Source organism: Mustela lutreola, chromosome 1 (genome assembly GCF_030435805.1).
Source record: "Mustela lutreola isolate mMusLut2 chromosome 1, mMusLut2.pri, whole genome shotgun sequence".
In the NCBI taxonomy this organism is placed as follows: domain Eukaryota; kingdom Metazoa; phylum Chordata; class Mammalia; order Carnivora; family Mustelidae; genus Mustela; species Mustela lutreola.
Window position 1 is genome coordinate 126,437,517 of NC_081290.1, and position 60,936 is coordinate 126,498,452.

General features: G+C 37.3%; 1 protein-coding gene across 1 annotated transcript; it reads right to left on the reverse strand.

Moving 5' to 3' along the window:
• Nucleotides 1-13,449: 13,449 nt before the first annotated feature.
• Nucleotides 13,450-39,995, reverse strand: ASIC5 (acid sensing ion channel subunit family member 5). Its single transcript, XM_059155146.1, has 9 exons — nt 39,694-39,995; nt 30,329-30,566; nt 29,285-29,410; nt 26,701-26,850; nt 25,394-25,541; nt 23,380-23,436; nt 20,947-21,115; nt 15,259-15,350; nt 13,450-13,685 (listed from the first exon to the last, which is right to left on the reverse strand). The coding sequence occupies exons 1-9, from the start codon at nt 39,993-39,995 to the stop codon at nt 13,495-13,497; spliced, it is 1,473 nt and encodes a 490-aa protein (XP_059011129.1). The 3' UTR covers nt 13,450-13,494.
• Between the last annotated feature and the right edge of the window lie 20,941 nt (nt 39,996-60,936).

Below are 60,936 nucleotides of genomic sequence, written 5' to 3' on the forward strand. Positions count from 1 at the left end.
ATAGTATTCCATTGTGTATATATACCCCATCTTCTTTATCCATTCATATGTTGATGGACATCTAGGATTTATCCATAGTTTGGCTATTGTAGACATTGCTGCTATAAACATTCAGGTGCACGTGCCCCTTCGGATCACTACGTTGGTATCTTTAGGGTAAATACTCAGTAGTGCGATTGCTAGGTTATAGGGTAGTTCTATTTTCAACTTTTTGAGGAACCTCCATGCTGTTTTCCAGAGTGGTTGCACCAGCTTGCATTCCCACCAACAGTGTAGGAGGGTTCCCCTTTCTCTGTATCCTCACCAGCATCTGTCATTTCCTGACTTGTTAATTTTAGCCATTCTGACTGGTGTGAGGTTGTATCTCATTGCGGTTTGGATTCGTATTTCCCTGATGCCAAGTGATGTGGAGCACTTTTTCATGTGTCTGTTGGCCATCTGGATGTCTTCTTTGCAGAAATGTCTGTTCATGTCTTCTGCCCATTTCTTGATTGGATTATTTGTTCTTTTGGTGTTGAGTTTGGTAAGCTCTTTATAGATTTTTGATACTAACCATTTATCTGATATGTCATTGGTAAATATCTTCTTTCAGTTGTCTTTTGGTTTTGTTGAATGTTTCCCTTGCTGTGAAAAAGCTTTTGATCTTGATGAAGTCCCAATAGTTCATTTTTGCCCTTGCTTCCCTTGCCTTTGGTGATGATCCTAGGAAGAAGTTGCTGCGGCTGAGGTCGAAGACGTTGCTGCCTGTGTTCTCCTCAAAGATTTTGATGGAGTCCTGTCTCACATTGAGGCCCTTCATCCATTTTGAGTCTATTTTTGTGTGTGGTAGAAGGAAATGATCCAGTTTCATTTTTATACATGTGGCTGTCCAATTTTCCCAACACCATTTGTTGAAGAAGTTGTCTTTTTTCCATTGGACATTCTTTCCTGCTTCGTCGAAGATTAGTTGACCATAGAGTTGAGGATCTATTTCTGGGCTCTCTATTCTGTTCCACTGATCTATGTGTCTGTTTTTGTGCCAGTACCATACTGTCTTGATGATGACAGCTTTGTAATAGAGCTTGAAGTCTGGAATTGTGATGCCACCAACTTTGGCTTTCTTTTTCAATATTTCTCTGGCTATTCGAGGTCTTTTCTTGTTTCATACAAATTTTAGGATTATTTGTTCCATTTCTTTGGGGTTTGGAAAAAACTGGATGGGATTTTGATAAGGATTGCATTAAATTTGTAGATTGCTTTAGGTAGTATAGACATTTACACAATATTTGTCCTTCCAATCCATGAGCATGAAACATTTTTCCATTTCTTTCTGTCTTCTTCAATTTCTTTCATGAGTACTTTATAGTTTTCTGAGTAGATTATTTGCTTCTTCGGTTAGGTTTATTCCTGGGTACCTTATGGTTTTGGGTGCAATTGTAAATGGGATTGACCCTTTAATTTCTCTTTCTTCTGTCTTGTTGGTGGTGTAAAGAAATGCAGCTTATTTCTGTGCATTGATTTTATATCTTGACATTTTACTGAATTTCTGTATAAGTTCTAGCAGATTTGGAGTGAAGTCCTTTGGGTTTTCCACATATAGTATCATATCATCTTCAAAGAGTGATAGTTTGACTTCTTCTTTGCCAATTTGGATGCCTTTAATTTCTTGCTGTTGTCTGATTGCTGAAGCTAGGACTTCTAGTACTATGCTGAATAGCAGTGGTGATAATGGACATCCCTGCTGTGTTCCTAATATTAGCGGAAAAGTTTTTCTCCATTGAGAATGATATTTGCAGTGGGTTTTTCATAGATGGCTTTGATAATATTGAGGTATGTGCCCTCTATCCCTACACTTTGAAGAGTTTTGATCAGGAAGGGATGCTGTACTTTGTCAAATGCTTTTTCAGCATCTATTGAGAGTATCATATGGTTCTTGTTCTTTCTTTTATTAATGTATTGTATCACATTGATTGATTTGTGGATGTTGAACCAACCTTGCAGCCCTGGAATAAATCCCACTTGGTCGTGATGAATAATCCTTTTAATGTACTGTTGGATCCTATTGGCTAGTATTTTGGTGAGGATTTTTGGATCTGTGTTCATCAAGGATATTGGTCTGTAATTTTCTTTTTTGATGGGATCTTTGTCTAGTTTTGGGATCAAGGTGATGCTGGCCTCATAAAATGAGTGTGGAAGTTTTCCTTCCATTTCTATTTTTTGGAACAGTTTCAGGAGAGTAGAAATTAATTCTTCTTTAAATGTTTGGTAAACTTCCCCCAGACAGCCCTGGGATTTTGTTTGTTTGGAGATTTTTGATGACTCTTTCAATCTCCTTACTGGTTATGGGTCTGTTCAGGTTTTCTATCTCTTCCTGGTTCAGTTGTGGTAGTTTATATGTATCTAGGAGTGCATCCATTTCTTCCAGATTGTCACATTTGTTGGCATAGAATTGCTCATAATATGTTCTTATAATTGTTTGTATTTCTTTGGTGTTAGTTGTGATCTCTCCTCTTTCATTCATGATTTTATTTATTTGGGTCCTTTCTCTTTTCTTTTGGATAGGTCTGGCCAGGGGTTTATCAATCTTATTAATTATTTCAAAGAACCAGCTCCTAGTTTTGTTGATTTGTTCCTCTGTTCTTTTGGTTTCTATCTCATTGATTTCTGCTCTGATATATATTATTTCTCTTCACCTACAGGGTTTAGGCTTTCTTTGTTATTCTTTCTCCAGCGCCTTCAGGTGTAGGTTTAGGTTGTGTGTTTGAGACCTTTCATGTTTCTTGAGAATGTCTTGTATCACTATCTATTTTCCTCTCAGGACTGCCTTTGCTGTGTCCCACAGACTTTGAACCATTGTGTTTTCATTATCATTTGTTTCCATGAATTTTTTCAATTCTTCTTTAATTTCCTGGTTGACCCATTCATTCTTTAGAAGGATGCTGTTTAGTCTCCATGTATTTGGGTTCTTTCCAAATTTCCTCTTATGATTGAGTTCTAGCTTCAGAGCATTGTGGTCTGAAAATATGCAGGGAATCATCCCAATCTTTTAATACTGGTTGAGACCTGATTTATGACCTAGGATATAATCTATTCTGTAGGATGTTCCATGTGCACTAGAGAAGAATGTGTATTCTGTTGCTTTGGGATGGAATAATCTGAATATATCTGTGATGTCCATATGGTCCAGTGTGTCATTTAAGGCCTTTATTTCCTTGTTGATCTTTTGCCTAGATGATCTGTCCATTTCAGTGAGGGGAGTGTTAAAGTCCCCTACTATTATTGTATTATTTTCAATGTGTTTCTTTGATTTTGTTATTAATTGGCTTATATAGTTGTCTGCTCCCATGTTAGGGGCATAGATATTTAAAGCTGTTAGATCTTCTTGTTGGGCAGATCCTTTGAGTATGATATAGTGTCCTTCCTCATATCTTATTAAGTCTTTGGCTTAAAATTGAATTGATCTGATATAAGGATTGCCACCCTAGCTTTCTCTTGATGTCCATTAGCATGGTAAATTGTTTTCCACCCCCTCACTTTAAATCTGGAGGTGTCTTTGTGTCTGAAATGACTTTTTCATAGGCAGCATGTTGATGTTTTTTTTTTTTATAAATTCTGATACCCTGTGTCTTTTGATTGGGCATTTAACCCATTTACATTCAGGCTAACTATTGAGAGATGTGAACTTAGTGCCATTGTATTGCCTGTAAGGTGACTGTTACTGTATATTGTCTCTGTTCCTTTCTGATCTACTACTTTTAGGGTCCCTCTTTGCTTAGAGGACCCCTTTCAATATTTCCTGTAGAGCTGGTTTGGTGTTTGCAAATTCTTTCAGTTTTTGTTTGTCCTGGAAGCTTTCTATCTCTCCTATTTTCAATGATAGCCTAGCTGGATATTGTATTCTTGGCTGCATGTTTTTCTCGTTTAGTGCTCTGAATATATCATGCCTGTTCTTTCTGGCCTGCCACGTCTCTGTGGATAAGTCCACTGCCAATATAATATTTTTACCATTGTATGTTACAGACTTCTTTTCCCAGGCTGTTTTCAGGATTTTCTCTTTGTCACTACGACTTGTAAATTTTACTATTAGATGACGAGGTGTGGACCTATTCTTATTGATTTGAAGGGGGTTCTCTGCACCTCCTGGATTTTGATGCTCGTTACCTTTGCCATATTAGGGAAATTCTCTACAATAATTCTCTCCAATATATATTCTGCTCTCTTCTCTCTTTCTTCTTCTTCTGGAATCCCAATTATTCTAATATTGTTTGGTCTTATGGTATCATTTATCTCTCAAATTCTCCCCTTGTGATCCAGTAGTTGTTTGTCTCTCTTTTGCTCAGCTTCTTTATTCTCTGTCATTTCGTCCTCTTTATCACTAAATCTTTCTTCTGCCTCATTTATCTGAGCAGTATGAGGCTCCATTTTTTATTGCACCTCATTAATAGCTTTTTAAATTTCAGCTTGGTTAGATTTTAGTTCTTTTATTTCTCCAAAAAAGAGCTTTTACTTCTCCGGACAGGGTTTCTCTAATATCTTCAATGCGTTTTTCAAGCCCAGCTAGAACCTTGAGAATCATCATTCTGAACTCTAGATCTGACATATTACCAATGTCTGTATTGATTAGGTCCCTAGCTTTTGGTACTGCCTCTTGTTCTTTTTTTTTTTTTTTTTTTTTTTTTTTTTTTGTGGTGAGTTTTTCTGCCTTGTAATTTTTCCAGATAACAATATATGGAGGAGAAAAAAAATACTAAAAGGGTGGCAAAGACCCCAGGAAAATGTGCTTTAACCAAATCAGAAGAGACCCCAAATCATTGGGGGAGAAAGGGGGTAAAAAGCCGTTCAGAAAAAAAAAAATAAAAAAGAAAACAAAGCTGTGATCACCAAGACAGCATGGTACTGGCATAAAAACATACACATAGACCAGTGGAACAGAGTAGAGAGCCCAGATATGGACCCTCAACTCTATGGGCAAATAAGCATCAACAAAACAGGAAAAAATATACAGTGGAAAAAGGACAGTCTCTTCAATAAATGGTGCTGGTAAAACTGGACAGCTATATATAGAAGAATGTAACTCGACCATTCTCTTACACCATACACAAGGATAAACTCAAAATGGATAAAAGACTTCAACGTGAGACAGGAATCCATCAGAATCCTCGAGGATGACATAGGCAGTAACCTCTTCAATATCAGCCACAGCAACTTCTTTCAAGATATGTCTACAAAGGCAAAGGAAACAAAAGCGAAGATGAACTTTTGGGACTTCATCAAGATCAAAAGATTCTGCACAGCAAAGGAAACAGTCAACAAAACAAAGAGGCAACCCACGGAATGGGAGAAGATATTTGCAAATGACAGTACAGACAAAAGGTTGATATCCAGGATCTATAAAGAACTCCTGAAACTCAACACACACAAAACAGACAATCATATAAAAAAATGGGCAGAAGATATGAACAGACACTTCTCCAATGAAGACATACAAATGGCTATCAGACACATGAAAAAATGTTCATCATCATTAACCATCAGGGAGATTCTAATTAAAACCACACTGAGATACCACCTTACACCAGTTAGAATGGCTAAAATTAGCAAGACAGGAAACAACATGTGTTGGAGAGGATGTGGAGAAAGGGAAACCCTCTTACAGTGTTGGTGGGAATGCAAGTTGGTGCAGCCACTTTGGAAAACAGTGTGGAGATTCCTCAAGAAATTAAAAATAGAATTTCCCTATGACCCTGCAATTGCACTACTGGGTATTGACCACAAAGATACAGATGTAGTGAAAAGAAGGGCCATCTGTACCCCAATGTTTTTAGCAGCAATGGCCATGGTCACCAAACCGTGGAAAGAACCAAGATGCCCTTCAACAGACGAATGGATAAGGAAGATGTGGTCCATATACACTATGGAGTATTATGCTTCCATCAGAAAGGATGAATACCCAACTTTTGTATCAACATGGATGGGACTGGAAGAGATTATGCTGAGTGAAATAAGTCAAGCAGAGAGAGTCAATTATCATATGGTTTCACTTATTTGTGGAACATTACAAATAGCATGGAGGACAAGGGGAGATTGAGAGCAGAAGGGAGTTGAGGGAAATTGGAAGGGGAGGTGAACCATGAGAGACTATGGACTCTGAAAAACAATCTGAGTGTTTTGAAGGGGGGGTGGGAGTTTAGGGGAACCAGGTGATGGGTATTAGAGAGGGCACAGATTGCATGGAGCACTGGGTATGATGCAAAAACAATGAATACTGTTACACTGAAAAGAAAAAAAAAGAGTAAAAAAAAGAAAACAAATAAAGGCAAAATATAAAACAGAAAAAAATATATATATTAGACTGGTGACTAGAACTGGGTCACTCACTTAATTTTGGGAGTATTTTGGTCTCTTAGAAGAAACTATCTCCCAAAATTCTAAAGAATGAAAAACATATGTAAGGGTAACCACAAGGAAGGGATGGAATATGACTATAAAGATGAAAAAAAAAATTTCTAAAAAAGGAGTTGATAAGATAAGTTGGTTGGAAGAATAAAGAAAAAGAAAGTGGAGAGAATTTGCTCAGGCTGGAGACTACAACAAGCCTGATGCTTGATTTAGGGTGTATTTTGATCTATTAGAAGAAGTTGTACCCCAAATTTTTTAGATGAAAAAACCCTATGTGTATACAAAAAATAAAGATAAATAGAATGAAAGATAAAATATGAGTATAATAATGAAAGTTCAAAAAATATTTTTTTAATGAAAGGTATTGTTAAGATAAACGAGTAAAAAACATTAAAAGAGAAAAAAGTAAAAGTTTAAAAAATCAGCAGAAGAAAAAAATAAAATTAAAAAAATTTAATTAAGTTTGCAAGACTAAAGAATCATGGGAATAAAGCAATGGATTCCATGCTTTGCTTTCTCCTTCTCTGGAATTCCACTGTTCTCCTTGGTAAGTGAACTTAGTCTTGGCTGGATTTCTTGTTTATCTTCTGGGGGAGGGGACTGTTGTGATTCTCAGCTGTCTTTGCCCAAGGCGGAATTGCACTGCTCTTACCAGGGGAGGAGCTAAGTAACCCTCTCGAGTTCGCTTTCAGGAGCTTTTGTTCCCTGAATGCTTTCCGTAGAGTTCTGGAGGATGGGAATGAAAATGGGGGCCTCCCAATCTCACTCCGGGAAGAGCCGAGAGCCCGGTGCCCCACTCCTCAGTGCGCCTTCAGAGTAAAATGCTCAATCACTCCCATCTCCCTGGCCTCTGGCTGTGCTCCCAGTTCACCCAGCCTGTGACCAAGCCTCTCTGTCTTTGGCACACAGCTCTGTCTGGAGTCTCCGAACCCGGCAGATCCCTGAGCTCTTCCAGGAGGCTTTCCCTAGATCTTGTGGGGACGCCACTCACAGAGCAGTGGCCTGTGCCACGGATTATGTTTCAAGGTAACCCTGAGTTGAGAGCTCACTCCTCAGCATTATATCTGTAGCTGACTTCCCCATTCTAATACCTGTGAGCTCTGTGACACTCAGACACCCTTGATCCTTCTGTGACCCCACGGGACCTGAGGCCACCCTGTCCTCGCATGGGTTTCACCCCGGTTTGGCCTCTAGAGCGATGCCCTCAGTGGAGCAGACTTTTAAAAGTCTTGATTTTGTGCTTCTTTGCTCTGCCGCTTGCTAGGAGACGGCCCCTCCCCCCGCAGTCAATCTTCCCATCGCTTTGGATTCACTTCTCCTCCAGTCCTACCTTCCAGAAAGTGGTCGATTTTCTGTTCCTAGAATTGTTGCTCTTCTTCTCTTCAGTCTCCTGTTGGATTTGTAGGTATTCAGAATGGTTTGATAAGCTATCTAGCTGATCTCCTGCTACCTGATGTTGTCTCAGCCTTCTACTTCTCTGCCATCTTGACTCCTCCCCCTCCCCATTTTTAATAAAGGTGTTTTGATTTCAGTTTGAGGGTGGCAGGAGATTACTGAGTGCATATGGTGTTACATTTCTCACCTCGTTTCAGTACAATAATAACAGTGATGTGTCACCTTGATTTATTTGGTAGAATCAAAAAGAAACACAGTCTCTTATTCCAAACGCTTGAGGTGATTGACTTCAGTCAAAGGGTAATAAAGCCCAAACTAGTGGACTAGGCCCATGTCCTTGAGAATCTTTTTTTTTTTTTTTTAAGATTCTATTTATTTATTTGAGAGAGAGAGAGAATGAGAGAGAGAGCATGAGGGGGTGGCAGTTAGAGGGAGAAGCGGACACCCTGTTGAGCAGGGAGCCTGATGTGGGACTGGCAGTTGCTTAACCAACTGAGCCACACAAGCATCCTGCTCTTAAGAATCTTACCCAGAGCCTTATAAGTCAGTTTATTTCCCCTTGGCATTTTGGGAAGTGTTTTGCCACAGGAGAAATGAATAGATCTACTTTTCTACCCATCATCGCATAGTTTGAACACTTCTGTGTTCTTATATTTCATACACCAAGTCGCTAACTCCAAGGGCAAGAATAAGCCTCAGTCATTGCCTTCCAGACTCCATTTGAGTCAAATGCTAGGCTTTCCAGATGGATATCTACATAGCCCATTTAGACTTTTATTCAAAACTCTTACAAATATTTCTTAAATTGCATTCCCTGCAGAGCGGTATTCCTAATTGTCTAGTTACCAAGGGCTTATTTGGTTGGCCAGATAGCAAGGCTATTGATTAATCTATTAGTCTATAAATATCCAAATGTTATTCTGGGGGTGGGTGTCCCAAGCTTCATTATTCCCAAATGTAATTTGGGAATTCTACTATATCCATTGTGTGTACTTACCCTGCCTCCTTCAACCAAAGATTTATCATTCAGAGGGTGAGTGGGGGTTTATTTCCAAACTGACTTATGTCTGTCAGTGGAGAATTTTCCGTCAGCACATCGGGCAGCTTGCTTTGCTGAAACAGAAGGGAAATAATGATGTCTGTGCCATTCAGCAATAGGAGATCACCATTTGGGGGATTTTGTCATTGGCCCTAACTGCACAGCTACAACCTGTTCTTGGATGCAATATACTCCCACTCTTCCCTTACTTAAGAGTAGTCATCAAATATACTTCTGTAAGTATCCTTTCCATCTTATCATTGAGTCCTTCTGAGTTGTTCTGTCATTGTTGGAAGGTCTCTCTGACATCGCAACTGTATTGGGGTTTAGAATTATTTGATGTCTCAATGGCAGGATCTGTCTCTACCAAAACCAGGTAACAGATCAATAAGTGACTCCTCTCAGTACTATCTTTAGTTTCTGCATTTAGTGACTTGCAGGCCTAAATCTCCACCACTCTACGCTAAAATGCAATACTAGACTTCTGTCAGGGAATGATAATCTTCAAATATCCATTTGACAATACTTCCAAAGACATCTGTGTGTTGTTTAAAGTTAAAATAGTAACTGTGGATGAAAATTGGGTAATCCTAAAGTTACCATTTAGCATGACAAATTGAAATTGCCCAAGAGGTGAAATTAATTTGCTTAAGCTGGAAGCCAGTAATGGCAAAGCACTCTATTTTATCTAATAAGTGCACTCCATGATGGGTTTGGGTATAGGTAAGGCCACAACAAGATGGGTTTTTTTTGTTTTTGTTTTTGTTTTTTTCTTTTTTGCTCCCGGATCTTCAGTTTCTTAGTAACACTAACGTCATCCCTGTACCATCAGTGCACCTTCCAAGTTGCTTTTTCAGCTTTTGGGTGCTGCCCTTCACAGCTTCAATTGAGTTCCTACATGATCTTGTCCCCTTTTAATAGGAGGCCTATGTAGGGGACCCAACCTTTATTGACATTTACTGTTATTTGCCTTAGTGTTATGTCACTGGAGGATGATTCTTTGTTGGTTCTCATGTCACAAGTTTAAGGTTGTTTGTACCCAACAATATTTCAAATGCTTCAGAGCTATTACATTTCTCTGTAGGTGACAGTGGTGTAACTTTGACTTTCAAAGCCCAGACTCTCTGTATTCCCATCTTCCTCAATTTCCAAAGAGGTAACACTTGTATATTTAAAATTCTGGGAAGTTGTTTGGATGCCGAACATGGCAACCAACCAAAGATTAATACTTATCCTGAATAGTCTCCTCCATTTCATTGTGTTTGCTATTCAATTATTTATCTCCTTGATCATTTAAGAAAAAAAAAAAAAGAAGAAGAAGATAGCAAAGATTCAGTTGGCAATTGATGGTACTTCTCTGCCTCGTGGTCCAGCTCTCCTCTGGCCTGTTACCGTTTAGTCTTGGCACGGTGCGCTTGGAACATAGTCATAAAGAAGTAGCCTCACAAGGGAGCACTCTGTCTTTCCAAGTTCCAGTAGAACTTTGGACAAAAAATGAGGCCCATCTTGCTTGTTTGTTTGTTTTTTTGTTCCTTATGCCAGTCTCAATTTTGTGTTTTGTGTTTTGTTTTTTTTCCCTTTCCTCATCAGTAAGTTCACTTTTACAAAGGCGATTAACAGAAACAGCAGTCTTCTATTTTCCCTCATTTCCCCTTTCATTCAGCTTCTTTATTTCAATTAATTTTGCCAACATTGCAGGGGTCAAAACTATATCATGCAAAGTAAGTGGATAAGACTGGTCTCTGGTAATCTGTTTTAAAGTTTTCACAACTTTAAACCAAGGTTACGGTGACAACCATTGGGCATCAGAATCTCATGAAATCCATAATACCTATTGTTTCCCCAAAGTAATTCTGATCTATTGATTCAGGGATCCAAAAGCTACTCCTTATATTGCTCTGCATTGTCCAATTCTCTTGACTGGCATTATTGTTCCAGGGTCTAGAATCTGGACTGTAGGATCTTGGGTCTGATTAAGAGAAGTGAAGCTTACATTCTAAGAATCTCCATTTTTTTTTTTTTTTTTTTAAAGATTTTATTTGTTTATTTGACAGACAGAGATCACAAGTCAGCAGAGAGGCAGGCAGAGAGAGAGAGAGGAGGAAGCAGGCTCCCAGCTAAGCAGAGAGCCCGATACGGGGCTCGATCCCAGGACCCTGAGATCATGACCTGAGCTGAAGGCAGAGGCTTTAACCCACTGAGCCACTCAGGCGCCCCGAATCTCCATTTTTAATCAGTTGCTGTTTTCATTAAAGCAATCCTTATTTGTTTCAAACAATATATATTTGTAATTTTTAAAAAAAGATTTTATGTATGTATTTATTTGTTTATTTGTGAGCGAGCGAGAGTGGGAGAGAGCATAAGCAGGGAGGGGAGCAGCTCAGGGAGAAGCAGGCTCCCTGCTGAGCACCGAGCCCCATGCCGTGCTCTATCCCAGGATCCCGGGATCCCAGGATCCCAGGATCCTGACCTGAGCTGAAGGCTGATACTTAACTGCCTGAGCTACCCAGGTGCCCCTGTATTTGTAATTTTTAAGAATATCAGAAGATAACTTAGTGAAATTCATGTGAAAAATTTAGGATTTCTTATAATTCAGGATTCATCAAGTCCAAAAAATAGGAGTCATCCCGATTATATTCTGCTACTTTCTCATTTTATGTTAGGCATACAGTATTTGCCGAGTCGTTCGTCTATGAATCACTCACATTACAAATTGTTTAAATTTTTTTTTTCAGTGTGTTAAAAATGATTAGGAATAGTACCTCCTTAGTTTAGCTTCACAGATTTGGATAAGAAGAGGGGAAAAGAATTGTAATATAAGAAGGGAGAAGCTGCCTTGTACTAAGCTTGAGACTCAGTCATACTATTAGCATAACAAATGATTTTTCACAACTGTCAAAACAAAACAGAACAAAACAAAAACAAACAAACAAAAAAACTATGGCTTTTCAGCCAAATATTTTATTCTATCTTTTGGTCCACAGGACAAAGAAATGAGTTGATTTTCACATTGCACTGTCATCATTCTTATATTTCCTGTTTATTTATTCACCTTGTTTATGTCCTTTTGTTCTGTTTTCCCACTTCTCATTCCCTTTTTCATTATAGGCAATCTTTCTAATGTGTTTTTTATGTAAATATTTAACACTATATTTTTGTTTACTTTTTAAAGACATGTTCTCTAAAGACATACATACTTGTTCTATGTATATGTGTATTCAATTTATGCAAACTCTCACATGATAGCTTTTGGGAGGGTTTTATGTTTTTCTTTTTTTTTTTTTTAAGATTTTATTTATTTATTTGACAGACAGAGATCACAAGTAGGCAGAGAGGCATTCAGAGAGAGGAGGAAGCAGGCTCCCCGCTGAGCAGAGAGCCCAATGTGGGGCTCGATCCCAGGACCCCGGGATCATGACCTGAGCCGAAAGCAGAGGCTTTAACCCACTGAGCCACCCAGGCGCCCCGGGTTTTATGTTTTTAATAAAGCTTTTTTCTTTTCTTTTTTTTTTTTAAGGGATTTTATTCTTTCTTTTTGTAAGAGTTTTTATTTATACATTTGAGAGAGAAAGTACATGGAAGCGAGAGCATGGACCTGGGGGAGGCGTAGTGTGAGAGGGAGAGGCAGACTCAGTGCTGAGCAGGGAGCCCAACAGAGGCTCCATCAGGACCCCAGGATCATGACCTGAGCTGAAAGCAGACATTTAACTGTCTGAGCCACTCAGGAATCCTTTAAGCTTTTTCTCTATCTAACGCTTTATTTTTTTAAAGATTTATCAATGTATCAATATTTGGAGGTGATCACATTTAATCCACAGTGTCTCTCTGCTGCTTTGTCTTTGAGAGCATGTCCCCACACCACTAACATAGGTCTCCTCACTGACAGCTATGTAGGTGAGGAAACTCCTAGCCTGTCACGTTTCTGTTGGAGAATTTCCCTGAAGTATTTATCATGATTGGGATTTCCAGGTCACGGGACAGACATATTTCTTATTTACTTGAGTCCTGTCTGGTTGCACTAGCTTCATTTCCAGGGCACTTAAATAAGTACATGGAGATACTTGGAAAAGCTGACAAAACACTATGCACTCTTAGTATACCATAAATTTAACTTTATTTATAAATAAATTTATTTTAGGTATTTGCCTGGATAGGCTATAGAGATTCCTGATCCTCCAAAAGTCATACATACAGTAGAACTCTCCAGACAAAATAAAATTATGTTGTGTTCTAGTGAAAGTAAAAATTCTATGAATTTTATAAAGCACAAATTACACATATTATTTTCTCAATAAAAAAGTATCTTCTCTCCTCATATACAGTTCATTTACCAGGTCCAATTTGCATATCCAGTCATAAAGAATACCTTTGCATTACACACTCATTGATTAAAAAATATGTTTATGAAATACCTACCACACAATCTCTACTGTTATAGGTGCTGGGAATTCAATGGTGAAAAAAATTAAATGGCACTGGGTTTTTTTTCTATATTTCTAAATTAATATTTATACATAAATATGGACAGAGATAAGATATGCATAAGGAGATAGATACCTACAATGACTTTTATTGAATCCCTAGACTATAAGAACAAGTAAGTTACATAACAATGAATTAGCTGTGAATACATTTGAATGTATTATGAAGAGAAGAGCAAAAGCTTTTGTCCTACATGAACATTAGCATTCTTCTACGTGATTTCTCTTCCCCAGACGATCCTGAGGTGGAAGAGTCCCCGGCGTGATGTCAGGTATCTTCAGCAAGAACAAAATGCATATCCAGTAGAAATTGGTGAATATATATTCAATAATTTCTATAATTGTAATCATACTGGCCCCACAAAATAGGCCCAGTTGACCACCAACATCTGCTGTAATAAAGTCAGTAACGAAATTGAATAAATTATGTTTTTTTATAAAAAGCAAATTAAGCATTACTGAAATTTAAAATATTTGAAACAAATAAGTTAATCATAGCTGATATTATACGAAGATGAATTAATTATATCATTTTAAGTTTGGTGTCATCTCAAAAAGGAGGAAGTTATAAAGAAAGAAAAAACTGATGCCTTGAGTGAGAGAAAGGAGAGAGAGAGAGAGAGAGAGAAAGCAATTATAAAATCTGTTTCCAAGAGTGTAACTCAAAGATTTAGGAAGATATTAAATCTAGGGAAATTAATAAAACACCATAGACAATTACAAATTCACTTCCCTGTGTTGAATGAAGAACACAAATGTAATATTTAGATGGTTATATTGAGGGACGATGTTTTCCAGAAACAAATTTCTAAGCAATTTGGAAAACTATCTTTTTAAGCATTTGTAATATTTTATCCAATAAAGGCACGTTACACGATATATTGCCCTGTGTGTAAGAAAGTTTTAAAACCTGTATTTGTCTTTGTTGTTTGTGATTCTTTTGTAGTAAAATGTGACATAAAATTTACCATTTTAATAGATTTTAAGCTGTGGTTCTGTGGCATTAAGTACCTTCACACTGTGTGCAACCATCACCACCACCCATCTTCAGAACTTCCTCAACTGAAATCCTATACCCGTTAAAAAAAAGTCCCCCAGTCCCACATGCTTCTACCCCTGGCAACCACCATCCCACTTTTTGTCTCTATGAATTTGACTACTGAAGAACTAACTTCTTAAATAGATTACATTATTCATCTTTTTCTCAGTGCACGGGGCCATTCTTAGGATCCTGCTATTTTTGTAAAGAGGGGTAATGCAGTGTAGGTTGCCCCTACGAATACAGGTTGCCCCTTTAAATACAGGTTTTAAAACTTTCTTACACACAGGGCAATATCGTGTAATGTGCCTTTATTGGATAAAATATTACAAATGGGTAAATCTGTACATTTCCTCCCTATTCCGGGACTCAGCTGCCAGTGTGTGACTGCTGTCATTTGGCCTAAATCTGATACTCCTTACTGTCTCCAACATGACTTCCTCTAAATATTCAATGAGATATAGGAAATCAGCAATTCGATTTGTTAAGGATGTAAACAGAGAAGGGTTGTAAATGGAAGGTTGAATTTTGCTTGGTGGGTCTCTTCTTTTCAGTCCATTCTGGGAGGAGTTCTGCATGGAGGTCTGAGATGCCTGATCGGCCAGTCAGAGGGAGGATTGCTTCAACACCCTACAAATGACTATTCAACAGTGGTCATTTGCTGGGGGCGGGGTGGCGTGGGAAGGGAAAGTCAGATGCTGTGTGTAAATAGGAATGTCAGCCTTTTCTTTGTGAAAGCTGGTGTGAGGTTTGCTGGAGGAGTGTCTAGAAAGTGGGAAAGTGCCAGATTTAAATGAGAGATGAAAGACAGCCACTATCTCTTCTCCTCCATTGATAAGCTAAAACTTTAAGTACAAAAGAAAAAAAAAAAAAAGACCCTGATAGAAAACGTCTTAGAAAGTGAGGAACAACTAAAGAACACTTACCAAGTAATTCAGACACACTCACTGCTTTTTGCTGCTGAGTTATCTTATAGTTTAAGTCACTATAGTTTATTTCAATGTTCACAAGATTCTCCCTGGGGATAAAAGTAAAGTTAATCTAGCGCAGGATAGTCAGCACTACTTTTAATTCCTCTTTGATAAAAGCAATATTCATTTTTAAATCATATGTCATTCAATGTGGAATGAAACAGAGCACTGGGATCACAACAGCTTCATTTGGAAGGTACTCTTATACCTCAGTTGGTATTTAGGAAGAAGAATTTTCCCCCAGATACAGTACTTCTATGCCTTATTCTTAAGAAAATTGGAAAAAGACATTACATGTAAATATCTATTAAGTAGACTGGCATATTTACAAGCATGTAAATGGGTGTCTACTTTGAATTAAATCTGTCCTGGTGTAATCTGGAGAAACTACATGGTTTCCCTGAGTCTTGGTTTCTTCATCTGTACTAAGAATTTCAGAGTCAAGATTTTAGAGTTGTATGAGGAGAAATTAAATAATGTGTGTAAAGAATGGCACAGAATCTGGTATATCCTGGGTATTCAATAAATGCAGTCATTTACTTTATAACATTGATATATTAAGGCAGAGACTCCGCTTTCTTAGTGCCTTCTAGAAATCTTTTTACGGGACCAGAGTGAATAAAAACTATTTTAAAATAACTCTTCAGGGGTGCCTGGGTGGCTCAGTGGGTCTGCCTTCGGCTCGGGTCATGATCTCAGGGTCCTGGGATCGAGTCCCACATCGGGCTCTCTGCTCAGCAGGGAGACTGCTTCCTCCTCTCTCTCTGCCTGCTTCTCTGATTACTTGTAATCTCTCTCTCTGTTAAATAAATAAAATCTTGGGCGCCTGGGTGGCTCAGTGGGTTAAGCCGCTGCCTTCGGCTCAGGTCATGATCTCAGGGTCCTGGGATCGAGTCCCGCATCAGGCTCTCTGCTCAGCAGGGAGCCTGCTTCCTCCTCTCTCTCTCTGCCTGCCTCTCTGCCTACTTGTAATCTCTCTGTCAAATAAATAAATAAAATCTTAAAAAAATAAAATAAAATAAAATAAAATCTTTAAAAAAATAAAATAAAATAAAATAACTCTTCATACAGTCTTGGATGCACTCACATGCTCTGTCTCCAGCTCAGAATTTACTTTAAACTGCAATAAAAATCCAACTGTGTCATGGTATTTTTTTATTTGAATCTACAATAGTTATTTCAAATGGAACATATTCCAAGCCAAGCTCTTGCTATTTCATCATTTATAATGTAATGACACTGAGAGCCAAATCCATGCATAAATATTTGTCTTACCTTCAAAATACATACAGATTCTAACCACCTCTCACCCCATTCTTTGCTACCATCATTGCCTAAGCTTTCAACATCTCACCTGGATTTTCCCAATAGCTTTCTGATTGGTCTTTCCACTTTCAGTTTTAATGTAAAAACTTCCCAGATACGTCCTAGTAGACTCTAAGTTAAACTCCATGACCCTATCTCTACCACCTACCTTCTCGCTTCGAACTTTCTCAACTCATGCCCTACCATCCCTAGCCATTACTTACACTGCTTCCTGCCACACTAGTCTCCATTCTGTTCTATCCATACATGAGGCATGCTACTGACTTAGAATCTCCCTCTACATTTGATTTCCCTCCTTCTGGAATGTTCTTCCACCATTTATTATTGAGGCTAGTTCTTATATCTCCTTGAGATCAGCAGTTTTCAAAGTGTAATCACAGATGTTTAGGGATCCCCAGTATCTTTTTGGGGGTTCATAAAGTGAAAATTATTTTCATAATATATGAACGTATTATTTGATATTTTCACTGTGATTGTTATTTCAAGGAAGTAGCCACATTTAGGTGAAACATCATTTGTACTTGAAAGGATGACTGGCAAACTACGGTTATCCAGACTATGATATTTGGTAGACATTGTCACAAAAATGGAGGAAATGCCTTGTCTCTTCGAGAGAAATAACTGATAATATTTGCAGTTAGTAATAAATTTCAAGCTTAGCTTTTATGCTATTTTTATAATTTTGGAAAATCTGTGTCTGTTACAATGAGCTTGACAACTCCCCAACTTTAAAAGCCTTTTCTGATAAATAATGATATTAAAATAAAAGGTACATTATATAATTAATGGATCAATATTGAAAGACCTGCACAACTCGGAGAATTTTTCTAATAACAAATGCTGTTCAAAATCATTTATGAATGAAAGATCCATTGAAAGTACAAGATCAGTAGATATGAATATATTTAATAGATATTAATATATATTTTAAATATGAAAACTTCATTGGTATGTTTTGATATTTCACTACTTTCAAACGGCAGCCTTCAAATGACACCCTTTCCTCTTTTTGTCCTATAAGAGAGAAGCTGATAAGAAAGTCCATGTACTTTTTCCTTTGACACCTGGAAAAGCTCAAATGCTTGAGATATCTCATCCGAGTCCTACTTCATGACCACAGTGAAAGGCAAAGTCAATTGTCTCTCCTGGTTCTTCTAAGCTAAGAGAGGCTCTGCTTGGGAGACCCCAGAGACTTCCAGAAATTCTCATTACATGACCACTGAAATTTTTTCATACCCCTTGATGCATCTGTGGCATCATAGGTCCCAACACACAAATCAAATTTTGAATGGAGAGATAATCCCATTCCCCACCAGACAGCCATATGGTACAACTTACAATTAACATTTAAGAAACTACACGTGTTGCATTTTGATGAGCTATCAAAGAAAAGTGGCACATATCTACAAAAGCTATTAAAATATGTCTCTATTTCCCAGTCATATATCTGTTTGACCCTAGATTTTCTTTACATTCTTCAAGCAAAATAACATAAATCAACAGATTAAGTGCAAAAGTGAGAATCCAGCTGGCATCTATTAAGCCAGACACTCAAGAAATTTACAATATTCCAAGATAATACCATTCTTCTTCTTGAATTATTTTTTGTTTCCAAAAACAGTTTTTAAAAAGCTTTTATCTATATTGCTACATAGTACATTTATTATTGTGATTGTAAATGAATCAATATATAGCATTTTCATGGTTTAAATTTCTAGTGTGACAAATATCGACACAACTCACACAAAGAAAACCTCATTGGACTCTTCAGTAACTTTGAAGAATGTAAAGGGACCTTGAGATCAGAAAGTTTGAGGACCACCACTTTAGGTCTCTACTCAATTGTCAGCTTCTCAGGTAGATCTTACCTGATCACAGTCCTCAACACTGAGAACAACCCTCCCTGACTTTGGCTTCCTCAGGTCCTTTTTCTGCTTCCTTTCTCTCCATACCACTTCGCACTCCCCGACATGACGATATATACATAGAGTTCATCTTCACCCCAGTGAAAATAAGTGCAAGAAATCAGAGTTTTTGCCTTTTGTTCACTGAGGAATCCTTAATGTCTCAAACACCCAACACATAATAGGTGCTCATTACATATTTGTAAAATGAATAAATAGGGGAACAAACTGAAGATGAAACAAATGAACAAAGGAGTAAATACTAACCTGTCTGTTTTATGAACTGAGGTAGAAACCAACCACCTGATGATTTTCAGAGAGCAACAATAATTGTCATGAAGAATGATTCCTATTCACAGTGTTTCCTAGAATTATGTGGTGTCCTCCAATATATCTTAGAAACATGGCTGTAAATCACTCTTCTAATTATTCAGAGTTTTAGAAATCAATATTCTTAACTACACTTAAATCAAAATATATCATTAATATGTTTACTTAATTTCCATTGGTTTAACCCAGGGTAACAAGAGAATGTGCTAGGTTTAAGTAGATAATCAGGGGGTACTGTCATATTTACAAATAATAAAACAGTTGTCAAACTGAAGGAAATAATAAAGTTGTCTTAGAAGTCCAATAATTTTAGTAATATTGCAATCTTTTTGTCCCCCATCATGCTCCTAATTTGCATGTACATTGATAATACTGTTTAATTTCCTAAGCACAAACCTCATAAACATTTCTAAACATTAACCATCTGTATTTTTGAGAGATGATAGATTTATACCTTACAAAAATAGTGTGATATTTACTAAGTTTCTCTCAGGCAAGTGACTTCCCCAGTAATTGGGTCTCATTGAATATATACCATGAGAGGCTATTGCTAACTCCCCATTATAAATATGATAGGAAGCTTAGCCTGAGTAAGGCAGTAGTATGGAACTGAATATGAGGATAAACGTTGGCTCATTCTTGGCCAGTTTCATTAGTAAAACAAATGAACTTTTTAAATTTTTCCATTTGAATTTAACATATTTTCAAGCAAAAGTCATATGAAATTATTTGTTTTATGCAAAACGGATTCATTCCCTTTAATATAGCATTCATACTCAAGTAGCTAGAAGTATTTACATAGTGTTTTGTAAATGCAATAAGCACTCCATTTTTCCTTGATCTCCTTATCATTATTAAAATCCAGATATTTTATAATTTCATCTCTCCTGACACAAACAGATATTCTTGGACTTAAGTCCTGAGCAATTTCAATCCATCATGAGGCATATTAAGTAATGATGTAATTCAGGAGATCTTGATCTGCCAAAAGGCACACAGACTGCACCTCTCAGTCATACTTAAGTCTAACAGAAATAATACCATAAGTAAATCACATTCCCATATTAAAATGGAATACAAAGAGACATCTGTTCTGGACACAAGAACATTAACAAAGAGGTAATCTCAAATTTTCATGCCCTTCATCTTTATAACTGCTAAGTGTTTGAAATCATACCTATCAACCCTGTCTTGAAGAAAGTACTTTTTCTTGCTGACTTGTAAAGATCACTTCATTGTCTGGGCATTTCCATGGGGAAAGTATTTTATTTATTTTGTGAAAAGGAAGACCAGGCTAAAGGTGGAATCAAAATGTGCTTTCAACGTTAGATACCTGGCTTTTAATGAGTTAATACATATTCATTTTACTAAAGTACAAACTCCCATGGACTGCTGTTTCAGGCACTCTGCTTAAAAATATTAACAAAAAAGCAAAGAGAAACGTTAAGGTTGCTCCCTCCTTTTAGAACAAAGAGTTTTCTATGAAGTTTGATTTGTGATTTTGAAGCGGCAGCGTGGTGTAGTAGAAAGAGACCTAAGTTAATCTTTGGCTAATCAAACTTGGAAGGATATATCTTTGTGGAAAACTATAGGGAGACTGGAGTTCTAGGTCTCGGGCCCAAGTTCTTCCTGTGTCTCTGACTACCTTCCTAGGACAGTTACTTGAGATGTTGTGTGTGTCAGTTTACTTGCCTGTAAAATGAGAATATTAATTTGTGCTCCATCAACCTTACAGTCATTAAAACATTCAAACCATGTGATACTCAGGTGAGGAATTTTCATATTTTAAAGCATCAGCTGATACTTGTCAGCCGTGTTATTTTCCCCAGTCAGTCCACAAACGTGAGATCATGAACAAATTCCTCAGGCAGGCTTCATTTTACTTTTCACACAATGAAACTGAAGGACTGAAAGACATGACCTTATCCACTTTTAAAATTCTAGATTTTCATGGTTAATTTCGTGATATAAGCCACTGCCTCCTTTGATTGTTCAGAATTTTGTTTCCTTGGCCTTTAGAAGTTTTTGAGTAAATAAAATGTTCCTGTTAGTTACAAATAATTTATAAGACTGAAAAGATTACCTGATATATTCCTGACTTTGATTTAATTTCTTCGAAAGATATTTCAAAGCTTTTTGACTTGGGAAAGTAGAATAAGAAATACTAGCAGGATATTCTGTTTCTTCACAAGGAACAGGACAGCTAGAATTATGTGTTCCCATTGTGCATAATCCCTTATCTTCAATGAGGTCTGGAATGAAAATCAGGGTATTCAGAGAAGAGGACAACTCCATAGTTAGGAGGACAGAGCTCTTACAAATTTCATCATTTTACTTTCAATGCTAAAAAAATGGCTAACAAGTTCTATCATTACTTTCTTGGCAAACAGTGTTTATATTTTATTTAGATTTCAGTGTAAATATAGCAAAGGAGATGGAAAATGAAACATGTAGGTGTTGTTATCTTTTAAATTCATTGAGTCATTGGATTCTGATCTTTGTTAGAAATCAGAAATTCTTTCTCAAAAAGTCTCTGGGCTTATTTCCATAAAATAGTATCCATTTAAACAGGAAAATGTTGGGAAGTTGTTTATGTGACATTGTGTCCCTCTGAGAAGAAATTTCAAACACTATCAGGAAAGCCAATGACGCAGGTTTAAAGTAAACTTACCCTTGGGTTTATCCCAAGTTCTAACTGAAATATGTGTCTGGGTGTTGAGGTTCTCTCGTACCTGTGGACCCAGTGACTTCTAAATCAGCCAGAGGTTCTCCGTCCTCTGTCTTCTCTAGACTTCTGTAGAACAATCAGACTATCTATGCAAATGTATACTGAAAAAATCCCCTGCAGGAGGTGATATATGTCTCTAGCATTCCGCTGGACCACATCCCAGTGTCCAGTCCACTGCTCCCCACTCTTGGTAGATATTCCGGTTCTTGTTTTCCCCGTGGCTTTGTTACTGAAACTCTTTGTTCTTGTGAACCCTTTGTTCACCAAGACCCCCTGATTAATGATAAACTTGGGACTTTTTTTTCCCCCAGAATCTAACCTAAAGGGCATGACTTTCGCACACACCCTCTAGTTGTTTACACTGGTTAAAACCACCATTCTTTCCCTCTACTCACACAGACGCGGTTCACTCACACACACACACTCTCACAAACACACACTTGTTTATGTATCGCTTATCCTACAACACTCTCTGAAGAACCACATGCATGGTTTGATTCCCCAAACTCTCTCTCCAGCCCCCATTGGGAATAGGAAATTATAAGAAATTTGCTAATGTACCTCTTAACTCCACTGGTCACTAATCTGACTTCTGCATAGTCAGCTTGGAAGCTATTAAAAAAATATATGTGATCCCTTCTACCCTTGTCCATTCCATGAGATACTTTACAACAACGGAAAAGAAACTGTGAATTTCTTTTATTTTTCTTTTATTATTTTTACATTTTTAAAAATTTTTAACTTTTTCTTTAGAAACTGAATTTCTATTCCTGGTTTACTGGAGGTATTTCCACAATTGGATAGAATAGCAAGTTTTATAGGAGAGTATATAATATTCCATTTTAATAAAAAAAACCTCAGTGATTTAGCATCATAAATATGGAGCTACATATGTAGAAAAAAATAAAGGTAGACTATACTAGAGTGTTAATATGGGTTAGGGGTTAAGATAAACAATATGAAAGCAAAAAAAAAAAAAAATGTTGCTTAAGAAGAAACTGTCCCCAGTAAAGGTGGCATGTATAATTTTGATTTCATTCGCATAAAATTTTATGTATGCCATATATATATATAACATATGTATTTATATATGATATATGTATAATTAAACAGATAAAGGAAAGAATGGTCACATAAATAACGACAGTAATTTTGAGAGTGATGCAACTTCTACTGATTCCTACAAGATTCTTCTCTGTTCTGCATGTTTGAACTAGTCACAATATGCATGCTTTATGTAATAAAAAAATACAACAAAGTTATTTTGATTATACAAAAGTATCAAATTAAAAAACATAAAAGTTAGAAATAAAAATCAAAACTGTCTTGCTGTTACTTTGGCACTGAAAATATTTAATTCAGATTTATCTTGAAATCAGAGGGTTTTGTTTTCTCTGTTTTGTTTTACTGAGTCTATAAAAACTACTTAATTTTAAGAATACTGAAAAAACTCCCTCTTTACAATATCTATTCTGTTTTATTTCTGGACTAGCTATACTATAATTTAATGGCTTGTATAGGGGCACCTGGGTGGCTCAGTTTTTAAGCGTCTGCCTTTGGTTAAGGTCATGATCTCACGATCTTGGGATCAGGCCCCACACCCGGGTCCCTGCTCAGTGAAGGGCCTTTTTCTCCCTCTTCCCCTGCCACTCCTCCTGCCTGTGCTCTCCTGCTTTCTCTCTGTCAAATAAATAAATAAAATCTTAAAAAAATAAAATAATGTTTTGTATAACTTTGAACATCTTTCATAGAAGTCCTGAAAATAAAGAAGTAAAGTAAAGCACTTACCAAGTGTAGGAGAAACACAGTTGTAAAACTTTTGTAGGTCACATTCTATCCCATTTCCTTAAAAATAATAAGTGTAAACATAGAGACTTTATATTTTATGAAATAAGTGGTATAATGACAAAAATACCTTCCATCCATCCATCCGTCTGTCCGTCCATCCATCCATCCATCCATCCATCTGTCCATTCTTTTGCAAAACAAAACAAAACAAGACAAAACAAAAGCTATGCAAACATGCTAATATCTAAGGAATATATACATTGGGAGGAAAAATAACAATGTTTTTATTTCCATGTTTCTTTTCTTCTCTGCCTATATACTAATTTTAAAAATGTAGCTTGGAAATTTATAATTGTTTTCACATTTATCATCTCATCTGTTCAAGTAGCTGTAGAGGGTTTGGTTCACCTTCTGTCCTTCTCTCTCTATCCATTGACTGATTGATTTTTATTTTTTACGGTATTAGTTGAAGGATGCACAACATCTTTTTGTGTGCTTTCTGTTTCTTGTTTTATTTCTATTTAAATTCCAGTTAGTTTCCATACAGTGTAATATTAACATCAGGTGCACAATTTAGTGATTCAACACTTAACATCCATTGATCTAAATATATATACACAAACTCATACACCTGGTGGGCTGCTTTTCTAGTGGTCAGATATTTTGGATATTTTGGAAACAATCCATATCCAATAAGTAGATTTTGGGGATTGCCTTTGCAAATTGTTAGTAGATGTACTTTAGTTACTTCATTTAATGTCTATAGATCTCAATTTCATCATCTATAAGTAGATTCAGAAGGATATGTGAGGATCAAACTAAATAAGATATCATTTTGAAGGCACTTGGTATATGCTAAAGTTCATAAAAATGCCATGCTTTGTAATTTATAGTTCATCTTGTCTAGTTTCCGGTCCATATTTGTTATCCAGTTCTATTTGCAAGGAATAATACATTTTAAAATTTTAAACATTATAATCCATTCACCAATTCAGATGTTTCCCCCCAGAAACTTTGGAAAGATAATTGGCCATGACAAATCAGATCCAGCATGAGCGTTTTACAGAACTTAAGTTTCGAATAACCAGAATTCTAGAAAAAAAGGAAGTGATGATTCTCCAAATTCTAAGAAGCAATTTGTTAAGTAGGCATGGCATTAGTCTGTGTGTGAGAGATAGTGTATGTATGTGTATGTGCGCACCTGTATGTGTGAGATGGGCCACAACAGCCAATTAAAAAAAAATTAAACTGGTATTGCCTTTAACCCACTCTGTCTTTCTTTATGTATTTGCTGGCCAGGGGGTATGAGGCAAATCTGAATAAAAATAACCAAGGCTTATATAGAATGTATTCTGTATCAGGCCACTTACATGTTTCAAACCACTTACATACTTCTTTCATCTGTATGACAATCCTCTAAGGTAGGACACTGTTAGGATTCTCCCCCATTTTATAAGAAGTACAGAGAGGTTTAGTCTAAGGTCATGGAGAGGAGAACTTGCGTAGCTGAGATGAGCAGCCTGGTTCAGTGTCCAGCTCTGACCCACCCACTCTGCTCTATGGCCTTCTTCAGTGTTTGCTGCTGATGTCCCTGGCTCTGGAAATGTTCCAGATTGTTCACAAAGGGAGCCTGGAGTTTGTTTGTTTGTTTGTTTTCTGACGATAAAGAAAAGAATTTCCCAATAATGACATATTCAGGGTTGATTCACATTTTTATAGATGATCTAATTTTTCTTTCAAATTGAGAAAATGGGGACGATCAATCTTAGATACTTAAGAGTACCCAATTTTACATCCTGGAAATAAGAACTGGAGACTAACTTGACTCTCTTTTCTTTTCTGGCAATCTCTGGCCTGTTTCCACGATTTAAGATCTGTTGGTGGGGGTTATACGTGTCAAGGAGACGACTTTCTGACATAGATTTCATAAGAATGGAAAACAATTTTATGGTATGTTATTTTCCATGATTCAGGTTAAGCTTGCATAAGAGGAAATTTGTCATTCTTTATTTACCAGGAAGCAGAAAAGGTAAACATCCACATTGTTCTTGTATGTGTTGAGCTTTACATTCCTTCAAGCAACCAGAAGTGCTATAGCTACTAAAATTCTGTAGCTTGATGTTAGGATTGCATTCTCCCCAGGGGTATTCTTGATGAACTGTCTAAGAGAAAATAAACACGTGGCTCAGGAGGTATATCTGAGACAATCCACACATTTCCATTCCAATAAGAGAAGCTAATATATATTTTTTTACTTTTCTCTTGGAGCTCTTTGATACTTTTTTTTTTAATTGACTACATTTGCCTGCATTGCTTACTCTTTTAGCCTGAAAATCACCAAAGGTAAATATAACAGTGGTCCTTTAACACATATCCCAAATACTCTGTACCTAAAATGAATCAATAAAATCACACAGACTGACTGCTCTAAATATTAAATCACGTAATAAAAAATAGTATCATTTATGGAAATAACATGTTACCATATTCATAGGTTCACCCACAAAACACCAATCAAAATGACAGGCAAAAAATCTTTTACTGAGCATTTACTATGTGCCAGGTAATATGGTAAATGGTTTTTTAAAAACAATATTTAAGATTTTATTTATCTGTTTGAGAGAAAGAGAGCACAGGAGAAGGTGCAGAGGGAGTGGGGAGAGAGAACCTCAAGCAGATTCCCCGCTGAGGGCAGAGCCCAGCATGGGGCTCCATCTCAAGACCCAGAGATCATGAGCTGAAATCAAGAGCTAGATGCATAGCCTACGGAGCCACCTAGGTGTCCTGGTAAGTGCTTTCTTGATGTTGTTCACTTAAATGTTGTAGTTGCTATAATAACTATGAAAAAAATGTCTTTTTCTCAGAGAGAGGAGATAGAATTTCAGGACAGTAATTAAGGAAATTGTAGAGCAAGCGGCTGGCAAATGGGAATCCACAACATGCCTGACTCCAAGATTCCTTGCTCTTCCCACTTATTTTTCTTCTTCCCAGAACATCCCATTGAGATAAAGCACAATTCAACAACTCAAGTTTCTCTTCATATTTCCTGATCCTTTCCATTTCTAATGAAATTTGAAGTTACCTTGAATTTTCCAGGCTTCCCAGCTTTTATTTATATTGTACATGTGAATTCACTGATATTACTACATAGGTACCTCCTAGTAATGGAAAAGAATCTGAAATGAAGCGAAATGTAAAACTTCCAGAGGTCTTCTAATAGCATGGCAGAAAGAGGTTTCTAGTGGAAGTATTATTTGGGTGTATATCCATTTATTACCCTACTTGACTCCGTCAAATTCTAGACCTTGTATATCTATTTACCTTGACTTGGCGGATTGTTACTCGCGCATGCATTCCTACAGGTGACGACAAGCCTAAGCCATCAATCTGCGGCACCTTCTTTGGTGAATGGATAACAAAGATGATTCCAGCATCAACAAAACCGAGGGCTGGGTCATCAGTGAATTCCTCCTGAAAGAAATGACCCCAAATTTTCCCCAGTGACAAACATATCAATTCTACACAAGTTCAAGATTTCATTTTATTATCTTGTGATAGCATTTGACCTACTTAAAAATTAAATATTTCCTAACAATATCCAATTTCTTTTTATATGCAAACTGAAAAATAACCCCCTAAGATGTACTTTTCATGGTTGAATCACATGTCAAGGAGTTAACAGTTTCCATAGATTACCTTCGCCTTACATGAATACCATAGAACATATCATGACTGCTAATTGTCTGATTTCCCAGGGCGCTCTCTTCCCCTTGTGGTCTTTTAGTTGCTTCTTTCTTGCCTATTCGCTTCACTTTGTTTGTTTTAGAAAATCATTTGGCTCCTTTCTTCTTCTTGCAGTTAAAATCTCTGGCCTTATTTAAAATTGAAATTCATTTCCCCCAAGAGTGAAGACATACACTATGTTTTTAACACCAGTGCTCGTCAATAAATCCTAGACCAGATGAAAAAAATGAACCCTAAACTTGTGGTATCTTGTTATTAAAGATCTTCCTTGACTTACAGTGAGGTTACATACTGATAAGCCCACTGTAAAGAAGAAATATCGCAAAGCAAAAATGCATTTAAGACACCTGGTTTACAGAATATCATAGTTTAGCCTAATCTATCTTAAACATGTTTAGAGCACTCACTTTAGCCCAGAGCTGGGCAAAATTATCTAACACAAAACCTATTTATTAGTAGAATGTTGAACATCTTGTGTAATTTATTGCCTATGAAACCAAAAGTGAGAACCAGAATGGTTCTATGGGTGTAGTATGATTGCAAGTGTTATCAGTTACTTACCTGGTGATAGCGTGGCTAGCTGAGAGCTGCCTCAGCCCAACATCATAAGAGATTGTCCCACATATCATTAGACCAAGAAAAGATCCAAATTCAAAATTTGAAGTATGACTTCGACTGCATGCATATCCCTTTTGCACCATTTGTAAGGTTGAAAAATTATAAGTGGAGACATTGTTAAGTCAGGGACTGTCTGACTTAATAATTTCAGATTATAATTTCAGATTATAAAACGAAAGAAAGGGTTTGGGAATATGATGATATTTTTCCATGAATGGATCAACTGCATATGTAATTACACTTAATAAACATGCTTAATATCCTTTTTGTAGCTCAGGACCCTGTTTCTCCTCAGTCTGTTATGGCTTTCTAAGAAACACTCAACTGGCTAGTTTGGGCAAGTATTTAAGAGCCATTTACTTATGGAATATTACTTTGCATTTGCAGATTTTAATTGCATTCTAAAAATATTTGGGAAATTCTAGCTTGTAAAATTCATAATATAATATCTAAACAGACTATATGGCTAGTATTTAAGTGTCCTGCAAATATAAATAAAATATAAGTACAAATAAATATATATATATATATATTTTTAGATAAGACTATATATATATGTGTGTGTATATATATGCACACACACACACACACACACACACACACATATATATATGCACTATACTGTTGCAGTACTGTGTTAGGAAAAAAGTATCTTGAGTGGGATACAGAGGAAGTTATGGAACATGCCTTAAAGAAAAACTCTTTGAAATTAGCCCATGGCCTTATTCATTTGGATTGAGAGGTAAGATACTTTAATGGGATTTGGAGAAACCAGGTTTACTTCTCAACTTCACATTAATCATATAACTTTGGATGCCTAATTTATCAGCATTTCAGAATCTTCATACATAAAACCATAATAATGAAGCAGAATATCCCTGAATGTATAATACTAAAAACAGTTGTGTAAGATACAACATAAGAATTACTCTTGGAGGGGAGAGCTACACCAAGTACCCTTGAAAGCTGACAACCACTGTATTCCTTAGGTTTCTGGACATCTGCCTCTCAGGCCTAAACACTTAAAGACTTCTTGGACCAATTACAAGTCTGTAGAAACTAGGCTTAGGCAGTCAGTTTATACAGCATTCTTTATACAATGAGTATTTTTTTAGTCATCCTTTAGATTCCATGGTTTGTCAAATGTGCATGCATGACTTCTTTCTAAAACATGTTACCTATTTTACATAAAAGTCTTTCTAAAAATATTCTTAAAATACATAAAGTCATTTTAAATTAACTATATACATTGTGGTTGAGAAACTTTTGGCTTCCTTATTTTGTGGTATGAACATTTCTGGAGCCACGAAAATGATGGTCAGTAGTATAGCTAAAAATGTCCAGATTATGCCTCTAAATTTTAATTTTTTAATCTCTATGTCAATATTTGCATCCATGAGACTTCAGGCTAGGTTAACAAAAACTGAAATAATACCAACTGTGGGACCAATATGACAGGGCAAAATATTTTGATCAAATCTTTTGAAACCTCTGCACATTCTTATTTGTTTGATGCCTGGCAAGGTTTAAGAAAGTTCAGTACCTGATTGACATTGAAGAGCAAGCTTAAACCTCTTCCAGAGACACTCACTTTTTCCTTTGCTTGAATATTTTCACCATGATTAAAAGTAAAACAATTTCCATATTCAGTGAAGACATGTGCAAAGTCCTCAATATGAAAATGAACCAAATGAAATGTAATTAGTTAGGTATTTTGGCGACTTTTGAAGTTGAAGTTGTTCTAACTTTAAAAAAAATCAGATGTCTAAACGAGAATGCAGAAATATCAGACAGAAGAGGTAATGTGGTGATTCTGGTTTGTGTTCATTAACAGGTTTTGTTTTTTTTTTTAATATGCCTGTGTCAATCTATATGTGATTATCTGAGATTTTTTATGTAAATAAACATGTTTTTAAAAATTATTTGTGTGGTTTAGTAAGGATTCATGGAAGCATGTATTCTTACCTAGGGAGAAGGCTCTTTGAGGGTTCCCCCCGCCACCACCATTGGTATCCTCCAAATGCCAATACCACATAGGCACCCATATGATAAAAACTGGGCCAATCTGAATACCCTATTCCCTCACTTCAGTAACTGGTTTAGGAACTGACATGTGTCCTACACAAAGCTAATCAGTCTTGCACGGAATTATTAAGAGGATACTGGAGTGTTAACATATGATAATGAGAGGTGAGGGTTGTCAGCAATCATCATGGCTCTGTGAGGAGAATTCACACAGGGGAAAAACTAACGTGAGTCACGAGATAGAAAGAGAGAGAGAATGTTAGTGATATTGTCAAAGTGTCTTGGTTGAGCCTATTCTGAAGCCAGTCCTACTCTCAAGAGTTCCCTGTTAATTAACCCGATGCATTCTTTCTCTGGCTTCTCTTAACTAATCACTTGGAAAAAGAAGTATGTTCCATGTATATTCTATACCCCATGATGTCATAAGGCTGAACTAATGAAATAGCCTCTTTCAGCAAATTTTGTTTGATTCTCTGTGGAAGTAAACTTCATCTCCGTGTGAAACAGTACAGTGCAGTGGTTTATTATGTTGATGATATTTGAAGAAATATCAAATTGTTACCTGTGGGCCACATGGCTTTCCAAAAAAGTCACATTCCAACAGTGTGCTACTGTTGAGATAAAAACCATTTTTTTTTACAAACTCTGTAATGCTGAAGTTTTGATGACTTGTGAGAAAATCAATAGCATCTTTAAAGCCAGTGTAATTGGACCTGATTTCCTGAAGATGGAGAACTTTGTAGACAATATTCCATAAGAAAAAAATAATACCAAATTTGGCTGCAGCTTCTGTTTGGAACCTATTAGGGGAAAAAAAGGCAATATTTAGAATAGCAAAGACTGTCTATTAACTAGAGGACAGACACCAAAAATCTGGGCCCTATCAGCTTCTCCAGCTTATCTAAAGTTACCTTCTCCTTCATTCATACAATACATTTAGGGAAAACTGAATTTCTAAGAGTTCTTTGCCACATCTGAAATCTGCCTTGCATTTTTACTTGTCATTCAATTACCTAGAAGACTTTACAGACCTAGATCTGGATACATCCTAATGGATCTTCAAGACCCAACATGAAGAGAGAAGTGGGAATGTAAAGTTGCTAAGAATATAGACTCAGGAGCCAGATTTCCCAGGTTCGAATGCCAGCTCTGTCATTGTGGCTTTGTACTCTGCCAAAGCAGTTATGTTGGAATTATTTTCCAACATCTCCCTTGTGTATATCTGGTTACAATAGTACAGTAAGAACTTCAGTCTCAGACGTACTTTCTGGTACATCTCCTGACTCAACTTGTTGATATGGGGTAACAGCCAGGACTGGAGCTCTTCCTGCTTCCTTCAGCTGCTTCAACTCTCGGATCAAATCAGAGTGCGACCTGGAGAAGGTGCCAGTTCATCCTGCAGGTGGCTTACCCTACTGAGATCAGGGGTGGCGAAGAAGAGAGACACACCTTCCTAGTTCCTATTTCTTCCTTCCCTTCAGATCTGTTTTCCTTTCTGACTGCTGATCTTGCTGATTTCAAGCCCAACACCAGAAATGGAGGCAAGAGACTTTCAAAAACTGCTTAATCAACCCCAACGTATAGTGGACTTAATCCTTATACTAAATTCATTCTGTGTCACTCATAGGGCTCTTGTTCTCCAAGGAAGCCCTGATTGTTACAGCCAATAAGTGACTTCATCTCACTGTGACTCAGTTTTCTCACTTGTAAAATCAGGGTATGTTAAAAGCCTACCTCAAAATGTTATTTTGATGGTCAAGTTATTTTTCTTAAAGCATTTAGAAATGTGTCTGGAATATAGTGAAAGTTATGTAAACATTCATGAAATTAATGCCCCCCATCACTGTCCAAGTATTTTCCTGGCAATTAAAGGAGAAGGAATCTATTCGCCCTAGCTACAATAAGTAATCTGTGATTCCCTTCTTTCGCTGATCAAGTTCCACATTGCCTTGTGTATAGTAGTTTATTTGCATACACCATATACTTTCCAAAATATGATTAATATTTTCATATTTTGAGTATTATAAACCTTGAAACTGGACAAATACTCTTCATTCAAATTTGTTGTTAGAAAGCATAGAACGAGGAGTGTATTCTCGCTTGCTAAGTACACAGAGCCATGTGGTGCTGGGTTTGTGTAAATGTGACCTCACTCCTGGACTTCCTTTCTGTCCCAGATTTTATATTTTATCTTCACTTTCTCTTATCATGTAATTTTGCTTTCTCCTATAAGCCACATTAAACCCTTTCTCAATCAAGGTAGAGTATACATACAAAACATGGAAAATAAAAAATACACCCAAACCAGCATCATATATCTTTTTAGAGGCGAGAAACCATTTTCACGGTCAGGTCTGAGTAGAATCTCTTATTTAACCAGCTATAAGCCTTGAAGGCCTGTCTATATCCACCAGCCTATGTTCTACATTCTTATGCATATCCTCCTCTGACTTCCCCTTTCCTTACCCATGGTGGTATTCTACCTGATAAGAGTATACCCCAAAACCTTGCTTTTCTTGGTCAGCAGTGTTCCTAGTAATCTTTGCGGAGTTAATAGTCTACATTTGCAAGTGATCTGGGAGGGGGATCACAGTGGTAGCCCTAATTGAGGGATGGACCTTGAACTTCCTTCAGCTTTCCATCTCTCTGAATGATGACACTATGCCAGGGATCTGCTCCAAAACCCTGCAACTTTGGGGTTTCTACCCAGGCTGAGAGTCAATACTACTTCCCACGATGTTCATTGGATTCTTTTCAAAACAATTATACAGAGAAATGAAGTAATTTTCACATGTGTAGGAGGTATAAATATAATAGATAAATAGGGTTAAAGGGAGGACGTTTTAAAATACTTTTTTAATTGTGTTATGTTAGTCACTATACAGTACATCATTAGTTTTTGATGTAATGTTCCATGATTCATTGTTTTCGTATAACACTGGGTGCTCTCTGTAATCCATGCCCTCCTTAATACCAATTACCAGGCTTACCCATCCTCCTACACCCCCCTTCTAAAACCTTTTGTTTGTTTCCCAGAGTCCATAGTCTCTCATGGTTCGTCTCCCACTCTGATTTCTCCCCCTTCATTTTCCCTTCTCTTAATGTCCTCCATGCTATTCCTTATGTTCCACAAATAAGTGAAACCATATGATAATTGACTTCCTCTGCTTGATTTATTTCACTTAACATAATCTCCTTCAGTATCATCCCTGTTAATATAAAAGTTGGGTATTCATACTTTCTGATGACTGAGAAATAGTCCATTGTGTATATAGACCACATCTTTTTTATCCAATCTCTGTTGAAGGACCTCTTGGCTCTTTCTATATATTGGATATTGTGGCCATTGATGTTATGAACATTGGGGTTCATATGGCCCTTCTTTTCACTACATCTGTATCTTTGGGGGTAAATACCCAGTAGTGCAATTGCAGGGTCATAGGATAGCTCTATTTTTAATTTTTTGAGGAACCTTCACACGGTTTTCCAAAATGACTGCGCCAATTTGCATTCCCACCAACAGTGTAAGAGAGCTCCTTTTCCTCCTCAGCCTCTCCAACATTTGTTGGTTCTTGCCTTGTTGATTTTTGCTATTCTAATTGGTGTAAGGTGGTATCTCAGTATGGTTTTGATTTCAATCTCCCTGATGGCTAATGATAATGAACATTTTTTCATGTGTCTGTTAGCCATTTGTATGTCTTCTTTGGAGAAGTGTCTACTCATGTCTTCTGCCCATTTTTCGACTTGATTATCTGTTTTTTGGATGATGAGTTTGAGAAGTTCTTTATAGATCTTGGATATCAGCCCTTTGTCTGTAGTGTCATTTGCAAATATCTTCTCCCATTCTGTGGGTTGCCTCTTTGTTTTTTTGACTGTTTCCTTTGCCGTGAAGAAGCTTTCGATCTTGATGAAGTCCCCAAAGTTCATTTTCACTTTTGTTTCCCTTGACTTTGGAGATGTGTCTTGAAAGAATTTGCTGTAGCCAATGTCTAAGTGGTTACTGCTTATGTTCTTCTCTAGGATTTTGATGGATTCCTGTCTCACATTCAGGTATTTCTTCCATTTAGAGTTTATCTTTGTGTATGGTGTAAGAGAATGGCCCAGTGTCATTCTTCTGCATGTGGCTGTCCAGTTTTCCCAGCACCATTTATTGAAGAGATTGTCTTTCTTCCATTGGATATTTTTTCCTGCTTTGTCAAAGATTATTGATTAGAATTGAGAGTCTATATCTGGGCTCTCTATTCTGTTCTGTTGGTTTATATGTCTGTTTTTGTGCCAGCACCATGCAGTCTTGGTGATCACAGCTTTGTAATATAACTTGAAATCAGGCAATGTGATGGCCTCAGGTTTGTTTTGCTTTTTCAACATTTCCTTGGAGATTTGAGGTCTTATCTAGTTCCATTTAAATTTTAGGATTGTTTGTTCCAGATTTTTGAAAAACACCATTGGTATTTTGATTGGGATGGTGTTGAAAGTATACATTGCTCTGGGCAGCATAGACATTTTAACAATGTTTATTCTTCTGATCCATGATTATGGAATGTTTTCTTTAAAAAAAAACCTTATTACACCATAATAGTTGAGACCATGAAGGTGATCTAGGCGATGAACTAGAGTTAATGGATAAAGCTACCAATATTTGGAACAAATGAAGTAAAAAAAGTTATGAGACATATCGTTCAATGTAACACCAAAGTGTCTTGCTCTGAGTATATTTTTGACTTAAATCCTGCCCAAGTCTATTATTTTAGAAATCTTGCTTAGAGTTTGCCATACTCTTTTATTTAACATACACTGGTAAGAGGCAAAGAAAATAGTAATAAGAATGTGTTGTTTTGTTTCAATAAGTTAATAATTGATAGCCAGTTAATGAATGCATGTGCTAACGCCTCTAACTACACATCCCCAGATTTTGTGACCCAAATGCATACATTTCGTCTGATGTCCAAATTGATGCTTGACTCAGACCTTCATTGGATCCCACCAAAACTGATCTAAGTCTAGCATGTGTTAGCAAGAAATATATATTTTACAGATCATTTTATGGAGAAGAAAAATAGAGAAGAATGTCTGCTGTTTGGATTCTCCTACAAGAAAATTTAAGTATCTTATAGTATTCTATGAAAATAAAATCTTTGACATGTGCCCATTTCATTTTTGTATAAGAGTCATGATTTTATCTTTTATTTAAAATCCCTGGGGCCCCTGTGTGGCTCAGTCAGTTAAGCAGCTGCCTTCAGCTCAGCTCATGTTCCCGCCTGGAATTGAGCCCCACATTGGAGTCCCTGCTCAGCAGGGAGCCTGCTTCTCCCTCTCCCCCTGCCTGCCACTCTCCTACTTGTGCTCTCTTTATCTCTTTGTCAGATAAATAAATAAAACCTTTAAAATCCCTTACCTCATATTTAAGCAGTAGGTTTGGAATAAACAAAGAAGCACAGTGACTACTGTGAAGATAAACAGAACTCAAGTTATTCATTCTAGTACAATAGCTCAAATAACATCCAAATTCACTCTATCCCATCATTATTTCTGGTTTTATTTTTTATTTATTTTATTTCTGTCTTTAGTAGAAGAAAACAAATTTCGGAGGTGTGTTTTTTTCCCCAAAATATAATATAATGGAAATCCGTGATTAATTTTATGCTGAAGATAGTTTAGTGAACACGTTTGACACAGGAACATTTGAGGATAGGTCCCACAGGAACAAAACCAAAAGCAGTCTTGAAATTCCTGGAATGTATTGTGAGGTGTGATTTTTATAAATCTCTGGCAAATGTATCCTGATGAGTTCAAGTCATTGTTTTGTGGTAAAGAAATTTTCAGGCTTAAAATTTGTAAGTATTTTTCAGTCAAATGTGAATGAAATAATACCAACAAGTCCAGCTGTGTTGAATATTGAACAAGAATATATAAAGAATGCAATTTTGATGAAACCATTGACAAATTTGCAAAAGGCTGAAAAATGGAAGCTACAGTGCTAAAATTATTCATCACACTAACAGATCCAAAATAAAGGTCTTCCTTTTTATTTCAAAAATACATTAATGTTAAAAATTATCAGTGCATTATTTCTTTCCTATTTTTGTACTATATTTACTTAATTAAAAATTTAGAACAAATACACATAGGCCATTATTGCTGTATATTTAATTTCATATTGTAACTGAAAATAATTTTGTTATATAAAGGAGGGGAATGTTACAAAAATTATTTACTCTAGGCTGTCATATACATTGCACTGGCCCCTGGTACCAATGGTAAAAAGTAAACCCTTCCTGGGCACCTGGGTGACTCAGTTGTTGGGCGTCTGCCTTTGGCTCAGGTCATGATCCCAGGGTCCTATGACTGAGGCCTTCACTAGGCTCCCTGCTCAGTGGGAATTCTGCTTCTCCCTCTCCCACTCCCCCTGCTTCTGTTCCCCCTCTCTCTGTGTCTCTCTCTGTCAAATGAATAAATAAAATTAAAAAGAATTAAATCCTTCCTAATAATCTGAGATCTCTTGGCAAAATTTCCTCAACTCAGGTATTGATTCCGGCTAATAAGTTAGTTTAGCAAGAGTACAGACATTAGGAGCGAACAGCAGACATCTTTTTCAGTCCCTAACTAGTAATTTTAAGGAAACTGCAACGGTACACCTTACTTTCTCTCCTGTGAATTGGAGGCATTACAGTTTAGAATAATGGTCTTCAAATTGGGATGTGTATAGACCTGAGGATACGTGTGCACAGACAATTTTAAGGGAATAAATTTCTAGATCTTCAACTTTCACATAAGGTTCAAAAAGAGACTGCCTTCACAACTGTGCTTTTCCCATTTATGAAAGACTGTTTACCTGTCACCCATCAAATCCTAGCCTATAATAATGCATTCTGGTGTCTGTTAAACTCAGGGATTCTAATAGACCCATTCACAATTAAATTGTACCTTACTTCAGAAAAGACTCTAAGAATTAATCAAGGCCCCTTAAATTTTTCTTGCTTTGTCATGCACATATTTCTGATTAGGGTGAAGCTTGGCATTAGACACAAGGTGTTTGAGCCCTTGCTAGGACTTTCTGAATTGAGAAAAGCTATAGTAGGGCATCTTGGCTCTTTCCACTGTTTGGTGACTGTGGCCATTGCTGCTGTGAACATTGGGGTACAGGTTGCCCTTATTTTCACTACATCTGTATCTTTGGGGTAAGTACTCAGTCATGTAATTGCAGGGTCATAGGGTAGCTCTGTTTTTAATTTCTTAAGGAATCTCAACACTGTTTTCCAAAGCGGCTGCACCAATTTGCATTCCCACCAACAGCATAAGAGGGTTCCCCTTTCTCCACATCCTCTCCAACACATGTTGTTTACTGTCTTGTTAATTTTTGCCATTCTAACTGGTGTAAGGTGGTTATCTCAATGTGTTTTGATGAATGAACATTTTTTTCATGTATCTAGTAGCCATTTGTATGTCTTCTGTGGAGAAGTGTCCATTCATGTCTTCTGCCCATTTTTTTACGTGATTATCTGTTTTTTGAGTGTTGAGTTTAAGGAGTTCTTTATAGATCTTGGGTATCAGTCCTTTGTCTGTAGTGTCATCTGTGAATATCTTCTCCCATTCTGTGGGTTCCCTTTTTGTTTTGTTGACTGTTTCCTTTGCTGTGCAGAAGCTTTTTATGTAATTAAAAACAACCACCACCACCACCACAACAACAACAAGAACAACAACTTTCTTCTTTCTGGAACACTCAACATGAAATCTACTCTCTTAACAATTTAAGTGTAAAAAACAGTATTGTTGATTATAGGTACAATGTTGCCCAGCAGGTCTCTAAAGCTTCTTCATCTTGTACAGTCATATAAACTTAATGCATAATGATTTCTAACTCCCCATTTCTGTTCCCTTTCCCTCAGTCCTTGGCAACCACCATTCTACTCTTTGGTTTTATGAATTTGATTATTTCAGATACATCACAAAAGTGGAATCATGTAGTATTTGCCCTTCTGCGACTGGCTGATTTTATTTAGCATAATGTCCTCAAGGTGTATCCATGCTGTTTCTCATTGCAGAACTTCCTTCTTCTTTAAGGCTAAATAATGTATCAGTGTATGCACATTTTTGTTTATCTGCTTATCTATCAATGGGCATTTAGTTTGTTTCCACATTTTAGGTATTACGGATACTATTGCAATCAGTATGGGAATGTTAGTATCTCTGTGATATCTTGTTTTAAATTCTTTTGGATGTATACTTAGACATGAAATTGTTGGATTATACGGTAAATCTATTTTCAATTCTTTAAGAAGCCTCTGCACTGTTTTCCATAGTGGGTGCTCCCTTGTGCATTCCCACCAACAGTGTATGAATATTACAGTTTCTTCACATCCTCACCCACACTTGCTGTCTTTGGTTTTTGTTGTTGATTTTGGTTTTTGGTTGTTTGTTTTTTGTTTGTCCATTTTAATAATAGCCATCCTGACAGGTGGTATCTAATTGTGGTGTTTGTTTGCATTTCTCTAATGTTTAGTGACACTGAGAATTTTTTTTTCATATACCTGCTGGCCATTTCTGTATCTTTTCTGAAGAAATGTCTATTTTAATCCTTAGTACATTTTTAAATTGGGTCATTAAGTTTTATGGGGATTTTTGTTTGTTTGCTTTGAGGTATAAGAGTTCTTGATATTTTGAAGTTTTACCCCTTAATGATTGCTTTTTCAAACAAACAAAAAAAAATTTACCAATGATGATTATTTCTCTAAAGAGAAGATCTGTGAACTTTCTCATACTACCATTCTCAAAATAGTAGCTACGTTTTATTTTATAACAGATCTCTTCCACTAATCTTTGCTTGTATTAGAACACAGACCACTTAACATAGACAATAATACTGAAAATCTCTGGGGGGGGGTGTTGATTTGCTTTTACTCTTTGGGACCTTGATACACATCTTGACACATATCTAGCAGTCACACAAATGTGCTATAATATCCAATACATACGGAGCACCTGTCTGAGGAAGATCCCAGGAATGAGACAAAATGGTGTATATATTATCTCATCTAATGTAACAGCAAACATGTGTAGCTAATATTATATAGTTATAATTTATACATACAAAAGTTTAAGCTCAGAAGATTGGTCAGGGGTGGTTCTAGGAAATCACCACAACCCCCCCAAAAAAAATCCTACATGTGACCTTTCAGGCTCATCCATAGGAGGCAAGTATAGGGTTTTCTCTGGAAGGCCTCAAGGGGAACGGCTATGCTCCTACAGGAGATGTAGTGTAGTTGTTGAATTGCTATTTTCTGGAGGGAGTTGTAGTTAAGGATTCAAGAATAGCAGAGCATTACGCCAAGTGACCTGAGCTCAGGGCCCTGTGTGACTGCACAGGTCCCAGGTCTGTGAAGCTGGTCTGCCTCTGTTATATTAAGGGTCTAATCACAAATGCACTGGAACATTCCCTGTCTCTAAATTACTTTTGTACCATGGTTCTCTCTTCAGGTTCTTCCTCATCTCCACCTAGAAACTGTTATTAAGCACATGTCTAGGGCATCCTTGATACTCGGACTTCCATGACACCCTGGACACAGCCTGTCCCTTGTGCTTTCAGAGCAACAATCATATATGTTGCATTGGGACTGTATATGCTTCTCTCCTTTTTTGCTAATTAACAAACTCTTTAAGTGCAAAGATCCAAACTTTTACATTGATCTAGCCACAGGGTTTGGTATGATGTCTAGTAAATAATTACAGAAAGAAAGACAGAATAAAAGAAAGAAGAAACCAAATAAGCTTCTTTCCCCTTCTATATTTGGGTTTTTAGGTCTAATTTAAGAAGTTGATGGGTTTAGGTACATTAACTATCACATGATAAAACTCTATTGTCAGTGACACAAGAAAGGTTATATGAGCAATGTTGTAGAGACTTATTACTACTTAAAGAAGAATTTTTACCTGTTTAAATTGCAAAATGTCACAGCTGGGAAGTCAATCTTTTCGACATACTGAACCTCTATCGACGTCGTGGTGGGCCATGTGAAGTAGTTGACCAAGCGACTGTAGATCTGCCATACAACGAGTGAGACTGAGCCCAAGACTACCACCAACCAGATCAGCTTGCGAATTCTGCTCTGGTTGCGAACGATGTTGTGCACCCCGTGAAAGGAAGTGGAGATGGCAAAGTCATGGTCAAACTTCTTTCGATCAGTGGGAGAGGGCAGCGGTTTCTTTGAAAGGCATAGCTTTATCTTTTCCATGAGTCCTTAAGTTTACCAAAATATTAAACCAAACAAAAGTAATGAGTCAGAAATCCTTAATGCTATCTGTGAGAAACACAACTCTAAGAAGTTCAAACAGGTTACCCTTTTTAGGTTGGAATACATCAATATTCAAAATCCACCTTGGGTTACATGGTTTCTTTAGGCATCAGGAAGTAGAAGAATTGATAGCATGGGTCTGATCGAATGGGTGGCTTGCAACTCATAATCTTCAAAAAATTAGTTTTCATTTTTGAAATACAATTTCTCGGGGCACCTGAGAAACAGACCTGAAGTCTGCCATCAGCTCAGGTCAAGATCCCAGAGTCCTGGAATCTAGTTGGGGGGTGGGGGGTGGTCCCTGCTCAGCAGGGAGTCTGCTTCTCCCTCTCTCTCTGCCTCTCCCGTCACTTGAGTGACCCGTGAGTGTGCGCTTTCTCTCAAATAATCAAATAAAATGTTAAAAATAAATAAATGAATAAATAAAATACAGTTTCTTGTTGAAGAATCACAAGGTCCCTTAGATGTCACGAACACAATGAAGCTAATAAGTGGGGTTAAAGGGTAATAAGTGGGGTTAAAAGGCAACCTGACCTTCAATTAATTTGGGTCCTACAGTAATGTATTGTGAGGCTGATCTTCTGTAGCTCCATAGGCTTCAAAACATGTCTATTTTGCTTCAGCTGGCTAATTTAGTCCAGAATATTTAAAGTTGTGTCATCAGTGAAGCAGTCTATCTTCAGACTCTTGAGAAAGTGAATTTTTTCCAAACTATCAATAATCAATTAACTCATGTTTATTTATATTGATTGATAAGGACTGATAAAGGTAGACCATATTTTTACCTGGCAATATATAATATATTCTGAATTTGTTGGTTTCACTTGTTTTTATTTTCTCTAGAAGACATGGAGAAGTTTTTTACTGAAAGAAGGCTGCAAACAGCTCAGAGAATGAGATGGTTTTTGAAACAGAAATACCAGGTTCCTGGTCTACACTGTGCCAAGTTCCTTAATCTTTCTAATACATGGCTCCTCTTCCATCGGATGGGAGAACAGTCTTTGCTTCATGAGATTGTGAGTATTAAATAAGATAATACTTGGGGCTGGCTTTGCACATCATCTGAACCATGCTAAGTACTCAATTTTTCTTAGCTATTTTTGTTATTCTGCTAATTTACTAGTGATTCAGCAAGTGGCAAAATAGTAAGGGATTTTAAACATGGAATTTTTAAAGGCCTCACAAATGCCATAATTAAGTGAATTGACTTTTATATATTTTTTGCTTCAAGAAACATTATTTCTGTCATTTGATCAGCATCAATTTATTTCTAAAAGGTTTCAAGTGTGGCTTATCATTAAATCATGATTTAATTCTTCCTAGGTCCCATCAATTAGCTGAGCTTACGTCATGATATGTAAAAGATACCTATAATTGTTTTCTAAGGGACTCCATTTCATTTGCAGAGTGTTAGGACAGAAATACAAATTATATTATGATTATTTTACAGACTATACACTTAGCAGTAAATTTTGTATTCATCTGATTAGCTCAAGTTTAGAAGAGAATTTTGTAATATTCCCACATTCTGTTGTTTTTAATATTGAATTAGGTAATGTATGTATGAAGTAACAGACACTGTCCCTGGGCAAAACCGGAAATATAAGAAAAGCTGTAGTTATTATTATTACCTAGCAAAATAAATTTAACAATGTTATTTTGTGTATTACTTAGTCACTAGTTACAAACATGAAGGATTGACCTACAAAAGGACAAAGTCTCTGGGCATCTGGTACCCTTCCTAGTATAGAGCCCAAAGCTATTAGAAGGGGAAGAGTAATCTAGTGACCAGTAACTGGCCAACTAAAGTATTGCTGTTTGCAAGAATTACCTTGAAAAATATGTTTCAAGCTTATCTATTGAAAATCAGCTTGTTTAATATAGATCTACTCCTTCACAATTGCTTTGGTTTTACTGGCATATTCTTAATCATTTGCTAAGTTTTTAAAAGAGTTCTGTAAATAATTATTATTGTACATGAATGATACAAGGTGAAATATTACCATGAGGAAGGTTAAAATTGGTTTAATAAACGGCTTTGCAAGCAAAGCAAAGAAACGTCTTACTTTCCTGACTGAAGTAAATGTTACGTAATTATGCCAAGTGGCATAATTGCTTTGAACACTGATCTTTAGAGAAGCATTTTGAGGAACATCAAACACATTTTGCTGTATTTTAAAAATAAAACTTATAGGCACATGAGAAATAGAACCTCCTCCAAAAACCCCAAAAGCACACACAAAAAAAGCCTGAACAAAATAAAACCAAAAAATAGATTCTAGCACATAGCAATATTTTAAAACTATTTTTGCTTGACTCCCTCATACAAATTGCTTCTTTCCTATGTAACAAAAACTGTTATACTCATATCCAAGTAATATTGGAAATCAGGCTTCCCAAATGAAAAAAAAAAAAAATCCCCCTTTCACTTGGCTAATGTCCAGCCTATAGGAATGAACATGTTAACTGCTCTGCGGAGTTGACTCCTTACCTACCTTTCTCAGCAGATGCTTTTGGTTTCCCAATCTGCTCCATTCTCAAGTTCAGCATGCAGAGTCCTTGGGGTATATCCAATTTTCACCAATAACAATATTCATTTTGTGGCCTTTATATAAAATACAGCACTTGAGGTTGTAAAACATGGGGGCAATTTAAATGTTTGTGTTGCTATGTTTTGTCTCATTAAACGCATAATCTGCAAACCAAAAATGCTGGCAGAACCGGCTATGGGTATTTATGGACTGTTGAGAAGCTATCTCAGAGTGAAACCAAAAAATATAATTTGGAAATCGTTTTCTCAGAATGGAAGAGATAATCCTGACAGAAATCTGCAGTTTTACAACCACCCCTGAACTGCCTAGTGATGCACCTGGATGAGAATTGCCTTTGCTTTTATCTCTCTCTCTCTCTCTCTCTCTCTCTCTTTATACCACTGTGACTCAAAATGCAGTTGAAATGAAATTTGGGGGGTAAAGATGCCTTTTTCTGGTTGAAGTTACTTTGTATACAAATGAAGCTGTTTTTTTTTTTTTTTTAAAGATTTTATTTATTTGATAGAGAGAAATCACAAGTAGACGGAGAGGCAGACAGAGAGAGAGAGGGGAAGCAGGCTCCCTGCTGAGCAGAGAGCCCGATGCAGGACTCGACCCCAGGACCCTGAGATCATGACCTGAGCTGAAGGCAGTGGCTTAACCCACTGAGCCACCCAGGTGCCCCACAAATGAAGCTGTTTTAAACAGAAATAGTAATCAGTGAAAATGACAAAATAAGACATTAGAAAATCTCTCCTCCAGAAGTAATGATTTTCCAGAAGCATAAAAATGCAATAAAACACAAAGGCAAATTATTTGTTCATATTAACATTTTTGAGAAATTACTAGAATTTGTTATTTTAAAAAATAAACTGGAAAATACACGATTGTGTATAATGAATGGCACCACCTGTTGACACAACGGAGGAACTGCATGTGTCTCTGGGAGCCTTTCAGAGTTGCCATAGTGTTTAAAACACTGAACATTAACATGATTAGATATATTTTATACACATTGGAAACTCAGTACTATAAATTAAACTTAGTGTTATATGGAAGCAAACTAAAAAATTTCAAGGGATGTAAGTGAAAGTCCTGGAGTGACTTCCCCAACAAATTAAAGATTTCAGGAAGTGGGTCAGTCTCGTGAGGCATAGATTTCTCTGTGAAAGATCTCTTCTTTGGGATTACATTACAACCTCAGCTAGAGTGTTTTAAAATTTGGCTATTCCTGAGAGGAATAACAGCTGACTTACCTAATCACCTTCCCTTTCCCATTCTGACTCGTTTCTTCCTCTTAACCATCTTTCCAGAGCTGCTGGGGAGCTCTCAGATGAACCAGATAAAGATTAGAGTGCTAAGTAGGCTTAATTTTCAGTTATCCACTGTTTCAGATTTTTAAAAAATTTAATTTAATTTAGGTTTTTTTTTTCAGTCTTTAAGAATTAATTGTTTATGCACCACACCGGGCAGAGTCATTAGCTGATTCAAGAAGTGAATAGACTGGTAGGACTAAGTCAAGAAGAGAGAGACAATTATTATATGATTTCACTTACACATGGAACATAAGGAATAACATGGAGGACATTAGGAGAAGGAAGGGAATAAAGAAGAGTGGGGGAATCATAAGGGGAGGTGAACCATGAGAGACTATGGATACTGAGAAATGAGCATTTCAGAGGGGTGGGAGGTGGGGGGATGTGTTAGCCCAGTGGTGGGTATTAAGCAGGGCATGGATTGCATGGAGCACTGGGTGTTGTACGCAAACAATGAAGCATGGAACATTACATCAAAAATTAATGAAGCACTATATGGTGACTAACATAACATAATGACAATAATTAATTTTAAAAAAAGATGAAAGTACTTGCTCCTGCTTGCACTCATCATCAGGCGCTGATCTTCATCTCTTCTCCAGTTTAAGATGAACTCTTCACTCTGCTTTCTTTTTTCCTTCTCTCTTCAGCTTGCAATTATGTCACCATCTCCCCCACTCTATTAGCAATTCTGGTAAACAAGTTCCATCTTCTCTGTTTAGTGAGAAAATCACCCACTCATCTGCCCTGTTCTTCCTTGTTTGATTGAAATCGAAGCCAAGGATCCTTTCCACAGTTATCCCTTATTTCTTCTGCCTCACCTGAATTTGCTTAACTCTCTGAGGGATCTCATTAAAAATACAGCTGCTCCCACTTTCTTTCCTTCTACTTTCTCGGCTTCTTGCACTTGATTTGCCTAACGAGTACATTTGGTAAAAGATAGATTTTCAGATCCCTTCTGACACCACCCCACAGCATGTACACACACAAAGGTGGGACATTAAATGGCAGACCAAATGCAGTGAGGATCTAGAGAGTTCTGAACTGTAATAGCACAAGTAGGGTCAATGGCAAAAAAGTCACTCGTGATTATTGATAAATGCAAAAGGTGCGATTAAAGAGAATGGAGAGGAGGGGGAAAAAAGCCCACAAAACATCTCATCTGACCCTGAATTTGAATCCAGAACGTAAACCACATTAAGAATTTTATCCAATGTCTAGAGAAGTATATTCTGGCCCAGTATCAATTATATAAACACATAAATGTGTCCTTTTCAAATATTTCCTATAAATTCTACTTTTAAAAAAATTCACGTGTTTTTTATAAAAATGTTGATCCTATTGAACTGGCATATATCTAAAGTTATTTTAAAATCATATTTGGCTACTGCTTTTAAGTTTAGCTTTGAATTAAAACTCTGTATTTTATATACAGTGGAAAAAAGACAGTCCCTTTAATAAATGGTGTTAGGAAAATTGGACAGCTATATGTAGAAGACCATTCTCTTACACCATACACAAAGATAAACCCAAAATAGATAAAAGACCTCAATGTGAGGCAGGAATCCATCAGGATCATAGAGGAGAACATAGGCAGTAACCTCTTCGATATCTGCCACAGCAACTTCTTTCAAGATATGTCTCCAAAGGCAAAGGAAACAAAAGTGACAATGAATTTTTGGGTCTTCGCTTCTGCACAGCAAAGGAAACAATCAACAAAACAAAGAGGCAACTCACAGAATGGGAGAAGATATTCACAAATGACAGTACAGACAAAAGGCTCATATCCAGGATCTATAAAGAACTTCTCAAACTCAACACACACAAAACAGATAATACTGTCAAAAAATGGGCAGAAGACATGAACAGACACTTCTCCAATGAAGACATACAAATGGCTATCAGACACATGAAAAAATGTTCATCATCAGTAGCCATCAGGGAGATTCAAATCAAAACCACATTGAGATACCACTTTACACCAGCTAGAAGGCCAAAATTAACAAGACAGTAAACAACATGTGTTAGAGAGGCTGTGGAGAAAATGGAACCCTCTTACACTGTTGGTGGGAATGCAAGTTGGTATAGACACTTTGGAAAACAATGTGGAGATTCTTTAAGAAATTAAAAATAGAATTTCCCTATGACCCTGCAATTGCACTACTGGGTATTGACCCCAAAGATACAGATGTAGTGAAAAGAAGGGCCATCTGTACCCCAATGTTCATAGCAGCAATGGCCATGGTCACCAAACCGTGGAAAGAACCAAGATGCCCTTCAACGGACGAATGGATAAGGAAGATGTGGTCCATATACACTATGGAGTATTATGCCTCCATCAGAAAGGATGCATACCTAACTTTTGTATCAATATGGATGGGACTGGAAGAGATTATGCTGAGTGAAATAAGTCAAGCAGAGAGAGTCAGTTATCATATGATTTCACTTATTTGTGGAGCATAAGAAATAACATGGAGGACATGGGGAGATGGAGAGAAGTGAGTTGGGGAAAATTGGAGGGGGAGATGAACAATGAGAGACTATGGACTCTGAAAAACAATCTGATGGTTTTGAAGGGGGGGGGTGGGAGGTTGGGTGAGCCTGGTGCTGGGTATTACAGAGGGCACGTGTTGCATGGAGCACTGGGTGTGGTGCATAAACAATAAATTCTGTTACACTGAAAAGAAATTTTAAAAATTAAAAATTAAAAAAAAACCCTCTGTATTTTAGATTTTGTTTAGGACTGTGCATAACCATTAATAGTGATGCATTTTTTTCCTTTTTATATTTAGACAGATTTGAAAAAGAATACAGGATCTGCAAAGGAAGAGAAGGTGAAGAATACTTTTTCTTTTATTAGAAATAGATATTTTTTCTTAATAACTTTGGGAAGAAAAACCAAAGCGTACCTACAAATTAGCATATTTTCAATAAATAATCTGATGGCGTCTTGCTTTGGTTGATAATAATACAAAAAGCAGAAGTGATATGGCTATTTTTCTGTTACACCTTGTGTGTAAGTGTTGTGAGTTAGTGTTTGTGTATTCCATGCACTATAATCTTTTCTAAAACACTAAGTGGAAAAAGAATTAGCCACCATATCGCATCTATTCAACACAAATAAATCCATGCATCTTAAAAGACAGCATTTAGTGTAGAAAGGGACCTCACGATAGACATCACCAAGTCTAACCTTATTGCCACCCCCGCCCTTACCCATGTAACAGAGAAGGCAGCTCAGACATGAGGAAAGAGAACAGAAGTTCCAGAAAAGCAGGGCTCCTTGTCTATTTGGTTTGCTGATCTGTCCGACTTTGGAAAAATGCCTGGCAGGTAGGAGGCAGTCAATAAATATTGTGAAGGTATAGAAAATTTTCCCAGCCTCGTACTTTCCTCATGACACACATTAACATTAGAAAATTAGTGTAATTTTTTCCAACCTTTTATTTTTAAAAGTACAAACTGGGATCCTGGTGGTTAAGCATCCCACTCTTAGTATCTGCTGAGGTCATGATCTCAGGCTTGAGAGATGGAGCCCCATGTCAAGACACCGTCGGGCTTCTTGATCAGTGTGGAGTCCACTTGGATTCTTTGTCATTCTCCCTCTGTCCCCCCACTTCCTCCTCCTCTCTCTCTCTCTCTCTCTTTCTCTCTCTCAAAAAAAATTAAAAAAAAATTTTTAAAGAATAAAAAATAAAAGTGCAAACTTATACTAAAGTTGCAAGAATTGTACGATGGATACCTAAATACTCTTTACTAGAATTCAATAATTGTTAACATTTTCCAACATTTGCTTTATCTTCACTTCTAAATGCATCATCCTCTTTATCTCTTAGGGGGAAAAAGAACAATCCTCCTTCAGCAATACGATATAGAAATCTCATTCAGGAAGATTTACTCTGATACAACACCATTACTCATTATGCACTCCATACTCAGAATTTCCAACTGCTTCTCCAAACAGAAGATATTTAATTTATAACGTTTTACTTTCCCAATCCAGAATCCTATCAAGGATCATGGGTTGCATTCAGTTGTCATGTCTACTTAGTTGCCTGTAATCCAGAACAGTTTCCTAGACATCAGTTTTTTAAAATTTCTTTTTTTAAAAAATTTTATTTATTTATTTGACACAGAGAGAGTTAACAAGTAGGCAGAGAAGCAGGCAGAGAGAGAGGGAAGATGTCTCCCTGCTGAGCAAAGAGCCGGATACAGGGCTCTGAGATATTGACCCGAGCTGAAGGCAGAGGCTTAACCCACTGACCCTCTCAGGCACTTCCATAGGCATCAGTTTATTTTGTCTTCTTACATTGCTATTTTTGAAGAATCGGTGTCAGGTATTTTGTGAAACTCCTCTCACTTCTTGCTTGTATAGTTTTTTCTTCTTGATCAGATTCAGGTCAAATAATGAACGGCCACTGGAGAGCCACAAACGTGATGTGTGTTCTTCACAAAGTAGCACATCAAGAAGCACGTGATCTCAGTTTCTCCTTTACTGGTGGAAGCACAGTTGATCTCTTGGTTAAGCTGCTGTCTGTCATATTTGTCCTTTGTAAATGTGCTTGTTCCCTTTTATAATTAACGAGTAATCCTGGGGGAGATTCTCTAAGGTTAGGATGTCTTTTTCCCAACTTATCATGGAATGAGTTTTAAAATAAATCAACAACTCTTGTCTGAATTAATTATTGCTTTGGTGTTTCTGAAATGATGATATCCTCCTCCTGGCATTATTTTTGTATTTTTGTTGGCATTCTTCTGGAAAAAAGAGTATTAGTTTCTGATTTCCCTACTTCTTTTTTAACCAATGGATTGTTTTATTGTTCTATACATGAAATCATAGTCCTGTGGTTACTCATTGAAGGGATTCTTTAAATTGGCACCTTTTTCTGGAAGGACTTACTAAACTTTACTGTGCTTACTGCTGTCTCATTTTCTATACTCTTCAATTAAAAGCTAGTAACTCAAATATGTTTTAGAAGAAAAACACTGTCAAATTGAGAAGACAAACTTGTGATGTTCCAGGCTCAGATTAATCAATTAAAGGCAATAAAATCAATAGTTGTAGAAGAAGAGGTAGGATTCATTGTCATCTCAGCTCTCAGTTATTTGGGTTGTTAGGAAAAGTATAAGTAAGCCAACATATAGATATGCTAACTTATGGATTTCCTTTTAAATAATTCAATGATTTGCTTATGCCTTATTTATTTTATAGTTTTCTAGAAGATGTACTAGAAACCAAACTTCTTGGATCAAAACAACTGTGAAGAGCATATTATGTATTTCTTTAATCTTTCTGGTTACCTGGGTGCTGTCTAATAAGATGTTGAACTTGTTCTCCAAACAGAATTCTTCTGATGTATGTTTTCATATATTGATTGAATGAAATGTTCACCCTAGATCTTCAAATATAGGAAGGAACCACTTTATAATTTATGCAGAAGTAATATACACAATAAAATGTTACATATCTATGATATTATCATTAACAGACATGTATTAAATGTACCATGGATCTATTCTAATTATCCATGTATTTAAAAAGCCCATCCCTGGGGCACCTGGGTGGCTCAGTGGGTTAAAGCCTATGCCTTTGGCTCAGTTCATGATCCCAGGGTCCTGGGATCAAGCCCTGCATCAGGCTCTCTACTCAGCAGGGAGCCTGTCTCTCCCTCTCTGCCCGCCTCTCTGCCTACTTGTGATCTCTGTCTGTCAAATAAATAAACAAAATCTTAAAAAAAAAAAAAACAAAAACAGCCCATCCCTAGCTGGCAGCTTTTCTGAAAACGAAAGGCTTTTGAGAAATCTGCTTGTGGGTTTCTTCTCAATTCCTCTGCTGTGGTCTACTATTGGCTCAGTCTGTGGGAGGTTTCTGTTGGTCACTCCGCTCCAGCAGACCATGAGTGAAACAGCCTCTGTTTATACACCTCTGTGGTTTTCTTCACAGTATTGAAAATTATCCTGTTATTGGTTGAGGTAAGGGGAAGGACTCCACTAATGCTTAACTGGTAGGGCCAGGAAGTTGCAAAATTCTGTGTCCATACAGCACATGGGTCAAGGTAATCTGGACAGGGTCCAATTATACAAACATTCTAGCAGCAATTTTATGGGTTTGTCTTTCTTTCTTTCTTTTCCTTTTTTTTTTTTTTTACTCTATTTGCTTATCTTTTTGTGCAACAGAACATTTGAGAGAAATGAATTTGCTTCCAACTACTTAGAACAAAAATATTTATTTGTCATTGTTTCTATACCTTTGAGGACTATTCTAAAAAAAAGTTATAAGTTGTGTGCAGAGTGTATCTTACAATAAAGAAAGCAAAAGAAAACAAAAACATAACTCGAAGATGGCAAAATTTAAAAGTAAACATTCAAGAGGCACAAATCATGATGAATAATAAAATATAAATGATTACAAAAATTTTAACCATCTGGATTTATACACTACAGTGGGGTAGTTTCCTTTCAAATTCTTGTTCACTTGGAACCTCAATAAACCTTAATTTGGAAATAGAGTCTTTGTAGATGTTATTTGATAAAGATCTCAACATGAAATCATTCTGTATTTAAGGGGGACTCTAAATCCAATATTTGGTGTCCTTTAAATTTTTTTTTAATTTTTTAATTTTTAAAAAAGATTTTATTTATTTATTTGGCAGAGATGGAGAGAGCACAAGTAGGCAGAGCAGCAGGCAGACAGAGAGGGGGAAGCAGGTTCCCCGCTGAGCAGAGAGCCCGATGCGGGCCTCCACCCCAGGACCCTGAGACCATGACCTGAGCTGAAGGCAGAGGCTTAACCCACTGAGCCACCCAGGTGCCCTGAATATTCTGTGTCTTTATAGAGAGAAGAGAAGAAGAGGTAGACACAGAGACATACACAGAAGAAGCCATGTGAATACAGAGGCAGAGATTGCAATGACATGCTCACAAGCCAAGGGACTCCAGGAGCCACCAGAAGCTAGAGGAGGCAAGGAAGAATTCTCCCCTGGAAGCTTCAATGGGAATATGTTCCTCACAATGCTTTGATTTAAAACTTCTAGAGAACTGTGAGATAAATTTCTGTTGTTTTAAGCGACCACATTTGTGGTGATTTGTAATAGCTATCTTAGCACATAGGCTGAAGAGAAATCAGATGAATTTTAAGTGAGAATTTATAAAAAGCTGTGTAGTTCCTTGGCAAATACAAGAATTTTAAGCCTGATGATATAGCCTAGTTCAGCTATGTCTTTCAAAGGTGACCGCTGAGGTGGTATGTGGGATGAAACCTTTATGCAGCTCTATGACAAAGACAAAAAAAAAAAAAAAAAAAAAAAAAAAAAAAGTGTGACAACCAAGTTGAATGCTAGAATAGATAGAAAAGAGTTTTTCAAAATAAATGTTATTGCAATGGCAAGAAAATTCATGAACATCTGTGTCATAGTCTAAGGCCAAATTCTTCGTAACATTTTCTGTAAATCAAGAATAATGAAAAATATTTTTACATTGTACTTGGGGTTAGCATTGAACTCCCAGGGATATTTATCTTCATTCAACAAAGATAAAATAACTAGTATGGCCCAATATTGCTTCCAGCTGTGGAGGATTCACCAATGAGCAAAAAAAATATCCCTGTTTTTGTGGAGCCTCTAGTTTAGTAGAGATGACAATAAACCTAATTACCAGTAAGTTACCTAACAAGATGGAATAGGAAATGTGCTATGGAAAAAAAAAAAGAAATAAAACATGACAAGAGAGATCAAGAATTTTCAGTTTGAGGAGAGGGTGTCAATTATTGTTAAAAGTGGGGTAGGCAGGGTAGACATACTTGGAAAGGTCAAATTTGAACAGTCTTGAGGACTACTAAGGAATTACTAGAGAGGAGAAGAACATTCTAGGCATTCTGCCTAGCTAGAGCCAAGGTCCTGGGTACAAGCTACTTGCTTTTGATGGGGAGCAAAGTAGCCAGAGTAGGTGGACTGTAGTAAGAGAAAGAGAGGAGAGAGGGTCGGAAGGGTAATGAGAGGACATATAATGCTGGGCTTGTAGACCACTGTGAAGGTTTTATCTTTTATTTTCATAAAATGGAGAATTTCTGTAGGTTTGTCTGAAGAATGACATGATCCAATTTATATTTATTCTTGCTTCAGATATTGGGAATAATGCGTGCATGGTGGTTGGGTGGGATGAGGGAGTGGGTGCTGGATGAGGTTGCAGGAAACTGTTGGATTCTTTTTAAAGGTAGAACCAAGAGGATTTTGTTGTGGCTTACATGTGGGTTGTGAGAAAGAGATAGGAGTCAAGGATGACTCTAGGAGTTTTGATCTGAGCAATCAGAAGAATGGAGTTACTATCAAATGAGATACAGAAGACTCTTTGTAGAGTTGATTTTGTAGACGGGGACCTTTTGAGTTTGCAATGTCTATTAGCTATCCAAGTAGAGATGTTCAATAGGCATTTGGAGATAGGAGTCTGGAATTCAGAAAGGAGATCTGGTCTGGAGATAGACATTTGAGAATCAGTGACAACTGGGTTGTATTTAAAGTTAGATTAGAATCTAGAATCATTAGAATGCGTGAGTCACCAAGCTGGGGAGCATAACTAGAGAAGAGGAGATGACCAACGACTGACCACTGATCTCCAATTTTAAAAGCTATGGGAAAAGGGAAGATAATATGGAATGGCCAGTGAATATGAGACAGGAGGAAAACCAAGAGAGCGGGATATTCTTGTCTCCAAATGAAGAAGGTGAATCATAGGGAAAGAGTAATCAGTGGTGTTAAATGCTGCTGATGGTTCAAGCAAGATGAGGCCTGAAATTTGACGTGGGGTGCTAGGCACTGCGGCTGTGTTAGAGAACTGATGGGTGGGTATTCCGGTGGCTGAAAGGAGAATTCAAGAACAGAAGTTTGAGACAGTGCATAGAAACAACTCTCTGGAGGAGTTTTACTATTAAAGGGGAAAATAAAATAGTGCTGACGTGCAAAATGCGGTCAATAAAAATTTTCACAAGTTTCAAATATAACAGCAAGTTCGTGTGCTTATAGATACGATGCACTTAAGAGTGAAAGTGCAAATATATGGGAGAGAGAGGGCATATTGAAGCAAAGCTCTTGTGTCAGGGTGGACCATGATGTAATACACAAGTAGAGAGTTTGGTATGGATAGTTCATTTATGGTAAAAGAGCTGGAACACAGAGTATTTGGTGGTCCATGCTAGGAGGTGATGACACAGTTAAAATGGAAATTACTCTGATTGTTCCAAATGTTTCAGTGAAAATGAAATCAGAATCATCAATGGACAATAGATATAGCAGTTGGGGAAGAGGGGAAGCTGTGGAAATTAATAGAATGAATGTCCTGGGATAGTATCCTACGACTTCTGGCAATGTAAAGAGCCCAGTTGAGGTTCATGGTTAGAATTTAAAATGGGTCCAATAATGTAGTACTAGCACCAGGCAAGTACAAATTTTCCTGGGCTGTAACAGGTGAAATTGATTTCAATAATAAATCTTATGTAACAAAAACGAGTATTATTTTGACTCATAATCAACTTAAAAAATATGAAGGAGACATTTTCCGTTCTTCTTTTAGTGCTTGGTCTTTGCAATCTGCTGTATGCTTTCCACTCCCATCTCTGTTTGGACCAGCCGCATTTCAAGGGTGGACCACAGGTAGCTAATGGCTCCTGCTCTGGCAATGTGGGTCTGAGTGATTAGTACAGGAGTGACTGGCTGAGAGACACTGAAGTTCAAGGTCCTCAAGGGAGGAGGAGAGTTCAGGGAACTAAATGGCCAGGCTGTTGGTAGGATAATCTTTACATATATTGAAAATTCCAAGAACAAGGAGAACTTTTGAAGAGAATGACAGACAATAACCAGGGAGGTAAAATCAGAGAGAAACAAGGAGTAGTCAGCAGAGAGTAAAGACAGTAATGAGTAATGGAATTTCTAGGGAGAAAAGTAGAAAAGTCTGAAAACAAGTGAGTAGAATTTCTATCCCTCCTCATGTTACAAGGGCTTGAGGGAGAAGAAACAGCTATCACTGGAGAAATCTTTTTTGGGAATCAGTGTCTTCAGAGGTTTTCAGAGGTTTTCTGTTTAGCAAGAAATACCTGTTTGCTTAGGATATGAATGTGTCTTGGCTGAGGTTCAAGAATTGTGTAATAGACATTTTTGTAAATATACTTTTATTTTTCAACAGAAGTAAAGAAAGCTTGGCCTAAAATTATAATATTAAGGACAATTGGGATTCAGCCTGGGTGGCTCAGTCAGTTAAGCCTCTGTCTTCTGCTCAGATCCTGGGATTGAGCCTTGTATGGGTTCCTTGCTCAGTGAGGAGTCTGCTTCTCCCTCTCACTCTGTTCCTCCCCCCAACTCATGCTCACTCTGTCTCACTCAATCTCCCTCTCAAAAAAAAAAAAAAAAATAAATCAAATCTTTAAAAAAAATAAATAAAAACCATTGTTTTTCTGAATGGGAAAATTCAGGAAGCATATGATTCAAGTTAATGATTGGTTATTTCTGGGAAGTAGACCTCCAGTGAATTTTTCGTTTTTGACTTGGTGCATTTTTGTATTAATGTGTTGTTACGATACGTATATTTCTGTTTGATTAAAAAAATTCAAAGACCTATTCTCTCCGTGAGGTCTTTTAATTTGATATATCCTCTCTCCTGAAGAGAGAATGGGGTTTTCAAAAGAATTGCTAAGTGAATAAGATTGGGATGTGTGTGTGTGTGCATTAAATACCTAGTTAGATAAAAATACAAATAACAGGGGCGCCTGGGTGGCTCAGTGGGTTAAGTATCTACCTTTGGCCCAGTCATGATCTCAGGGTTCTGGGATTGAGCCGTGCATTGGGCTCTCTGCTTAGCCAGAAGCCTGCTTTCCCCCTCTCTGCCTGTTTCTCTGCCTACTTGTGATCTCTCTGTCAAATGAATAAATAAAATCTTTAAAAAAAAAATACAAAGAACAACCAAAGTGAACAAGCAGTCATTACTGAAGGAAACCAGAATATGTCACCTCAAAATACACTTCTTTGTCTTAAAAGTTATTTTAAGCTGAAGGCAATTAAGTGCAGTAAATGCAGAAAAGGTTTCCTCTTTTCTGCTTAAAGACAAGAAATAAATTCTCATTTTACTGGAAATAGACTCTTACCAGCCTTGAGAAGGCACCAGAATAATCTGCCAACGAATTGTTCAACTATCTACTAGTTATTTCACCATATATAGCCTTTGGTCCAAACCCCTTTGTCTTGTCATTTCATTCTTCCTTCCTTTCCTCCCTTTCTCCCTTCCTTCCTTCCTTCTTTTCTTCCTCAGTCTCTCTCTCTCTTTCTTTCTTTCTGAGGTATAAAAGCCTCCCATACTGGTCAGTTTCGGTCTTCATTCTCTAATGAAGGCTCCCATTTACATGTACAAATTCAATAACATTTGTGCCCTTTTTTCTCATTAATCTTCTTGTCATTTTAATTTTCAGACATGGCCAGAAACCCTAAGAGAGTGGAGGAAAACGTTTTCCTCAATTAGGATGACAATCCGAAGTATTCAGTGTATACAAAGCAAATGCCAACCTTCCCCAGGACAATGTGTTTCTCAGACTAAACACCAAGGCAGGTAGCTAAAAGAAAGCTTGTAATCACTTGGCACAAGTGTCTTTACAGAGCTGCTGAGAAATTGCTATTGATGTGTGAAATGGATTTAACAATCAATGAAATAGCCTGCAGCTGCCCCCCCCCACCCCCGCCAAACAATCAGTAAGAGAGCAATGGTTCTTCTTCTGTAAAATAACATCTTCCCCAGGGGCTCCTGGATGGCTCAGATGGTTAAGCATCTGACTTTCGTTTTGCCTCAGGTCATGGTCTCAGGGTGGAGAGAGAGAGCCTGGCATTGAGCCCCACATCGGTTCGTGCTCGACGTGGAGTCTGCTTAAGATACTTTCTCTCCCCAATCTCTCCATGCCCTCACTTTCTCTAATAAATAAATAAATATTTTTTAAAAATTACACCTATCTTTGGTTGGTGGCAACAGCTGTGGTTTTTAGAGCCCATGGCTCTTCTATAAAACCTTTTTAGACTGAGATGACAGGAAACTTTTGCTTGAAACAAGCCACAATTCTTTCAAGTCAAAATGATAATTTGACAAAAAAAAAGTTTAGAGCTGCCATTATTTTTGTTTGTTTTTTAAGAATTCCTTCCTCTTAACATTTTGTGATTTTCCTACTTGGTATTATTTTTTTATTAAATTATTTTTATTAACATACAAAGTATTATTTGTCCCAGGGATACAGGTCTGTATAGGATTACACATTTCACAGTACTCACCATAGCACATACCCTCCCCAGTGTTCATAACCCACCCACCTTATTCTTAACCCCTCACCCCCAGCAACCCATAATTTGATTTGTGAGATTAAGAATACCTTATGGTTTGTCTCCCTCCCGATCCCATCTTGTTTCATTTTTTCCTTCCCTACCACCCACAACCCCCTGCCCTACCTCTAAAATTTCTCATATCAGAGAGATAATTATCAGAAAGATAATTATCTTTCTCTAATTGACTTATTTCGTTCAGCATAATACCCTCTAGTTCCATCCATGTCATCGCAAATGGCAAGATTTCATTTCCTTTGATGGCTCCATAGTATTGCATTCTGTATATATACCACATCTTCTTTATCCATTCATCTGTTGATGGACATCTAGGTTCTTTCCATAGTTTGGCTATTGTGGACATTGCTGCTATACACATTTGGGTGCACATGCCCATTTGGATCACTGCATTTGTATCTTTAGAATAAATACCCAGTAGTGCAATTGCTGGGTCATAGGGTAGCTCTATTTTCAACTTTTTGAGAAACTTCCATGCTGTTTTCCAGAGTGGTTGCACCAGCTTGCATTCCCACCAACAGTGTAGGAGGGTTACCCTTTCTCCACATCCTTGCCAACATCTGTCATTTCCTGACTTGTTAGTTTTAGCCATTCGGACTGGTGCGAGGTGGTATCTCATTGTGGTTTTGATTTGTATTTCCTTGATGCAAAATAATGTGGAGCAATTTTTCATGTGTCTGTTGGCCATCTGGATGTCTTCTTTGCAGAAATGTTTGTTCATGTCCTCTGCCCATTTCTTGATTGGATTATTTGTTTTTTGGGTATTGAGTTTGATAAGTGCTTTATAGATTTAGGATACTAGCCCTTCATCTAATATGTCATTTGTGAATATCTTCTCCCATTCTGTCAGTTGTCTTTTGGTTTTGTTGACTGTTTCCCTTGCTGTGCAAAAGCTTTTGATCTTTATGAAGTCCCAATCGTTCATTTTGTCCTTGCTTCCCTTGTCTTTGACAATGTTTCTAGGAAGAAGTTGCTGTAGCTGAGGTTGAAAAGGTTGCTGCCTGTGTTCTCCCTAAGGATTTTGATGGATTCCTGTCTCATATTAAGGTCTTTCATCCATTTTGAGTCTATTTTTGTGTGTGGTGTAAGGAAGTGGTTCAGTTTCATTCTTATGCATGTGGCTGTCCAGTTTTCCCACCACCATTTGTTGAAGAGACTGTCTCTTTTCCATTGTATATTCTTTCCTGCTTTGTCGAAGATTAGTTGACCATAGAGTTGAGAGTCCATTTCTGGGGTCTCTCTTCCTCTCCATTGATCTATGGGAATGGAAATGATGGCTTCCCAGTCTCTGGCCTGGAGGAGCTGAGAGCTCAGGGCCCCACGCCTCAGTGTTTCCTCAGAGAAAAGCAGTCAGTCTCTCCCATCTCCCTGGTCTCCAGCGCACTCCATGCTCAACTGGCCTGTGACCAAGCATTTTTATCTCTGGTGCATGGCACTGTTTGGAGTCTCCAAACCCAGCAGATTCCTGCCATGTGCTCCCATGCTGCTCCTCCTGGAGGAGGAAGGAGTGGGGTCTCTCTGGATCTGCCACTTGTGGGGGCCCTGCTTGAAGAGCAATGGTCCAACTGTGGCTTGGATCATGGTTTAAGGTAACCCCAAGCTGAGAGCTCACTCCTCAGCTCAGTCCCTGTAGTTGGCTTCTCCTCTCTGATACCTGGCAGCTCTGCCACACTGAGACACCCCCGGTCTTTCTGTGACCCTGTGGGTCCTGAGACCACATTGTCCCTGTGAGGGCTCCACCACTGCTTAGCCTCTGGAGTGACATCCCTCAGTGGATCAGACTTCTAAATGTTCTGATTTTGTGCTCTGCTGCTCTACCACTTGCAGGAAGCCGGCCCCTTCCTCCCGCAGTCTATTTTCCTGTCACTTCAGATTCACTTCTTCGCATGTCCTACCTTCCAGAAAGTGGTCGATTTTCTGTTCCTAAAATTGCTGCTCTTCTTCTCTTCAAACTTCTGTTGAGTTTTTAGGTGTTCAGAATGGTTTGATAACTATCTATCTGAACTCCTGCAACCTGATGTCATCTCAGCCTGCTCCTCCTCCACCATCTTGCTTCTTCCTACTTGCTATTATTATAGTTCATTGTAATAGCTATACTTTTCAAGCAGTTTGGATAAATATCAAGATAGATTGATTTAGGTCACAAAGGTACTTCATTATTGACAGCATAACAGAATAGAAAGGGCATAGTGTCTGGAATCGATTCTGTCTCCTCCAAATTCATATGTTGAAATCCTAACCTCCAAAGTGATGATATTGGGACTTGTGCATTTAGGAGGTGATTAGGTCAAAAGTCAGAGCCTCCTGAATGGGATGAGTGCTCTATTAAGGAGATCCAACAAAGCTCCCTATTCCCTTCTGCCATGTGTGGATCAATGAGGAAGCAGGCTCTCATCAGACACTGAAAATTGCGAACTCAATGATCTTAGAATTTTTAGCTTCTAGAATTACAAGAAGTAAATGTTTATTGTTTATAAGCTACCCAGTTTATAGTGTTTTTGCTGCAGTAGCCTGAGTGGACTGAGACAGTATTTGAAATCAACCTTGAGATTTGAACACAGACTCTATCATTTGCTGACTATGCAACCATGAGTGGTCACTCAAATTTTCTAAGGTATCTTTTCAGTGTCTGTATAATCAACACAGTGACATCTCACAAAGTTTTCACAAGAATTAAATGAGCTAATGTGTCTGCTACATGGTAAACTCGACACATGTTAGTGAAGATTGTTAAGGATTAGCCCATATTGTCAATTAAAAATACTGGTAACAGTTTTTGTTGTTGTTGTTGTTTGTTAAAAGATTGACAAAAATTATAATTATAAGCATATTCCTAATTTTTACATAGAAAACTATCATACCTACTTCAGTCCTCAGTCATTTGCAGTCTATAGTTTTTTCTTTGTCTTTTAATATCATTTAAAAAAGCCCTTCTATATACTCAAATCAATCATGTAATATCATTAAATCAAATGCACAAAACTTCATAGTCCTTGTCACAAATAAAAGTAATTGTGCTCTCTGGAGGATATAAATTCTGCTTTTTTTTTTTTTAATTTATTTATCCGAGAGAGAGAGAGAGAGGAGAGAGAGAGAGATAGAGAGAGAGAGAGAGGAAGAGAGAATGCATGAGCTTGGGGAGTGAGCGTTGGAGAGGAGACAAGCAGAGGGGCCAGAAGACTCCCTGATGGACATGGAGGAGTGGGGATGGGCCAGCTCTCCATCCCAGGATCCTGAGATCCCCATCTGAACCAAAGTCAGACACTCAACTGACTGAGCCACCTAGGTGTCCCATAACTCCTGTTCTTAAGATGCAGAGACAGAGCAAACGTTTGTCAGATGAGTTTTATAAATAATAGACTTTCTAAAAATTATAGGAATTCCATTTCACTATAAGAAGACATCATTATAAGGAAAGGATTTCAACCAAACCTTCAAGAAATACAGAAAGCCTTGAGAGATTATCCATTTTATTTTGCACCCAAAACGTCTTGCAAAGTTGTGTTTATTACATGCTGCAGCTCTTGGGACCACACACAATGAACTCAATTTCCCTCTCTGACTAACATAAGAGACTGCTACTTCACCAGTGAAAACTCCAGCCTCACTTTTTACTCTTGCCTCCTGGATAAAACTTACCACACCCAATCACCAATCACTTGTAAAGTCACAGTGCTTCTGGTATTTCATTTATTTTACCACGTTTGACACAAGATAAAGTAAATTCACTAGCTGAGATGTCAAGATTTTGAGAAGAGGGATTAAATATTTAGGATTTTCAGTACAGAATTTTCCAAATTTTGTTCTGTAGGATACTAGGTCTTTGATAAATTTCTGGAGATTTTTAAAGCAGAATCACCTAAATTTTTGATTTACCATGCACTTAGGCAATTTTAAATGTTTTAAGAAGACTTGCCATGCATACACCTGCTTATGCACAGCCAGCATTTGACAACGGAAACCTTTATTTTTATTATTTCTGTGAAATCAATGAGAGAAGTTGATGAGTTAAACTAACAATGTACTAGTAAACCTTCTTGGGCAATTCAGTCACAACATAATCCTCAATAGAATACTACTTTTTTTAAAGATTTTATTTATTTATTTGACAGACAGAGATCACAAGTCGGCAGAGAGGCAGGCGGAGAGAGAGGAGGAAGCAGGTTCCCTGCCGAGCAGAGAGCCGGATTCCGGGCTCAATCCCAGGACCCTGGGATCATGACCTGAGCTGAAGGCAGAGGCTCTAACCCACTGAGCCACCCAGGTGCCCCTCAATAGAATACTATTGATTGAGATTAGTAACATCCATCCAAAACTTTCATTCATATTGTAGGTAATTTCCTTATAATAGAATAACAGAAATTTCCCTTTGTCTCATTACTAGGACTCTGTGAATTTCCTGAATAACTAATTTATCTTTATTGCAATAGGACTGTAAGTCAAGGACGTATATAACTTCCTTCTTTGTATTGGCTGCTAGAAAACTTAGAGCCAGATTTTGGCTTTATAATAGTCTCATTTCTGGCTTAATGGTATCTTCTTACCTTCATTTTCCTTTCGACTTGTTCTCTTTATTTGCCTAGTTTAAGCTGTATTTCTTTCCCATTCTCATTGAATGAATATTATAAATTGACTTGAAGTTTTTTTTTTTTTTTTTTCCCTTTTGGAATAAGAG

Bases quoted from the DNA above. Each gene is read 5' to 3' on its own strand.
- ASIC5 (XM_059155146.1), bottom strand. From the start codon at position 39,995: ATGGAAAAGATAAAGCTATGCCTTTCAAAGAAACCGCTGCCCTCTCCC. The intron at 29,411-30,328 runs GTAACAATTTGA...TTTCATATTGAG, and splicing joins GAAAGCCATGTGGCCCACAG to GACTTTGCACATGTCTTCAC. The intron at 13,686-15,258 runs GTAAGTGTTCTT...ACTTTATTACAG, and splicing joins GAGTGTGTCTGAATTACTTG to CAGATGTTGGTGGTCAACTG.